This window comes from Zalophus californianus, chromosome 1 (assembly GCF_009762305.2).
Source record: "Zalophus californianus isolate mZalCal1 chromosome 1, mZalCal1.pri.v2, whole genome shotgun sequence".
NCBI classification, from domain to species: Eukaryota; Metazoa; Chordata; class Mammalia; order Carnivora; family Otariidae; genus Zalophus; species Zalophus californianus.
The window spans coordinates 122,140,804-122,201,751 of record NC_045595.1 but is presented as its reverse complement, the minus strand read 5'-3'; the positions used below and the strand labels follow the sequence as shown (position 1 = coordinate 122,201,751).

The window sequence follows — 60,948 nt, the reverse complement described above, 5'->3', positions numbered from 1 at the left end:
ACACAAAATGAGGAGACACAGGAGTATGTCCCAAATGAAAGAAGGAAAAACCACAGAAAAAGAGCTAAGCAAATGCCTGATAGAGTTCAAGGTAATGGTCAGAAAAATACTCACCAGACTTGAAAGAAGAGTGGATGAACTGAGAAAGAACTAGTCAGAGGTAAAGAATATAATAAAATAAAAAATGTGTTAGAGGAAATCAGTAGATTAGAGGATAAAGAACAAATCAGTGATGTGGAAGACAGGGTAATAGAAAACACTCAAGCTGAACAGCGAAAAAAAATAAAAAATGAGAACGGGTTAGGGGACCTCTGTGACATATCAAGTGTATGAACATTTGCATTATAGGGATCCCAGAAGGAGATAAGAGAAGGAGGACAGAAAACTTATTTGAAGAAATAACAGCTGAAAACTTCCTTAACCTGGGGAAGGAAACTGACATCTAGGTGCAAGAAGCAAGGAGAGACTTAAGATGAACCCAGGGAAGTCCACACCAAGACACATAATTAAAATGACAAAAATTAAAGAGAGAATCCCAAAAGCAAGAGAAAAGCAAACAATTACATACATATATGGCAAACCCCGTAAGGCTATCAGCTCATTTTTAGCAGGACTTTATAGACCAGAAGTGAATGGCATAATCAAAGCGCTGAAAGAAAAAAAAAAAAAACAACAAAAAAACAAAAACCCTGCAACCAAGAATACTCTATCCAGCAAGATTATCACTCAGAATTGGAGAGTGTCCCAGATAAACAAAAGTTAAAGGAGTTCACCACCACTAAACTAGCGTTACAAGAAATGTTAAAGGAAATTCTCTAAATGGAAAGAAAAGGCTACAGTGGAAGAAAATTATGAGAGGAGAAAATTTCACAGAAAAAGTAAACATATAGTTAACATAGTAGATCAATCACTTATAAACCTAGAAAGGAGGTTAAAATAAAAGTAGTAAGATCAATTATTTTTATAAAAACTAATCAAGGGATACACAAAAAGAGGCATAATATGACCTCATATACATAAAACATGGAGGGGGGAATAAAACTTGAGTGCTCTTAGAGAACTTAAAAGACCATGATCTCAATATAGACTGCTATACACATAGGGTGTTATATATGAACCCCATGTTAACCACAAACCAAAAACCTGTGATAGAGAAAGGAATCCAAGCCCGACACTAAACAAAGCCATCAATCACAAGGGAAGACAGAACTACAAAAACAACCAAAAAACAACAAAATGGTAGTTAAGTATCTACCTATCAATAATTAAATGTAAATGGACTAAATGCTCCAAGGAAAAGATATAAGGTGACTGAATGAAAACAAGACCCATCTATATGCTGCCTACAAGAGATTCATATCAGACCTAAAGAAGCATACAGATTGAAAGTGAAGGGATGGAGGGGTGCCTGGGTGGCTCAGTCAGTTAAACGTCTGCCTTCAGCTCAGGTCATAATCCCAGGGTTCTGGGATCGAGCCCCACATTGGGCTCCCTGTTCAGTGCGGAGTCTGCTTCTCCCTCTGCCCTTCCTCTCTACTTGTGTGCTCTTTCTCTAATGAACAAATAAAATCTTAAAAAAAAAAAAAAAGTGAAGGGATGGAAAAAGATACTCCATGCAAATAAAGCAGAGGGAAAATGGGATACCAATACTCATATCAAGTAAAATAGACTTTAAAACGAAGACTGTAAAAAGAGACAAAAAAGGTCATTAAATAATGATAAAAAGGATCAGTTCACATAATAATTTTAAGTATCTATGCATCCAACATAGGAGCACCATCTAAATAAAGCAAATAACAGATATATAGGCAGAAATTGACAATAACAGTATAGTAGGGGGCTTTAACACCTACTTACATCAATGGATAGATCATTCAGACAGAAAATCAAACAGTGGCTTTGAATGAAACACTAGACCAGGTGGACTTAACAGATATAAACAGAATTTTCCACCCCAAAACAGCAAAATATCTATTCAAGTGCACATGAAACATTCTCCAGGACGGATCACATGGTAGGCCATAAAACAAGTCTAAGAACACTGAAATCATATCAAGTATCTTTTCCCACCATAACAGTATGAAATTAGAAAGAAATCAATTACAAGAAAACTAAAGAAACCCAAAATACCTGGAAGCTAAATAATAGATTACTAAGCAACTGATGGATCAACAAAGAAACAAAGAGGAAATCAAAACATACTTGGAGACAAACTAAAATGGAAACACTACAGTTCAAAATCTTTAGCACACAGCAAAAGCATTTCTAAGAGAGAAATTTATAGTGATACAGGCCCACCTCAAGAAACAAGAGCATTTTAAATAATCTAACCTTATATCTAAAGGAACTAGAAAAAGAACCAACAAAGCCCAAAGTCATAAGGTTAGAGTGGAAATAAATGAAATAGAGACAAAAAAAAACAACAGAGACGATCAAAGAGACTAAGAGCTGGTTCTCTGAAAAGATGAACAAAATTGATAAAACTTTAGCCAGGCTAATCAAGAAAACTCAAAATCAGAAATAAAAGATGAGTTAAAACTGACACCATAAAAATATAAAAAATTACAAACAATTACTACAAAAAACTATATGCCAACAAAGTGTACAACCTAGGGGTGCCTGGGTGGCTCAGTCATTAGGCGTCTGCCTTTGGCTCAGGTCATGATCCCGGGGTCCTGGGATCAAGCCCCATGTCAGGCTCCCTGCTCGGTGGGAGGCCTGCTTCTCCCTCTCCCACTCCCCCTGCTTTGTGTTCCCTCTCTGGCCGTGTCTCTGTCAAATAAATAAAATCTTAAAAAAAAATTGTACAACCTAGAAGAAAGAATTCCTAGAAACATACGATCTTCCAACTGAATCAGGAGGAAATAGAAAATCTGAACAGACCAATTAATAGTAACAAAATTGGACCAGTAATAAAAAACTCCCAATAAACAAAAGTCCAGGATCAGATGGCTTCAGAGGTAAATTCTACCAAACATTTAACAAAGAGTTAACACTATCCTCAAACTATCCCAAAAAACAGAAGGAGAAAGCCTTCAAAATTCGTTCTATGAGGCCAGCATTACCCTGATACCAAAACCAAAGACACTATAAAACAAACAAACACAAAAAAACCTATAGGCCAATTATCCTTGAAAATGCAAAAATCCTCAATAAAATATTAGTGAACAGAATTCAAAAATACATTAAAAGGATCATTCACCATGATCAAGTCATATTTATTCCAGGGATGCAAAGATGGTTCAATACCTGCAAATCAATTGATGTGAAGTACATTAACAAAATGGATAAAAGTCATATGATCATCTCAGTAGATGTAGAAAAAAAAATGACAAAATTGAACATCCATTAATGATAAAAACTCTCAAGGTGGGCACAGAAGGAACATCCCTAAACATAATAAAAGACATATATGACAAGCCCAAAGCTAACATCATAATTGTAAAAAGCTAAAGTTCTCTCCCCCTAAGATCAGAAACAAGGATGTCCACTTTCACCACTTTTATTCAGTATTGTACTAGAAGTCCTAGGCACAGCACTCAGACAAAAAATAAAATAAAATAAAAGGCACCCAAATTGGTAAGGAATAAGTAAAACTGTCATTGTTTGCAGATGACATACTATATATAGAAAACTCTAAAGATTCCACCAAAAAATTATTAGAATAAATGAATTCAGTAAGTTGCAGGATACAAAATATAGAGATCTGTTGCATTCCTATACACTAATAACAAAATAGCAGAAAGGGAAATTAAGAAAACAATCCTATGTATAACTATCAAAAAGAATAAAATACTGGGATGCCTGTCTGGCTCAGTCAGAACGGCACTGATTCTTGATCTTGGGGCTGTGAGTTTGAGCCCCACACTGGGTGTACAGCTTTCTTAAAAACATTAATAAAGGTTAAAAAAGACATTGATGAAAGAAATTGAGGACAACACAAATGGAAAGATATTCTGTGCTCATGGATTAGAAGACTTAATATTGTTAAAATGCCCACATTACCCAGAGCAATCTACAGGTTTAATGCAATTCTTATCAAAATACCAATAGCATTTTTCACAGAACCAGAACAAAAACATCCTATAATTTGTATGGAACCACATAAGACGCTGAATAGCCAAAGCAATCTTGAGAAAGAACAAAGCTGGAGATAGCACAATTTCGGAGATTTCAAACTATATGACAAAGCTATAGTAATCAAAACAGTATGGTAGTGGCACAAAAACAGACACCTAGATCAATGGAACAGAACTGAGAGCTCAGAAAAAAACCTCATGCTTATATGGTTAAGTAACCTATGACAAAGGAAGCAAGGCAAAAATACACAATGGATAAAGACAGTCTCTTCAGGGTGCCTGGGTGGCTCAGCCAGTTAAGCATCTGCCTTTGGCTCAGGTCACGATCCCAGGGTCCTGGGATCGAGCCCCTCATCAGGCTCCCTGCTCAGTGGGAAGCCTGCTTCTCCCTCTCCCTCTGCCTGCTGCTCCCCTGCTTGTGCTCTCTCTGTCAAATAAAATCTTAAAAAAAGTCTCTTCAGTAAATGGTTTTGGGAAAACAGGACCACTTTCTTATACCATACACAAAAGTAAACTCAACATGAGTTAAAGACCTAAGTGCAAGAGATCCAAAACCACAAAACTCCTAAAGGAAAACATACGCTGTAGTCTCTTGGACATCAGTATTAGTAGTATTTTTCTGGATATATGTCTCCTCAGGCAAGGGGGAAAAAAGCAAAAATAAACAATTGGGACTATATCAAACTAAAAAGTTTTTGCACCGTGAGAGAAGAATCAACAAAACAAAAGAGCAACCTACTGAGTGGGAGAAGATATTTGCAACTGACATTACGATAAGATGTTAATATCCAAAATATATAAAGAATTCCTATAACTCAACACCAAAAAACCCCCCAAATGATCTAGTTAAAAATGGGCAGAGGACCTGAATGGACATTTTCCCAAAGAAGACATACAGATGGCCAACACACATGAAAAGATGCTCAACATCACTAATCATCAGGAAAATGAAAATCAAAACCACAATTATATCACCTCACACCTATCAGAATGGCTAGTATCAAAAAGAGATAAGTGTTGGCAAGAAAAGTGTTGGTGTGGAAAAAAGGGAATCCTTATGGACTGCTAATGAGAATGTAAATTGGTATCACCACTACGGAAGACAGTATGGAGTTCCTCAAAAAAACTAAAAATACAACTACCATATGATCTAGCAATTCCATTTTTAGGTATTTACCCAAAGAAAATAAAAACACTAATTTGAAAAGATGCACCCCTATGTTTAGAGCAGCTTTATTTACAATACCCAAGATACAGAAGCAACCTAAGTGTCCATCAATAGATGAATGGATAAAGATGTGGTAGAGATACACAATGGAATATTACTCAACCATAAAAAAGAACGAGATCTTGCCGTTGGCAACATCGATGGACCTAGAGGTGATGCTAAGTAAGATAGGTCAGATGGAGAAAGACAAATAACATGTGCTTTCACTTATATGTGGAATCAAAAACAAATGAACAAACACGAGACTCATAAACAACAAACTAGTGGTTGCCAGAGGGGAGAGAGATGAGAGGACGGACAAAATAGGTGAAAGGGATTAAGAGGTACAAATTTCCAAATGTATTAATAAGTCATGAGAATGAAAAAGTACAGCATAGAGAACATATTCAATAATATTGTAATAACATTGTACAGTGACAGATGGTAACTACATTTATCATTTTGTAATGTATATAATTGTCAAATCACTGTGTTGTAACCCTGAAACTAATATGTCAACTATACATCAATTAAAAAATAAAAAAGGACTGGAAGAAAAAAAGAATAGAAACTAAAATTTTAACCATGGAGGGGGAAAAAAAAATCAAGGAATTAAACTAATTTGTTTTTAAAAAGAAAATATCATTAAGTAGTAAAATAGCATAAAAAGAAAAAGTCATTATAGGTATCCTAACTGAAAGTTGTCATGAAGTGGTAAAAAGGGTTCAGGTGGCAGACGGCCAGGGAATTTCAGGGGGTTTAGAAGTTGAAAAAATATTTTATATATTTAGGTATTTATGATTGTTGATACAATTTCACAAATACAGGCAAATATATATAAACATACATATTACAAATACATATAAATGTATGCTTTCTAAACAAGTCAGTAATGCCTGTGAACTTTTTAAGATCATTCTCTTTTAGAAGATGCCAGTAAGATTTGAATGATTTGATGGCAAATAATTACTGTTGTCCATGGCCAATCTTGTTTTCAAATTAAGATTCCTATGAGGAGGCAACAAACACTATGATGCTTTGACTACAGACCTACATTCACAAATTTATTTACACATGCCAAGAAGAGGTTGCTTCATCTGAATGATTTACTCATCAAGCAAAGTGTGAAAAAAAGACATGTGGACAGTTTTAAAAGGGTACTTTAAGCTGAGGTTCTGCAGTCTAAAAGAAAATACCATCTATCTCTAGGTGTCGACAGGGAGGAGGTGGAATAAAGGCAGTGGTCAACTTTACAGCTGTCAAAGTACCGGCCTTCACTTAAAGTATTGTGAATTCCTCATCATAGCTGTATTTATTTTTTAAAATTACCATATAAAAAAATCACATCTGTCCACGTCTTTAGCAGATTAAACAATTAAGATCAATATCCCCTACTCACTACTTAATGATTTTTGAAGCTTTATAGGTCTTTCCTTATATTTGGCACCTAACACCATGTTCCTATACTCCCTGGGGGGGACAGGGGGAGGGTGGGCACAGAGGGTAGTGGTGGCTATGTAAGGGGAAAAACATCTAATAAACTGTACGGGCATTATTTTCACTTAATGTTACAGAGTCACTGAGCCAGAAAAGACCTCAATGCCTTACCAAATAGATTCTCATGCTTTCAGAAATAATTTGAATCATCCAGGACAGGACAAATGGTTGCTATCAGGTTGAGTCTGTGCTGAAAAACAAAATCTTGAAACATCTGGAATTGGTTGAAAAATACATACTCAATAGTTCATGTTAATTAACAATGTGTGAAATGGATTTGAAGTTTTCATTTTTTTAGATAAATATTGTTTATATGTTATATCAAAGAAAACTATCACAATCTGGTAATGGATTTCAGAAATATGACCTTCCATGATGTGAAAATCATGTAAAAGATCTGCCAATGTTTACAATGGAACTAACAAAACTATACTGTATAGATTACAGAATTCTATAAATGATGTTGTGTATCCTGACACTTAAACTGACTGATTTTACTAGTTACTGATTTTACTTATTGGGTTTTATCAAACCTTACTTGGCAACATTCTGTGTGTTCAAATCTTATTTTATTTCCATTTTAAGATCTCTGCTCTGCAGATATAAAGACTGGTTATTCTTTACAGAGTTCTTTTACATTAGCACGTGCTAAATAGTCTAGAACTAAATAGCTGTATCTAAAAAGGCTATATATCCCAGGAAAATCAAACGTCTTTGTATCGTTAAAACTGCGATAGGAAATGAATAAAATCTTTTGTCTTTTAATCAAATTTGAAAATCTGCAGAATTCAATGGATGCAATAAAACCACGCTATAGGAAAAAAAAAGAAACATTTTAAACTGTCATTACATTTGTAAAACATTAAGGTTGTTAGGAAATGCTACACCTAGCAATTAGAGATCCAATAAATTCAGACTCAAGTAACAGTATGACAAACGTCTTATACTTAAATATCTGTCCAGAGAGTTAAGGAGAGTTTGTTAAACTACAGATGCTAAATCAGCATTTTTAAAGTGTGGAGCATCAGAACCACTGAGGCAAATGTTAAAATAGATTCTTAGAGTCAGACCTACTGAATCAAAACTTCTGAGGATAGTTTGGGGAATCTGCATTTTTACAATCCAGGTCTTTAATCTCATTAAAGTTTAAGAACCAATGCTCTGGTTTTCTTCATTCTTCAAGTTCGTTTTTTTAATATGTACTTTTTAAAACGGAAGTATAGCAATCATTCAGAAAGTACGCAAATCTTTTTCTTTTAAAGTAGGCTCCATGCCCAGCGTGGAGCCCAGTGTGGAGCTTGAACTCACAACCCTATGCTCAGGGCCTGAGCTGAGATCAAGAGTTAGATGTTTAACCCACAGAGCCACCCAGGTGCCCCTTGAAAAGTACACAAATCTTCAGTGAACAGGTAGATGAGTTATCACAAAGCTAACCCACCCTTGTCAGCCATGACCTAGATAAAGATAGTAAATGCCACAGGCTTCCCAGAAGCTCCTCCAACCTTCTTCCAATAGGCAACCACTCTCCTGCCTTCTAACACTAAAGAGTAGTTTTGCCCGTTTTTGAATTTTATATGAACTGAATCTTATAGTATACAGTTTCTGACTTCTTCAGTACAACATTAATGTGATTCATTCATGTTTAATGTGGCAACAGTCCATCTTTTATTTAAGTATCTGTAATATGCTGGGTAGTAGAGGAGTTTACAGGATTCTGGAAAGAGGTTGGCTTATCAGGCTAGGTAGGGCACAGTCACACGAAAGTAAACCTTGGTAATGAGATTTGTTTGTCTAGGTTAATCTCTGTTCTTGTGTGGTATGGAGGCGACCCACAAGTTTCTATATTCTCCCAAGGGGACACTCAGAAGGTAGCTAAGTGGGAAGCAAGTTGATGAATGGAGAGCAAAAAGGCTTACTTTGAGCCTGCAGGACGGTGGGACAGGTTAAACCTGCACCCTGACCTACACTGGCCTGCTTGAGACAGAGCTGCAGAAGTGTCAAGAGTTCTGCACATTTTTTAGAACTAAGGTGAGGCCAATTCAGTCAAGAATTACTGGGCTCTGACCAAGCTAGGGAAAAACCTGATCACATGTTTTACAGGCTATGGCCTACTGCATCAGAGCCCAGAGAATGGAAGAAATGAAGACGCTGTCCCCCCTGATAACACTGTATCATGTTAAGTCCCCTCCATATATCTGGACACCAGTTTAAAGAGAAGACAAAGGACAGAAATAAGAGCATTTTCCCCAAAGTTTAAGCATTACCTCAAAATCTTATAAATTGTATCTCCTTTATATCAGACTAAGGTTTAAACTGGCTGGGACTAAAAGTTAATTATTTCCTGACTTCCCATGGGGTGGGAGCTCAAGAGGAAGGAAATGCAAGTTCCATCAGAAAACTCCACTTCCTCTGCACATCTGAACTGTAATGAGTAAATGTGCAACCATATAAAGTTTCCTTCCATTTTCCTCTTACCATCCTTTAAGATCAGGCTCAGATACAGCCTCTGATTCAGTGTTGCAAATCATACTATGCTCAATATTTTACAGTGTTTCAGATTTGAAAAAAGTAATGACATGCTTTATATTTTTTACGTATTTGACAAAAAATAATCCTGCTCCACACTGCTTTTCAGCTAAATAGTAGTATTCAATGTCTTAACTACTTGAACCCTATCCACCTAACTTCTACTCCTGCTATTAGTATTACTGCCTTCTCAAAGTATCATCATGCTCCAATCATCCAACCCAAAGTTGTCTTTGATTTGCACCCTATTTAATTTCTCTGTACTAGTACAAAACCACTTCTGTCTTCATAAAACTTGCACTACCCTGGTGTTCCTTCTGTTATCACTTTTTATCTCCATCTTTTGCTCCTTTTTTTTTTAAGAGTATATTCTTCTTGAAATTAAATACTACACTGGGTGTGAAGCCAAAGCAGGGCTTGAACTCACGACCCTGAGACCAAGACCTGAGCTGAGAGTCAGGTGCTTAAATGAGCCACCCAGGCACTACTATCTTTTGCTCATTCTTTAAATGTATTTCCCCAAAGATTTTCTTAGCTTTTGTTCTATACCATCTCCCAGGGCTGCCTTAATCATTTCTATTGCAATAATTATTAGCCTTATGCTACAAGATCTGTATCTCTAGCTTTAACCTCTCCTAGATTTTGGGCTCCATTTCCAAGGACTGCTAGACATTTTCACGTGGCTGTTGTACCACCAACCAAATTCAGTGCATCTAAAATAAAGTCTTCTCTTCCATAAACCTCTTCCATATCTTCCTTAACACAGTTAATGGCATCACCATCTTCTCAGTCATTAAGGATCAAAACTTAGGTGTCTAAGTAGGGGCTAACTGCAAGGAAAAGAAACAGATTTGAGCCTGTGTAAGAGAAGGGGGATTTACTGTATGGATATAAAAGGACAAAGTCACTGGCACCCAGGGACAAGGAAATGAAGCATAGAGTTGTGCCACTTCAAGAATGGGACTGCAAAGCCAGACACCAAGGCCACACCTCTCTCACAGGTAATCAGTGGCTTGGTTCTGTAAACCTATTTTATTCCCTTGCTTCACTCTACAGATCAGCTTTCTCTGCTTGCTCATAATTTCTTTTAGATTTTGGCTTGCTTCACCCACTCTGGGCCAGTTCTAAATGATCTTTTCATTTACACGTATACCAAAACCTAACAGTCTCTGAATTTCAGAGCTCAAATTCTTGAGAATCTAACCAGCTCGGTCAGAACTAAGAACTGTTTCTCTCTGGTAAGGTGTTCAGTAAAACCGTGGACGTAAGTATGGTATCATGTGTTATAAACATGGCTGTCTAATCCTCTAATCCCTGACCTTCAGCAGTGAACTGTGCTTGGGTGTGTAAGATTAGGGGTTAAAAACCTGGGTATCCAATCCTACTCCTTCAGCACAGGTTAAGGACAGAGGACTATTTCATGTAAGATGGTGAAGGCATAGTGCTGGACATTTCTTTGACTCCTATCTCCTCCCTGTTTCATACTTTCTTCATTTGGCCTATTTCAGTTGGCTGTGTGCACATTCCTTCCCAGCAGCATCATCCATCTCTTCTGGTTTGTCTATCCAGAGGAACGATGGCCCTTTTTCTGTCCATTTAACTCTCATTGCTCAGTATTTCCTTCCTTTCCTTCCACCATGGCACTTGACATTCTGTCTTGTTTTAGTGCCATTATATTCAGGTTTGTCTTTCCCATTTGACTTAAGGGTGGCATTTATCTTATCTTTGTTAGGTTTATATATCCTGATTTCAATAATTTTCCAGCATTTGAAATACTGGGCAGACATTTTAATCCAAGTATCTGTTCACATCCACGATGTGAGTATATTCTTCTTGAAATTAAATGCCCTATTTCTGGATCATTATTATGTCTACCTGATAATTACCAAATTCCTTAAGCGAATATACCAAATCTCTCTTGAATGAATGGGGGCAGGGGTTGCAGAGAATAAAAGAGTAACCATACCATTGTCTCAAGAAATTACTGCTCCAATAACTAAATCTCCATACTGTTCATAAATAGTAAGTAAAAATGTAGAAATTACTAGGTGGTATTTCTAGGGAAATTCTAAAGACTCAAAATCTGAGTATAAGATAGAAGTTATATCAAGAGCTTCAATTTTAAATGCTTCCCGAAAGAACACCAAGAAACATTGAGGATATTAGTTCTCAACATCTGGTTACATTAAAACCACCTGTGGAGCTTTTCTAGCATGTATGTCCCAGAGATTGTATGATTCAATAGGCCTAAGGTGGGGTGGGGCTTGGATAGTGTTATTTTTAAAATGTTTCTGATATGCATCAAATGTCAGAACTATTATTCTAGGATATTTTAAAAAACAAGAACATGTATATTGTCTTTATACATGTACATTTCAACTACTCTCGTTTGTACAATTTCTGCAGAATTGAAACACACAGAAGTGATAAACTACTTTTACAAGAGAACTGACAGAACCTTTTCTTTAAAAAAATTTTTTCTAAAATTTGTCTATCAAAATCATCCTATGAAATTAAACATAAAACAAATACCATTTAAAAACAGCAAAAAATCATTTATATATAATCTATGGTTTCTTTTTAAAAAGTCTACAATCTAACAATACAGTAGGAATAATCTAATACATACAAAATTATTTTAGAAAATAATCTCTCAGTAAGATCTTCAACATCCTAAACAGACTTTCAAAAATGTAGTCATATTTAATTAAGAATAGAGTTTTCCGCAAACTGCATTGTAACAAATATATTTAAAAATAGGCTTAATAAAAATGCTAATTACGAGTGTTAGGACGATACCAGATACAACTGAAATATATCTGCATTATGATAAAGAAGAGTATAGCATTATGAGAGCGACAAGACAGGAACCTCAGCCTTCAAGACTTCTTACATGTCACTCCGGAAGAGCATCAGGCCATGTCAATTTAAAATAAAATAATTTTAGCTATGAAGCAGATAATGTGATGAAGAAAAAGCACAGTAAATCAACCTTAGTCATTCCAATCCAATAATATTAAAAATAATAAATCTGAAGACTAATCTATGCAAAATGCTAATTACCATCATGTTAGTGGAAATTTGGTTAACTACTGCTCTTATAAAATTTTGACATCACTGTAGTTTTTGAAATTTTATTCATTAGATGCTTGGATTAATGAAGATGTGAATTAAATATAACCTCTCCATTTCAGCAGACTTCTTAAAGAGGCTGAGTCTTTTAATTTTCTTTAATTTCTTCACATTCCAATAAATTCCTATTGAATTTAAGCCAGAATAGATTAGTTGAACATTTTATAACTTTGTAAATTGTATTTAAACCAGTATATTAATACACATACATAATTAGATTTCTTAGATAAATAATTAAATACTAAGCTTGATGTCTATTATACAAAGGCAACAGTTCAAATCTATTCAGTTAAGTCAGTCCCACTGGGTGGCAGGCAATCCATTGTGAAAATGCTGAGTGTGTTGGGAAATAGTGACAATCTCTACAAGAATTAAGTTTTACTACATCCTCTTTTAGTTGGTTCTTCTGACTAGGACACCAGAGAAAATACAATTAAAGAAATCAATACCACAAAAAACCTGACATTAACTTCATTATAGGTGTAGTTTAAAGCCAGAAAACAAGTAAGGCAAAGCTAATGCATGACAGAAATAAGAAATGTCACCATGGTGTTTGATCAGCAGTACAGAAATTGACTCTGTGGAACTGATAATTTAATGTCCAAAGATTAGGCAGCAAAATAAATCAATTAAGTGGGAAAAGTGGGATGGGGAAGACTGAGAGTAAGTATCAGAAGGATACTCAATTTTCTACATTCAGCAGGAAGGAAACAGACTACTGTGAAACTATGACAACAGCCAAATGTTGTGGTTTAATTTATAAAATTTTAAAACTCAAAACTTATAGAAAACTTAAACATAAAATAGTTAATAAACTGGTTTTATAACTCAAATGTTCACTTATAATTGAAGCTAGTTTCTTAACTCTTTATGTAATTACAGTGTGTCAATTCAGAGGCCAAGAGATTTAGAGTATGCATTAAGTTTATATTTAAAAAATTCTTTTTAGAACTTAGTATTTTAAAAGGAGAGTAGCAGGTATAAGAGAGGCTTATCAAAAATTTTCAAAACTCAGTATATTTTCCTCATCACCAGTAATGTAGAAACCTATTAAAACATAACCTGAATCACATTTTGAAACTGTCTTTTAACAAGTTAAAAACATCAAATGATTTATTTAAAACTCGTTTTGCAAATGTAGTCTCAGATAACTCAGTTAAGTCGAAAGTACTGACCCTTGCTTTTCTCCAGAATACTGAATTCTAAAAGAACAAAAGTGTACATAGTTTTCTAGCTTTTAAGAAAAACACTTTTTAAATTCATTAGAAAAGTTACCTCCAATAGAATATACTAAATAGCACAATTCTTATTCAGTACCTAAATTCTCTTAAGTAGAAATATGAAAATTTTACTTTCCCCCCATAGTTTATATATTGATCTATGGGGCTTAGTAACAGCAACACTCTTGGCCTGATACTATCATGGAGTTTGCTTAAATTTTGAGGGGAAAAAACTAAAAAATCCCACAGGTCAAAACTGACTCATATAAATGGAAAGATTCCACTTCAATAAATGACAGGCAATTTAAAATGCAAAAGAAAAATGAATTAAGGCAGCTCTAAAAGAAAATATAACTTATCCATCCAAAATAGTGCTACTACAGTATAATCCACTTCTTACACGTTGTGTTTATAATCTAGACATAAAAGCCAAAAATCAAAACAAGCATTGCAGTTATGATGCAGCATCAGGTGTTTACTTCAGTGAATGAAAAAAAATAATGGTTACATCTCGAATGGTAATTTAATATGAATATATGCACCTTACCAGAGATGTTTATGTTTACTACCAGAGATGTCTTAGAAATTCCATATTCCTCACAAAGTCAGTATAATTGCTGTAAAAAAATCAACTGTGGTTCTGAATACCCATTCACAGTTGATCTCAACAATGTATCTGATGTAGGAGACTGATTATCTGTCACAGGCAGAAGGATGTGGTGGTCCTCAGTTCCAAGTGGAAGAGACAATGGTAAAGTCATATCAGAAGGTTTCACATCCAATGTTTCTGATAACGGACTTTTTTGTATGGAATCTTGTTCACTCAAGGGATGCTCCTCTATACTAGAATCTAGAATTTTATCTGCACCTGAAATAGAAGGAAAACAAATTTATGCTATCTTTCAAAACAAAACAAAAACCCTTAGACTAAATCTGCTTACCATTCCCAGAACTTGCATTCCAACCTCCACACCTTTTACTCACGCTGTTTCTCTTATGCTGATTTACCCTCATTATCTATTCAATTCCAATTCAGGCCTCAAGCCTAGGTTCAAGCACCAACTTGAACTTAAAATGGACTTAACTGTTCTAGACTAGGGTGAGCTGTTATCTATTTTATCACTCACTTGTCAATTTTTCATGTATCACCTTGTGACATCTATCGTTCTTATTGCTACCGAACATTCTACTTCAGTATGCTCTGAATTCTCAACCAGACTAAATTCCTTAAGGGCAAATGTCAAGTTATGCTTTTCTAACCCCTTCAAACTACTTAACAGTGCTATACACACAATAAATTTGTTCACTGAACGTATTAATGAGTAAGTCATACTATTCTCTGAGTTCAGGTTCAGAGGTATGGCACTTTTGTATATTTTCAGAAGTGAGAAATTCTGCTCTACTTAGGGAGTGATTATCACACTATCATACACTCTTGCCTTCAAATTTCCCCTGAGGTTTACCATGCTCCTGTCACTCAAAGGATTTACATGATTTCAATCTCCCTGTCTTCATTAGACAAAATTGCCTATTAACTTTCATAAAATTATAATTCTGTACTTGCCCAACTACTCTTCAGTTCAACCAGCCAAGAATATAACCTGCACTTCCTTGTCCCAATGACTCCCTTTACAATGTTCTGCCTGGGACAACTGCTCCTTTTCCTATCTCCACCTTTTGAACTCTCCTTCAAGTTTCCTAGAATTAAGGCTTTCCAGGACTTACTTCAGAAGGACTTTATCTCTTCTTTAGCACTTTTGTCTCTATTATACCTTACATTTTCTCTTGTAATCACAGTTATTCAGCTTTCTGGTCTCCCACATTAGACTGTAAATTCTTTGAGGACTAAGAATGTGCCTTGTTCAACTTCATGTATCTTGTAGTTATGTGTACTTTGGAGATAGAGGCATTTAATGTTTGAATTAACAACACTGCAGTTTTCAGAAGTTACTGACTTAATCCTTATTACGTTTCTGTTCACTATCAGACTTGTTAACATCTCTACACACTGAAGAAGCCTACTGGCTTTCCATTTCTATGTAACAATTTGGGGCTACCTATTTCCCTATTTGTATGTTTCTATTATATTCCCTCTTATATGTTTCTGGATGAGGGTTCATGATGCCCTTTTTTCCACATAACTATAGTAATCCCCAGACTCTACTATGGAGAACAGTGACACATTTTTTTTTCATATTCTTTCATTCTTGAAACTTCATAAATCAGGTTTTTAAAAGAGGAAATATTTCAAGTACTATTAGAAGGTCAATATGGAAAGAAATTTTTAGTGAACTTACCTACAAATTATAAAGCTACATTCCTAATATGTGTATATCTAGTTTTCAAAAATATCTATCTAATTTAAACTGTTATAATGTGCATCTCAACATTTTAGGAATAGCACCAATATGAGAGCACCAAATTTTTATAAAACACAAACATTTACCGGAATGGACTTTTGTTTTGTGCTTCTTTAAATTTTTAATATCTGTGTAAGAATTTCCACATAATTCGCAGATAAATGGCCTTTCTCCTGAAAAGCAAGTTAAAAAGTTTAAACTATTTTAGAAGCTGCTAAGACAAAAACATCAATGTCTATGAACACAGTGCAAACATTACTATACTGTTTAAATTTAGTTTCAAATGACCTTTTTAATCACTTGGTTATAATACAGTGAAATGAAAACTTCTATACATATTAGGCACTCCTTTACTTTATACAAGGCATACCCATTTCTGGGAAAATGGAGCATTTTCATAACAGAAATTTAACTTACTCTTTTACTTCTATTAGACATTTCATTAGTGCCAGTTATCTGCCAGACCCTAAGAGGAATAGCTAAGGGAAAAAAATGTGTAATTATGGTTTCTGCTTTCTGGCAGCTTACAAATTAGAAAATCCTTTAAAAATAGTGACAGAATAAAATGCTACAGAATTATAATTCCTTTGACATAAGAACTGTTCAATACTTTATAAACAAAGGAGCATGAGAATACAGACGTTTATTAAATGTCTACTAGGTGCCCACACTATTCTAGATACGAATTATGAGGAATAATTTTAAAAATGAAAAAGTCACAGTACATTTTCAAAGTGGCATTTTCCTTTATTTGTTCCATTTTTCTTCATACTACACAATACTATTACAAGAAACATGTCAATACTAAAATTCATTCTGAAAACTTGCCTACTGAACACTATTTGATAAGAAAATATATTATCCATCTATTCCTTTTCATTTCTTGATACACCTGTGCAATTTAATCCAAACCATCTAAAAACTATTATTATCTGGCATATTAGAAAATCTATACAATTCTAGACCAAATTTAATTACTACTACTCCAAATAACTAAAAAAAAAAAAAAAAACAAGTAAAAAATTGATATTTATACATGAAAATACTGCTATAGGTAGAGTACGACTAGATACCATAGAGTCCATAATGTTTTAAAAGTCAAGGCTTACATAAAAAGAAATTAGAGAGAACCAAAAATAATACGTTCTCCCTAAACACAGACCTGTATGGGATCGAAAGTGTTTGTTGAGCTCTCCTGAGGAAATAAAACTTTTCCCACAAATACCACATATGTATGGTTTTTCACCTAGATGGAAAATAAAAGATAGCGAAGTGGTGTACTATACCAATATAATATTTATCAATTACAATAATCTAAAGTAACCTGTTCTAAAATATTATTTAAATTAAAACCTCCTTATATATTGTACTTTAGAGGTATCTTCAGTGTGATCCTACTTAGATGAATATTAGTAATTATCTTACACTGTTCATGAGACCTGATGCTTTTCTTATAATAAAACTTTCTTTCTGCCAATATCCTTCTAGTAGACTAGAGTTGGGCAAGAAGTTCAATTTTTATATGATTACAAACATCTGACTAAAACTTCATCAATCCATTACTTTAATTCTTGCTATCTACTACATTAAGAGGAATAAGATTATTTAGGAAAGATCTGTTTTAAAAAGGTACCCTATCAAAACTGAAAATCTTTGAGTATAATTTGCTTCAAAACTGATACTCTGCATTTGAAGTATCTGTTTAATTTGCAAATCTTAGAATGTCTGCATAGGAAAAATCCTAAGAAGTCATAAAAATCAAGGTTCTACCTAAACCCACCCCCACCCCGTAATTTCACTCTACAGTTTTATCCAAGAAAAGTAAAACAAGAGGCTAAGGAGTTTTTCTAAGGTCATAAAATATGTCTCAACTCAAGTTTATATACTGTCAAAACTCTCTGATGTTAATGTACATAAGTTACATAATAAAAAATTCCAACCACCGTTAGTCCTCTAGAAAATAAATCTGCTTTTACAGCTAATATTTATGTGAAAATCACAAACTCAACAAGCACAAACACAACAGATACACAACACAGAGTCTATAATCTATTTTCTTTAAGGGCTCAATTTCCCTTTTTCTTTCTTTTATTTACAACTTTTCCTTATTTTAAACATCTCTGTCAAATTCTTACCTGTATGTTTTCGAGAATGAGTGATAAGAGAACTAGAGACAGCAAATGCCTTCCCACAAGTATCACACACATAAGGCTTTTCTCCAGTATGCCTACGAACATGATAGGTCAAAGTGCTGGCTTGAGCAAATCTCTGTCCACACCTATCACAGACATATGGCTTCTCTCCACTATGCTTCCTATTCATAAATAAATATAAAGTTATATGCTGGTAAGTAAAACAATTTGGGTCCAATCTATATAATAAGCATTTTTCATATAATTTTCATGCAGTATTTTATTTCATCTTAACAGACCAAAAATATGTATTTAAAATCAACAGTTTCAATGTATATGTTTTGGTTATCAAAACATCTGTTCTAAGATCAGTTAAAAAAAAATTGTGCCATCATCTTCATATGGTTGTCAAGTGTGCCCCTAATACCCCAGGCAATTATTTTCACTTGTCCGTTCACTCACTCTTCAAAACTCTTTCCTTAAACCTTCAGCACCTCCTCACCCATCCTCACCCTTAGCTGATGTCCTTGCTTCCTCTTTTACTGAGAAAAATTTAAGCAATCAGAAGAAAATTTCCACCATCCCAACTCTCTACCTATAGGCATATGCACCTATGTATTTGCTGTTCTTCTGTTAACTCTTAACATGAGGGTGACAGTTCATCTGAATCCAGCTACTCCCATTTGCATAATGAAGATACTATCCTATCCCCCAAGTCTACTCAATGGTTTCACCCCTGCAATTTCCTCCATCATTCATTTTTCCCATTCCATTGTATCGCAGCATACAAATATAGTGATGTCTTCAATCTTTAAAAAAAGACCCTTGATCTCTCTTGCTCCTCCATTTCTCTGCCCCCCCTTTAACAAAAATTTGAGTCTCCAACTGTTCTACTTTCATTTCTTCTCTACTAATCTCTTCTCTACTAGCCTCTGCTAACATTGCTTTTATCAAGAGCACTGCTGACCTCTCACTCTGCTAAATTCAATAGTCAATTCTCAGTCTTCACTTCCCCATCATCAGAATTTGACACAGCTGATTGCTCCCTTCTGGAATAATTTCCTTCACTTGGATTCCAGGGCAGTCTACTCTTGGTTTTCCTCCTAGACTAGATGCTCCTTACTAGTCACCTCTAAGGGCCTCCTGACTCAGTCCTTTGATCTCTTTTCTATCCACATTCATTCTCCTAGTGACCTCATTCACTGTTATGTCTTAAATACTATCCATATGCTAAAGACTCCCAAATTTTTATCTTCAGCTCAAACCTGAATTACAGACTTACATAACCAATGTACATCTCCTTCAGATGTCTAATAGTCACCTCAAATTTAACATGTTCAGATCTCTACTCCCTCTTTAACTGCTCTATCCACAAATCTTCTCCATTTCCATTAACAGTAATTCCATCTTTTCAGGTGCTCAAGGCTATAAACCTCAGAATCATCTTTGGATACCACTCTTCTTTCCTTCTTTCATACCCCACATCCAATTTGCAGCAAATTCTGTTGTGCTACCTTTAAAAAATATGTCCAGAATCTGACTACTTATCTCTTCCACTGTTACCACTTTGGCCTGAATCACTATCACTCTCACTTGAGTTTTATCTGTAGCTTCCTAACTGGTAACTTTGCTTCCATTCTTGTAATCTTACATTCTTTTTCTAATATTGCCACCAGCGTCATCCCCTTAAAATGCAAGCAAGATACATCACCCACTTCTCAATCTCAAGTGTAAAAGCTTTATAATGGCCTATAAAACCTTATACCATCTAGATGCCCTATCACCATTCTGACCTTATGTCTCGCCCTTATTTATTCCTCTCCAGTCACCTTGGCTTCCTTCTGGTTTCTTGACTATGTTAAGAAAATTTAACGGTGAGCCACAATTAGAACTCTACTGTCCTGAGTGCTAATACAGTAGTCTATTCAAAAGACTATGGTGAATGACAGACTCAAAGATCAAACAACTTATTTTTTTGTTTTTTACCTTGCATGAATCTTGAGATTGCTAGAAGTTGCAAATTGTAAATTGCATACATCACATTTATAGGGTTTTTCCTCACCATGATGCATACGACTATGGAAGACCAGCTGGCATTTCTGAGCAAATCCTTTATCACACAATTCACATTTGTATGGCTTTTCACCTAAAAGAACAAGCAAATAAAATTTCTATTTAAAAGGAGATACTCTGTTTTAGTTGCTTGAGCCACATAAGCTTTCAAAAGAGTTCATAACAGTACTATTTTCAGTATTCAGAAAATGTTAACTGCTAGAAGTAAAAAACAAATAGGATTTTTTCCGGATTGTCTACTGAAAACATTGATAGAATTAAAAGGAATCAGTGTTTCTCAATTCATAATAGTGAAAGGTGATCAATGAGAGAAATACACACTGCATTTTAAAATGTACAATCTTAAAATGTACAAATCTAAGTGCACCAAGAAAGGTAAACGTAGAAGCTGAGGAATGAATGTGTGTAATTCTAAGAAACATGTTCAGAAGTTGACAAAGTCTAGGAAGAAGGTGAGATGTGTTGGCGAAGTCTGAGAACTGTCCTGAGTTGTAACTACTTTTTATCAGTTCTCTTAATCTTTGTCTCTGTTAAATACTTAGCAAGCTAGAAGCAAGTTTGTGTTTATTTTAACTATGAGGGAAAATGGTACAAAGACGTCATACATTAGGACTTCAGAGTTACCAGCAGCAATAAAACAAATAACCATTAAATAAATATAAATAAATTGGTCACAATTAAAAAGAAATTTTCAACAATCTAACATGCTGAATACTTTGTGAATGCAAGTATATACCAAATGTTGGTCACAAATAGTCAACACTGCATATTAATATGTTCTGTACAAAAATATTGTTTCAGCACAGTACAAAAGCAATTGTATCTCCCACAAACCAGTCTTACCTGTATGAGTTCTTACATGCGTTTTCAGCTGGTTACACTGGGTAAATGCCTTTCCACACAGGTGGCAGACATAAGGTTTAACTCCTTTATGTATTCTCATATGCCTTCTCAAGCTGCTGGCTTCTGAAAACACTTTCCCACATGTGTTACACATTGGCTTGGCCTTGGAATACCTCTGATCCAGCTCTTCCCCAGAGCTCTCCAGCTCATAAGAATTCTTGACACTGGCTATATTAGACATAGAGTGTTCTTTCAGAGCACAGTTTGGTTGTGATTTTCCACGTTTCCGTTTCACTGTAACAGTTTGCACAATATCTTGTGCTGGAAAAGTATTTTCCACAACTGACGTCAATTCGAGTTCTGAATTATCATTTCTTTGTGCAACTTGTTCTATTACAGGTGTGGATAATTTATTTGCATCTAAAAATAATTCAACAGATGCATTCTCTAAAATGTCACTGGGATATTGCACTGTTTTATTCTGTCCTGTTTTCTGGGAGTTGAAGGCCTTCTTCTTCTTTTTAGTTTGAGATGACTTCTTTGCTAAAGCCCCTTGTTTAGGATTTGCCTGAACTAAATCTGTAGACACTTCTGATTTTTCCCGACTGTTATAATCTCGTAGAGTAAGGAGACAAGTCTGTTGATTCAATTCAATGTTTCCAGTAATACTAGATATCTCTGTAGAAGAGGGATTAGCAATAAAAGCAAAATCTTCCATCTTTATTTTACATTTAGTGACCACCTCTTCCACTTTGAGATAGTCAGCAGCCTGATGAATTTCTTTAACATTCCAACTGTAAGGAAACAAGGCTAAATGACAATATTCTGAACAAAGAAAAACTATTTGTGAAACAGAGCTGCACATGTATTTCAATGTCTTTTAAAAACCTAATGAAGCAGAATGATGAAAAAGGCATAACTAGAAGAACAAATTTACGAAAATTCATTCATTCATTCAGAATAACACGTAGGCAAAAATCTCCAGTTTTCCACAACTTGAAAAGATGAAAAAAAAATGGTTACAAACTACATTATGTACCACTATGGAAAAAGAAAATGTTAAAATTACTGTGTGTTTTAAAAAATCCTTGCAACACAAAAGTAGCTGTTGGCAACTTACTGCCTCCTCCCATTATCCTGAGGCCTATTCAGATATAACCACCTTTTCTGGACTGGCAACAGTGAGTCTAAAAAATTAGTTCCTATTATCTTTCTCTGCTCCCCTATGAGGGACTTTAACTGTGCTTCTCAAACTTTCCCATGCATGTAAGTCACCCAGGTATTTTGTTAAATGTAGATTCAGATTTTATGGGGAGGTCTGTGATGGGACCTAAGTGTCTGTATTTCTTTTTTTTTTTTTTTTTTTTTTAAAGATTTTATTTATTTATTTGAGAGAGAGAATGAGAGATAGAGAGCATGAGAGGGAAGAGGGTCAGAGGGAGAAGCAGACTCCCCGCCGAGTGGGGAGTCTGATGCGGGACTCGATCCCGGGACTCCAGGATCATGACCTGAGCCGAAGGCAGTCGCTTAACCAACTGAGCCACCCAGGCGCCCTAAGTGTCTGTATTTCTAACACACTTGCTGGTGGTGCCAATGCGGCTGGTTTATTGATTACACTTGGAAGAAACAAAGATTTAGAATGCACTAAGCTCTAACAACCTTCCCATGTGTGTGTGTGACTCAACTCATGTTAGTTGGATAGTCTGTCATTATTAGAATTATATAAAAAGACTTAAGTTCAGCCTGTTCAACATTCCAGTCAGTATTTACTGAGCATCTACCACGTGTGGTACACTAAGAGGGATATTAAGAAATATCAAATAGTCCCTGCCCTTCAGAAGTTTATAATGTAGTGAAAAATTGTTTGATTACTCTAGCATTGGCTCTGGCATTGCAATGTCAATTAATCAGGGTAAGTCAGCACCTTTAGGCACTTTGATTTTCTTAGCTATAAAATCTGAGAGCTGAGGGGTGCCTGGGTGGCTCAGGTGGTTAAGCATCTGCCTTCAGCTCAGGGGCCCTGGGAGTGACCACCACATCTGGCTCCTCGCTCAGCAGGGAGCCTGTTTCCCCCTCTTCCTCTGTGTTCTCTCAAATAAATAAACAAAATCTTTATTTAAAAAAATCTGAGAGTTGAGTCAGTATTAATTCAAAAATATGACTCTTTTAATTATCGGAGGACAGATATACATACACACACACAAACACACCCTTCAAGTATCCTTACTACTTGCCATTTTCCCCAAATGATATTTAACTCTTCAGAAAAAAAAAAAATTTTTCCCTTTTCCCTCTTCATTATACATATAAGCCAGAAAAGGGTTTTAGTCATAGCTGATAACATAAATATAATGCTATTAATACATTTTTTTCCTTTAAAAAGGAGTAAAATTTGAAATGAAATTAAAAATTAACTAGTGTCATGAACCACTTGGGTCTTTGAAAGTATACTACAGTATCTACAGATCTCTATCCATTTTCTCATCATCTAATGAAAACTGAAAACTTCTTTATTCCAAGTGCCACTTGTTTCTTCTTTTTTAATTTAACATTACACTGGCTTTTAAAAAATTGCCTTTCATCATATACATAGTCATTTTTCAGCTCATTAATGATTTAAGTAGGTTTATATGCCAGTTTGGAAACCTAATCACAAGTTTAGGGAACATTTTATTTTCTGGGAAAATATACCTAAAGTTCCTAAATATACTATAAATAAACTTTTGGAGTATAATCTATTTGCAAATGGAATCTTTCCCCTAGATAAGAAAACATTAAAGATTTCTTTTCTTACGTCCCTTGGTTATAATTTTGGAATATATAACGAACAATCTTTGTAATGAAGTTAATTCTCTATTTGCAAAGATATAGCACAAATGCCCCAAATATAAACACAATCTTGTTCATCTTTTATACAAAATATTTTTTGCCATATATACAGCAGCATTATCACTTTCTAAAAATGTTATGTTTTTCCTTAAGCATTATTAATTTTGTTACATAGTCTATTATTAAATTACAGTAAATGAGAGATACCACTAGAATGAAACCAAATTTATCACTTATTATACTTAGGCCTCCAATTATAATAATTGTGCTTAGTGCTCCATAAAAATGAACCACCAAACACATAACAAGGTCTGGTAGCCTTTAAGACCAAACAAACTAGCACTGAGTGGCACATTGTTTAGTACTGATACAGTATTTCGTACAAATTATTCATCTATTTCATAGACAGCCTATAATCTCAGTTACAGTTAAGAGAATCAATCAGCATTTGTTTACATCAATAACTGCTTTTGTTTACAAGCATGAAGTTACAGTGCTTGCAAACTTGCTTTCATCTTTTGAACAGTCACTGAAAGTCATTTAATTACATATTGCCAGGTATACGGCTAAACGCTTTACATGAATAGTTCATTTAATCCTTAGGACATATCTATGCAATCTGTAATAATCCCATTTTACATTCAAATGAAGGCTCAGAGGTCCAAAGAAAGTAACTTGTACAAGATCACAGTGTGTTAGAACTAAGATTTGACCAAGGAAATCTGGCTCATGAGTCCACTTAATTCTTTATTATTTTGTTTTCTTTCACTAAATTTAATCACTAAGTTGTACAGACTTTCTACTTTTGATGTAAGCCGTCTCACATTTGTGGCTGGGCTCAAACAACTAGTTCCCAGGAAAGAAGATATGTACCAAAAAAGATTGAGCAAAAATCTGGCTCTTTTTCACACTGGTTCTTTGCATGAAGGCTCAAAGTAAGCTGCTCTTCAATGTGTTCAAATCAATTCAAGATTGTTCTGGAAAAGTTAATTGAGAAAGGGAAACCACTAAATTGAAGATCAATCAAAATTCACTAGTTTTGTGGTTATTTTATAGTACATATTCTAAATATTTAGATAAGAGGCACCTGTAAAGTCAACTACTCAGTAAATTTAAGTAATTTGTCATGTAGGTTAACCTATGACACTGGTCTGTTCCTTTAATCAACTCATACAGAACTAACTCAAAGATTTCATTACACCAAAATTTAAAAATAATTCCAAATAGTATGAATGTTTCCTTTTCAAAAGGATTAAGGAACATCCTGATTCTAGCTTTTTAAAGAAGTATAGTTCCACAATAAGCTGCAGTGTAAAACAGAGGGAAGGATTCTGCTTAATGTGTATGTGCATATATATAGAGAGAGATCATCTGGAAAAGAATGAAAGAATATTTATCAAAATGTTAACAATGATTATCAGTGGGTGGCAGAATTTCACTTTTGGTTTCTTTCCTAATTTTTCTCCATAAATTGTGGAGTTAAAGGGAGAGAGGACAGTAGAAAAGAGAAAATAAATGAAACTAATGTTCATCGGGAGGAGGGCCTTTGAGTAGAACTTTGATCTTCACAGTAACACCAAGGTAGTTATTACCATCTCATTTTTACAGATGGGGAAATTGAGGCCCTCAGAGGTTGCATCTTGCTCAGAGACACAGTCACAGGCTGCATCTAATCCTAAAGCCCATAATCTTTTTACGTCAGATTATGATCTAGTCATGTTCACACTTTCATCATTAAGAGATGGAGGAAAGAAAACAGGAGTAATCTGATTGGTTTCTCTTTCACCTCCACCTTTCTCCCCACAACTGATAAATGCATTAGTATTAAACCAATTATATAGTCCACTGTGCATGGGGGAGACACAGTGCCTGCATTATCAAATTCCTCAGAACCTACTTCTTGTCAGTGCAGTGAGAGCATTAAGCATTTCAGAAAAAACTTCTAGCACCTTGGATCTGATTTAAGCATTAGTACTGATAGCTTTACAGCGATAACAGGAGTCACTGCCATTTACACTCCAAGGAAATTATTTTCCTGAAACAAGATCAGAAAGAGGTCCTGCATATTGCTATCTATGGTTAGAAATGGGAGTACTATTAAATGAACACAGAGAAGCATCCTTCTTTCTTCATCTACACTCCCTTACCTCAAGCACCTTAAGAAGTAAGGGATAGAGTAAGGAAGAGAGAAGAAAAGAGGTACATAAAGACCAAAGAAACTAGAATTCATTTAGAGTTCGTTGTGTATGTTCCCTAAGTTTTCATAACTGAAATCATAGGCTTTAAGTAGATAAATCAAATGTGTCAGAAACAAGGCTTTAATCTTATTAACACCTGTGCTTTTTGTGCTTAAGAAATGTAGTCTGTTCATCCCCAATCAGTAATATGGACTTCTTTATTAAAAACAGCAGGAGCATTATGCACATATGCACATATGAAGACTCCAAGTTAAGGGGAAAAAATACAAATATACTTTAACTCTACAGACTGCTGACCAGCTTTTATAAGTGAAAATAAAATGTGTACTTTACCTGTCAAGATTTAAAGTTCCTGTGTATATAAACTCCAACAGTTTCTGAAATCCATCAGCCTTCACCTGACTCTGATCAAGGAAGACATTGTTCTCAGAAGTGCTTCTGTAGATCGCACCAAAATACTCACTAAATGAGGCAAGCACATTCCTATGAGCTTTAAACTGGAATTCCCCAATCACTACGGTGCAGTCACAAAGAAAACCTGCTTCCCGTTGTTTGTTCAGTCTCTCTAAAAGGTGCTCACAGTGGTGCGAATACTGCATTTTGATATCAGAATGGAATTTTACCCTTGTTCTAAAAGACAAAAAGAAAAATTAAGTCAGTAACCCTAAGTTTTCATCAAACGTTTCACCCAAGCAATTGGTAAGGGGAGAAGGGACATGGGACAGAACATGGACAAAAACAAAGTCAGTCCTCATTTATCCCCCGCCCCGAAAATTCTTATCAAACAGAATAGTTAAAAATGCTGAAGGGTAAGTTCCTGTATATCTTTGTTACATCTTGGACAATTAACACAATCCTTTGGACACATAAATAAATGGCGATGAATGAAAACACTTGCACAAACTGAAAAAAAAAACCCGCAAAATTTCACGTTTTTGCAGCAGTTGAACCTTCAGACTTTCAAGCTCAGTACGCATGCACATGCTGGGGGAAAAATTTAACAAATCACTAAGAAATGACCTCCTTTGAAAAGATGGCAAAAAAACACGGTACGAGTTCTTTAAAATTGTTCTCAAATCACCGAAACTTGTTGTTTCCGTGGTGCACCGTTGCTTCAAAACGCGAGGCGGGTGCCCAGGGGGCGGAGAAAGAGCAGAGCCAAGAGTTAGTTGTCAAGGTTCCGTCACTCGCCGGGAGGAGGCCACACCCCCTTTCTTCCCACTTCTCCATTCCCGACCGCAACGGAGAGTGACAACCAAAGCCGGTGTCTCCCGGTTTCTGCCGCACTGCCCTTCGCCAAGCTCCCACTAACTCGAGTTCCCACACCAGAGGTTGTGGCCAAGGCCAACACCGGGCTGCCTCCCCAAGCGTTTCACGTTAATACCTTCGCCCCGACCTGAATTCGAACTCCAAGAAGCCTACCCTCCAATGGCCCAGCGTCTGGAGAGAGCGGGATTGGCAAGCTGGGGGCTGAAAAAAGAACTCACCTAGAGCAATCCAAGGGGGAACAGTTTCTTCACGCTCTCTCCGCCATCTTGGAAGGACGTCACCGCGCCCGCTCCTCCTCTTCCTTCTTCCTCTACGGCGACATCATATCCGGCCCGGGCGTCCCATGGAAACGGTGGAGGCTCTGGGACTGTGGAGGTCGGACACCGGCGAGGACTGACGAGACTCGCCCACAGAAACTCCACTCCTCAGCATACTAGGGTCCCCCGCGAAACCGCAAACGTCATGAATACCGGACTTAAGGGCTCATTCACAGCGCCCCACTTGTCTTCCTCATTCTGAACATTGTGGTCGACCGACAGTCAGCACCTCGCCTACGGCCCGCGGTCGGGCAGCGCCGCACGGAGGCCCTCTTTCCAGAAGGCAGATTGTGCACTGCATGCTGGGACTTGTAGTTTCTCGTCTTCTCCCATCATCCTCCCCTTCCCCGGGACCCCACGAGTGCAAACAGCTTGTGTACTTAGGCTCCTGGCCATGGGAGATTTTCGAGCTGAGACAGATCACCCCTTTTCAGTTTACGTGCCCGAAAGCTTTTGGTAACCCCCTGGGTTTTGTTTGTACCAGTCGACTGTAGCCTAGTTTCCAGGATATCCTTACCTGTTAAAAGTCGGAGATGCAGCAAAGCGGAGCAAAGCAGTAAGGTACACTGAGCACGCGCAACATTGCAGGAAGGTGGGCTTTACACCGGAAAAGGTTCTGCGTCGGGACCAGAGAAATTTTAATATCATGATTTATATCGAATTCAGATTTTGTACAGTGAAGGAAAAGGAAGCCAGTTATCTGCGTAACATACAAAAGGCGCAGAAACAGTAAGATAGGTCCTGTTTATATGTTACGGTGAATTTTTCCCTAGTACTTGCGGACATCGTAAATCTCAGAAAACCAAAACTTCCATTTATTCTTGTTAAAAGTTGTGTCAGGACTTTATTTTAAAGGACAGTCAACTGGAATTTTCTCGTTTCTTCTGAGATTTTTTCCCAACGACATTCTGTTTGCTCTTTAACTTCTTTTCTCTGGTCCGTAAAAATCATATTTGTGAATAAAGCCACTACCCTTATGTTTATAAGGGAAAAAGTTGAGTCGGGTTCTTGATTTCATCTTTCTGATTTCACTTTTATATTTTGTCGGAACCCTTTTCAATAGTTTATTCAGAAATATTTATGAGTCTCTACCAAGTGTTAAGCATTACACCAAGTATGTATAAAATAAGGGTAAAATATGGTCTCTTGGGGTTTAGGGGAATTTGCAGTCTGAAGGGGAAAACTAATGGAAAACTAAACGACTTGTAATACAAAGAGTGCCAAGGAGGCAACAGGGTTAAAAGTTTTTAACACGTGTTTGAGCTCCTGTTCTAGGTTGTACATTACATTCTTTTTCAGTAGTAGGTTGGGAGTTTAATTGTTTTTTGAACCATTTCTGCGTGGCAAGCTGTCAGTAAAAACATTTGCTGAATAAAATAACCAAGGTGGAAGTTCAAATCCCTCCTGTTCCACAATTTTGTATTTAGGTTGTCTTTTAAAAAACTAAATTACTGAAAATCACATGGCCCTGTTTGAAGGAAGCCAATACCTGGAAAAATGACAGCCATTGTTTCCGCCCGGTTTCGAACCGGGGACCTTTCGCGTGTTAGGCGAACGTGATAACCACTACACTACGGAAACCTAACTGATGTATGGGGTTCAGAATAGCCTTGATATGGTTGTAGTACTGTGAAATTCCTGGGCATGTAAAGTAATATTAAGGCAGCTTTTAACAGGAAAACAAAAACAACAAACAGAAAAGGAAAAATGACTATACTTCTAATTTTGTAGTGCTGAAACTATTTTGAAAGTTGGAATTTGCCTGCGATTTTTTTCCCCAGAGGCTCCTACCGAGTGCTGCAGAAACCAGGCACTGGTTCCTTGCACTTCCTTTGGGTACACTTTCTTCTGTGGGAAAGAAATGTTTTATTTGACATTCTTTCCCTGCCACGCATTGCTGAGAAGCCCGGGGCAAGTGCCGGGCTTCATTGGCGTTCTCGGTCTTGCCGCTGTTTGCAGCACCAAATGCGACCGCTGTTATTTAGTAACGTGACCCTTTCAGCCTCTGGTGGAGAGACAGGTAAATAGCTTCTGAATTTCCTCCTCTGCTTCCATAGACCAACCAGAGGTTTGAACTAACCTACTTCTAAAATTCTCTACATGGTGCATAGAATTAAGGGGGTAAAAAAATCAGACATCAAGATGCACTTTTTGGCACGCAGTGTACTTAATTATTCTAAACCTGAACTTCGCATGACCTAAGGAATATCGCTTTTCTTGCAAAGAGGCAGACACATCCTTATGCCTAAAAATAAAATATTTTTAGGAACTGAGAATGACCTTCCATATCACACAAGGAATAACCGGGTGAGATTGTTAACAATCAATCAATCAAAAAAAAAAAAAGCAAGATTCTACCTTTTTGGTTTTGAGTACATTTTGCTTAGAAACTGAAGGAAAGAGACACAACAAAGTATTTGCCCATTATATAGGAACAATAACAAAAGTATATAAAACCCACTTTCTTTTCTTTCAAGATTTTATTTAAATTCAAGTTAGTTCACATATATTGTAGTATTAGTTTCAGGGGTAGAATTTAGCGATTCATCTGTTGCATATAACACGCAGGGCTCATTACATGAAGTGCTCTCCTTAATGCCCATCACCCAATTAACCCCATCCCCCACCCTCTCTTTTCTAGCATCCCTCAGTTTGTTTCCTATATTTAAGAGTGTCTTAAGGTTTGCCTCCCTCTCCGTCTATCTTATTTCATTTTTCCTTCCCTTCCCCGATGTTCATCTGTATAAAACCCAGGTTAAATCCTAGCATTCTTTCCTTTTTCTTTTCAGAAGCTGAGGAGGGTTTCAGAAGAGCTTCTGAAACCGAGCTTCTTCTCTGACAACTTTCCCCTGTCAAATCTCTCCACTTTTTGCTGGTTTCAAGGGCACATTCCAGAGCTTTCCTTAGGCCCCTGGACAGACACATATTAAGCAGAATTTAAAGGCTTTGGAAAAGAAAATTGTTTTTATGGGTCATCGAGGTATTAGAGAAAGCCACTTGTAAAGGGTTAGATTTGCATCGTTAGGGAAGAAAGTTGGGTTTTCCTGATATTGGCATCCCTGGATTCCAGGGGGTGGCAAGTGACCCACCCCCTGTGAGATGCAATCGGTGGGCAGTACTTTGGAGAGTCAATGGGCCAGGCCTCTCCCTGCCCCCTGCCCGCATTTGCAGGCGCAGGCCTCGTGGGGCTAGGCCAGGGCCTCTGTGACGCGACGTTCCAGGCCATAGGCCCGTTAACGCTGCCCAGAGTCCGCAGCCCGTACTTTCCGCCCTCCTGCCACAGCCCGCAGGCAGGGCGGCCGGTGTGGCCAGGCGACGGGAGGCGACGGGAGGCGACGGGAGGCGACGGGAGGCGGCGGCGGCGGCGGCGGCGGCATGAGCTACTACCAGCTACCAGTGGTGATCGACAACGGCTCGGGAATGATCAAGGTGGGCCTGGCTGGCTCGCGGGAACCCCAGTTTGTCTACCGGAACATTATCGGCCGAGCCAAAGGCCAGAACTGGGTGGCCAAGGACGCGCCGGAACTGTGTGTGGGCGACGAGGCGCAAGAAAGGAGAAACTCACTATCCATCAGGTATGGCCGTCTCCCAGCAGGCAGGACCCACATGGGGGCAGGAGAAGTCCAGATGAGGGGCGCAAGGGTGTGAGGATAAGGAAGCGGGGAACAGGAAAGTCTCACCCCGCTAGCGCAGGCCACAAATCTCCAAGGGTGTATAAATAAAGTTATCGTTCATAAAATACAAGTTCATTAAGAATATCACTTAATTCATAGTACCCTCATCATGTGAGTTTCTTCAGTTAATTGATATTAAAACTGTGCTATATTATGTAAAGATTTCCCAATTTTTTAAAAAAAGATTGTCTTCTAAAGGCGGGGGCAACAAATGGAAAGCAACAAAAATTGCAGAGGAAGGTAGTAGCTATGCTAACTTTTGCTGGCAGTTACCTTTTCTGACTGGCAGTCACTGCCCACAAAGGGATACTGGTAATAAATATGGGGATTAATCCAAGCTTGAAGAGAAGAGATGCTGGGGAAATTAAAAGCTATTATTGTTTAAAAATAAAAAAAGGCAAGAAAAAAAAAAGCGCTGCGATTTATCTTACTGCTTTTCCTACAGCTACCCAGTGGAGCGTGGTCTGGTTACTTCCTGGGGAGACATGGAGATCATGTGGAAGCATATCTATGATCATAACCTGAAGCTAAAGGCCTGTGATGGCCCAGTCTTGATTACCGAGCCAGCACTGAACCCACTGGTGAACCGGCAACAGATCACTGAAATATTTTTTGAGCATCTGCAGGTTCCTGCCTTCTATATGTGCATCCAAGGGGTGCTGGCTCTCTTTGCCGCTGGCTTCACAACCGGCTTTGTGCTGAATTCAGGTGCTGGGGTTACCCAGTGTGTGCCCATCTTCGAGGGTTACTGTCTGCCTCATGGTGTCCAGCAGCTAGACCTGGCAGGCCTTGACCTCACCAACTACCTCATGATGCTGTTGAAGGACCATGGCATCATGCTGCTTAGTGCTGCAGACAGAAAGATTGTCACAGACATTAAGGAAACCTCTTGTTATGTGGTAATGAACTATGAAGAGGAAATGGCCAAGAATCCTGAGTCTATAGAGAAGGTTTACCACCTGCCTGATGGGAAGATGATCAAACTCCATGACGAGCTCTTTCATTGTCCAGAGGCCCTCTTCTCTCCACATCTTATGAAACTTGATACCCCCGGCATTGATAAGTTGTGTTTCAGCAGCATAATGAAATGTGATACAGATCTGAGGAATTCGTTTTTCTCCAATATTATCCTTGCTGGGGGATCAACCTCTTTCCCCGGTTTAGACAAGCGGCTAGTTAAAGATATAGCAAATATGGTACCTGCCAATACACCTGTGCAGGTTACAGCTCCCCCAGAAAGGAAACTATCAGTGTGGATGGGAGGCTCTATTCTTGCATCCCTGTCTGCCTTCCAGGACATGTGGATCACCGAGGCAGAATTTAAAGAAGTTGGACCCAACATAGTACACCAAAGATGCTTCTGAATACAGATAAAATGGTTAGAAAAAAAGGTTTTGACAGAAAACTGGATATTATAAGTATCTGGGGGGAACAGGAAGTATTTCAATTATTGGATTGTCCATGTCTCTTGCATTTCTATGATGGGGGAAAATAATGTGGAAGTAAACCATTGAGTAGAGCCAAATTAAATGCTAGAGGAAACTATTCTTGACCTTGGAGATCTTATATTTACTTTGGAAAAAGAGCAATTTGTAGTACAACACGTGTGCCCAATGAGTGATATAGATTTAAGTTTGTTAAGGTTTACAGAAAGAAGGTTGCTGTGAGGAAAGATTTCATAGCAAATGTATGCCATCATGGATGGGGTGGCATTAGCATGGGTGTGTGGTAGAGGAGGAGGAAGAGAGCAGATATCCAGAAGAGCATAATGGAAATGAGCAAGGGCCTAGGGGTGAGACTGAACAAAGCATATTCAAAGCATGCTTAATAGACTGGTTTTAGTGAAACGAAGATCTCATAGGGAGCAAACTAAGATCAATGATTAGGAAGGTAAAGGAAGGACAGGGACTGGACTGGAAAGCTTTGTGTTAAATGTCCTATAGGCAAAGGGGAACAATTAAAGAATGAAAAGCAGGAGATACAGGAAATTAAGTTAAGATGAATGGGGCTGTAGTTTGGAAGATAAATTGGACTGGGAAGGCCCTGGAGATTGGGTGATTAGTTAACAAGTTATTAGTCTAGATAAAAGTAGTCAAGTTTTATACTCAAGATTATAGGCACTAGGAATTAAAAAGAAGAAATTACAAAAAACTGACAAGTCTTCGTGTCTAATTAGGTACCAAGGGGGGGGGGGAAGAAGGGTGTAAAATGACCTGGATTCCTGATAATGACGGCAGTATTAACATAACTCAAAGTATTTCGTATTTGCTGTATGGAAAGCACTGTGCTAAGTGCAATGAATGCTAAATCAGGAGTCAGATCCTTTCCTTAAGAAGCCAGCAGTCTAGTATTAGAGATGAAATTTTTACCTTAATTATAATAATACTAGACAGAAAGTGATTTAATGTTCTCAGAGAAATACAAAATGCTCTGAGGGCTCAAAGGAGGGAAAATACCTTGAGGGCTCATGGAAGACTTTCTAGTAGATTTGGCTTTTGGGCTGGGCTTGAAAGACAGCTGGAATTGAAACCTAATGCAATGCCCTTTCCTCAGAATTTAGGGGCAGCATGTGTGGATTTAGGTCCAGGCCCTACCACCTACCAGCTGCAGGAACATTTCATCCATCAAGTGGGGCTGCTAATCCCTATCTGTCTCATAGAGTCATTGTGAAGTTCAAATGGGATAATGTCCCTAAAGATACTTTCAAAATACAATAAAACAAGTTATTTGTTATAGAATTAGATAATTTATAGGTCCAACTTAGATGCTACTTCCTCCACGCAACCAAAATTCATTTTATACTCCAGCACATTATATTACTTGTACTTCTATTGACCACTTAATTTATGCAGCCTTACTTGGTTTGCTTTTCTTTCTCCCGCACTAGGTATGTTCTCAGAAGATAGGGATTGCGGGATTTCCTTTCTCATCTCTATCTCCTTCCCTAATGCTCTCTATGGTGCACTCCCAGTAGGTGTGTAGATATGTAGAATTGACCAGAAGCACATTCTGGGCAGAGGTTGGAATGTTAGGGCAAAGGCTCCAAGGTGTAAAAACGACGGGCGCATTGTACAAGTAGCAGTAAGTAGACCTGAGTCAAGCATTTGTGAAGAGGTGCATTTCATTCCTTGGTACTTCTCTCCCACTTTAGTGATTGTAAGCAAAACTAGACAGGATAAGGTGTAGAAAATGATTATCTGCCGGCAGTTTGAACAGTTGAAGCTGTGCTCACTAGATTCACAAGCACTGTAGAGAGCATGAACTCACTCTTCACTTCAGAATTCTTAAAGTACTTTTTTTCTAAAAGAAAATAAGGCTATTTATCTAATTATCTAATTTAAACTTCAACATCCCAGAGAGGTGGGCAAGACAATTATTATTCCTATTTTACAAATTAAGAAATTGAGATTTAAACAGGGTAAGAGATTTAAGTTTAAAGTGATCCCAAAGTAGCTTGCTAGGTTAGGCAGGCAAACGATCCTTAAAACGTGGTCTCAGGTAAACCCAACAACCAACCTGGAATATTCTGTACTGACTCCAGCCTCTAACATGGGGTCATAGATGATCCTTTTCAGGTAATCTAGGGACAGGGAATAAAATTCGAAAATCACGTTTATATTTTCCCCACCCTTACAATCGTTGGAAACCAACGCCCCTAACATTTTGCTTTTCTCTCAGATTAAAGTGTCAACAGCGACAACTCCACAGAATTCACCCGGTGGAAGGATGAATTAAACAATTAGGATCTGCTAGTTGTATGTAAAACAGTATCATACCGGCCATTATAGAAACCCGCTACAATTTATGGTGGACTGTTCTTTTTAACCTAATCACAATATTAAAGCAAAGCCAATGACTGAAAAGCTTTTATTCCTAATAAAAGGTAGATTCAATCCTGAATGTTAAAATTAAAAACGAAGTAGTTATACTTAATAAAATCCATCCTTTGTTCAAGAAGTTGAAGAGCGGCATTCTAATGAGAAGAGAGCAGGGTAGGAACTCCAGGGCAGTCCAACGAGCCGAGCCAATATTCTGATTTAGTCAAGGCTGTCCGGGAATCTATTTTCTTAAAGATCTCTAACAAATGTGATTAGTTAATTTCCCCAGCCCTAAAATTTTTCTGTGAACTCCACTTTTTAAGATGGTCGAGCGCACCGTTCCCTGTCTGTAGGTGATGGAAAATGGAGCGGTGCAGTACTGCAAGTTAGTTTTTACTTTCAAAGTAAGGACGGAAAGAAAGACCTAAAACTTGCCCTAAGGAAGGTGGAGGAGGGGCGCGATTGTCCGCATGGCCGGAAATAGAACTTCGGGGGCGCGGAGGGAGAAGTGTCGAGGCCGGCTCTCGCGAGAGCCGAGACGGGTAAGCTCCGGCCAATCGGCGCGGGCCGCGGCCGCTCCCTTTATAGGCAGACGCGGCGGCTTGTAGGTCGGATTGCGGAGGGTGGGCCTGGGAGGGGTGGCGGTCAGGTTTTCTCTAACCCTAACTGAGAAGGGCGTAGGCGTTGCGCTTTTGTTCCCCGCACGCTGTTTTTCTCGCTGACTTTCAGCGGGCGGAAAAGCCTCGGCCTACCGCCGTCCACCATCCAGTTTGGAGCAAACAAAAAATGTCAGCCGCTGGCTTGCTCGCCCCTCCCGGGAGCCTGCGGTGGCTCGCCCGCTTAGCCCCCGCGTCCCGCCTGGAGGCCGCGGTCGGCCCGGGGCTTCTCCGGAGGCACCCATTGCCGTCGCGAAGAGTTGGGCTCTGTCAGCCGCGGGTCCCTTGGGGGCCAAGGGCGAGGCTCTGGCCGCAGGGAGAGAAACGGAGCGGGTCCCCGCACGCGGTGCGCTTCCCTGAGCTGTGGGACTTGCACCCGGGACTGGGCTCACACACATGCCGCCTGTTGAGCGGCTGCTGGAGGCCCGCAAGTCGGCTTTCCCACGGGAAGGGGTTGTGGGCACTCCCTTTTGTGCGCTTCGGTCTCTCTTCCCTATCAGTGGTGGGCCTGTGGATCCCCAAACCTCCGGATTGGACCAGGGCGCGTGCAACTTGGGAGACAGGTGGAGAGCATTTATGCAGTTGCCCCAAGTGAAAGGACAGTGAGCCAAGCAGCCAGCTAGCCATTCTTTTGTAGGGTTTTTGTCCTAACCCCCCTCTTCTGATTTTGTTGCCCCTTTGTATCTCACGTACTTTCTGCTCTGCGGATTTTGTTGGAAGTTTTTACCTTTACCAAAGTAGATTTCTCAGCCAGTCTCCTCAGTCGGGTGCGAGATTGTTAAACATTTCATAAGTATTTGTTAACTAGAACTAGCGTGTTCTCAAAACAGTGAAAATTGTGTTCCTTGATGGTGGTTGCGTTTCAATTTTCCTTGCCTCTGCCTTTGGATGCGAAGTGTTAAATGGTGAGAAACCGAAAGGAAGTTTACTAAGAAATATATTCCCCGCCCCCCATTGGACCTGGTTTTCTTCCAGAAAAGAAAATAAGCTGGTGGCCCTCTAGGTTAAAGGAAACAACCTACAGGCCCTTCTGCCCACTCATCCCCAAAACCCAATTCCTAATTCCAGGCTTATGTACTGGATTCATCCCAAATTTGGGCCTTCACTTCCTTAAGACAGCTATTCTGGAGGCAGTTGCTGGGAGAGATAGTAGCCAGCGGCCTGCATTACAAAGGAAATTATCAGGGGTGATACCCAACTCAAATCTGACCTGACAATGGACAGGGTCAGTCAGGAGGACCATGTCAGCAAATTTGTAAATGTGTAGGTCTGTAGCGTCTCAGTCCATTACCTAAAATAGGTCCTTCAGTGTTGTCCAACACAATTCTTAGCCCTATTATGGGAAAAATGGGAAATGGGGCGTGGGAAAAAACTGGAATTCACTGTTGCTGGTAATGTTCTCTAAGTAAAAAAGGAAAAAAATTTCCCCAGTAAGCTTGGTTTTGTGGAAAGGACACAGGGTGAGTAACCAAGTGAAGTTCTAGTTCTGATTTTCTAGATTCTTGAAGTAACTCAGCTTCACTAAGATTCCATTTACTGAGAAGTTGATCTTTGAAGATCTCTTGAGGCTTGCCTGGGTTCCTTGAGCTAAAATAAAAGTCTTTTGTTCCTGCTCCATCTAGTGGTACTTTTGCTTCTCCACATTCATAAAATTGGTGGTGGTATGGGGCCCCAGGCAAGGATGGCCATCTACAGGGAATGTTTTTGTCTCATTTTTAAAAAAGAAAATGTAATTGAATAAATACAATTTAAAAATAAGCCCACAGCTGTTGTTGTTTTTTGTTGTTCTCATATTTGAAGCCCTCCCTTGGCTAATGTCTTGTAAACATTCCAAAGGAAAGTTCTTAGTATTATAAACACTTGACATATTTATTCTATTTTGGTAAAATGATTCTCTTCCTTAAGTTATATAGTTTTGGAGTAAGAAGGGGCCATCAAGGTCGTCCAATAAGAGAATTTACATGGAAACCTTTTGTAGATAATAAATAATTATGGCAAACGTGACTTACTGCTATGAGATTTAAATCCCTCTAGCAGATACACTGATGCTTAAATGGGTTTAGATGACTTGCCTGAATTAGTTATTTGCAGAGTTGGCACCAGCAACAAGGCTTACCAACTTTAAGTTCTGTCTTCTCTATACTATGTGGCATCTTACTGCTGTGTTGGTTTGGCTGGGAGGGATGACTAGCCTTAACTCCACCATCGTTTTCTGGCTTAAAATAAAATAGCATCCTTAATTGTTACTTGCCTGTGAGCTTAGTTTCCATCCCCACCCCCACTCCCTCCACAGTGTCTTTTATGTGATTTTCTGCTGGAAAGTCCGATGTGTGCTTCACTATTTTACAAGTACAGTTTATCTTTGTCATTTATGGTAGTTATGTTCTATAAAGTCATCATAAACACTGAATTAGTGAATACCGAAACATTTCTCTCAGGAGAAATATAGAATTCGGTTTCTGTGAGCCTCTGGTCACAACATCTTCATCAACTGATTAATGCATAATCTTGTTTTATGTGTGTTTCTGTTTAAAGAACTATATTAATATATTCAATATATTGTTGACTTACTATTTTTAATCTATTATTTAATATATATCGTTGATTCATTAACACTCAACTCATGTCTGTACAAAGCTTAGCTAGCACATGTATTTTCTCTACAGGTCATATCACAGCCGTCTTGCACTTAGGAACACCAGATAGCACTTCAACACTGTGCTTGGGGGTCGTTTTAAAGGGCAAAATCATTAAGAAAAAGCACAAAAGTGCAAAAATAGTGCCACTAAATAGAACATAAAAAGGGCAGTTATTTATAGTGTTCTTTTGGAAGAAGAATGTAAAGTGTCACCTTGTTTGGCCTCAGCAGGGAAACTTCATAATCAGGTGACTCAAATTTTTCACTGCCCTGCACGTGTTTGTGATGACCATGAAAACATTGCAGGTACTGATTTTGGGGTTACAAATTTTAGTGAGTAGATGAATTCCAAATAGGAAATCCACAAATACTGAGGATCAACTCAAGGGCTATGTGACACCCAAACCTGAGACTATAGGTGTCCCCATGGCCACTGATGTAGATGAGGCTTGTTTCCTGCCTTTTATATTCTTTAAACAAGTGGTTTACAAAGGGGTTTACAAAGGGAGAAGGGTTATATAAAGTTTTAAAATAACAGTATTTGTCCCACTTATTTATTTTCAGTGAATGATGTTGAATTTCAAAGAATAAAGGAGGATGTGAGAATTTCATGCTCATGAAATAGCTTTGAAAATATTGAAAAACCTAGGTTTTGCTTTGTCTTTAGAATGAGAGGCTCCTTTTCTAAGGTCCTGGGTTGGCTATAGTCATTGACTCTGAAAATGACACAAGTTTTATTTCAGCTTGTCCTGGTTCTGCAGTCCAAAATGTCATGCTAGCCTGGCTCAAGACTTAAGAGACAAATACATGGTACAGGCATGCATATGTGCACACATGCACCCAGCCTCACAGAAAGCATAGAGGAAGAGTAGTTTGCAACAGAGAATGAAATGAGGTTAGTTGTCATTCCTTCCCTACTTATTCTTTGAAGTTAATAATGTGTGATGCAGTAAAAACAGCCAAAATGCCCAAGGCCTAGGCCAGAGTTTGCAAATTTAAATATTTGCATGAAGGAAACAAAGGAGCAAATCACACCAATAAGAAAACAGAGAGGTGGGAGATGGCAGGGAGCATGAGTGTCCCTTTTAAAGGGGGCAGCAGCTTTATGGGAATGGAGGCCTAAAGTTGCCAATATGTTAGGGGAGGACAAAACATTTAGATTTTTATATGAACACGGATTTTTAAATGTCGGTAGCTCAGGTGAAATAAAATTTAAATGTTGTGTGGGTTTCTAAATAATTTGGCTGGTCTTTGTTTGTGAGTTGTGGGGAGTAGCTTCTATACCCTTGGAATTCCCCCTCAGTGGTAGGAGTGCTTTTCTTGTTCATGGTGGGCCTCTCACAGTTTGTGAGGTGGCTAATAGTATGAGATGACTCAGTTTGGGGCTGGTCATGCCAGGAAGAGCAAACATGGGATTATCAGCCCAGCGTCCCGGGAAGGGTGGGGGTGGGGTGGGTGGGCAGAGACTGATAACCTGATTTAGCCGATCATACTGATATAATGAAGCCCCAGTAGGAACTCTGGACACACTGATGCTTGAATGAACTTTCCTGGTTCGTAATAATCTGTCTTGTCACATAGCAATGTGTTGGGAGAATAAGTCCCTGAGGACCCAGGAGAAAACAGTGGAAGCTCCACATCTGGGACCCTCCCAGACCTCACTCTATGTGTCTTTCCTTCTTGCTGGTCCTGATTAGAATCCTTTTGCTATAATAAGACTGTAATTATAAGTATTGCATTTTCCTGAGTTCTGTGAGTCATCCTAGCAAATTATCAGACTTGAGAAGGTAGTAGGAACCCCTAAATTTGTAGCCAGCAGCTTAGAAGGGAGGGTGGCCTGGGACCCTTAAACTTGTGGCTAGTATCTGAAGTAAAGGCAGTTTTGTGGCCTATAACCTGTGAAGTTTGGCCTAACTTGGGTTGTTGGTGTCAGAAGTCATTGCAATGGGCCAATAGAAAAAGCCTTTTGAGGTAAAATCTGGCCCATTATAGGCCACTAACTTATGACCTTTGGCCTAGGCAAATTCAGCAATACCAGCCGTCAGTTATGTCCTCCTTAGAAGTAGAGGGGTTTGGTCCATCCCACTAGTTCAGGACCTACCCAGGATAATTGTATTTGAGAAGAAGTTACGCTGTTGGCATCTTCTGTAGGCCCCTGAGTATATCCCTGGAGACAGAAATTTCAAAATTCAACTTTAATAATATTCTGAAATAGTGCTACTCCTTCCCCCATATATAGGGCCTAGGGTATTTTCCCCTGGGTTCTGCTTGAGGGATGGGCTTATTGTCTCTCAGTGTCCATTCTGTCAGGTCCTGGTGGGGCTGTGAGCAGGCTTCTACCATCACTTGGTGGAATTGAGGTCATTTTCTCCCTACCATTCCAATATTCTGGTTTAGCTTTCCCCTCCTAGAAAGTTATCAGAGTATACAGTGTCTTCATTTGTGTTGCCTCAGATTCTAATTTCTTCTTGAGAGAAAAAGAAAACAGGAAGAAATGGGAATGAGGGTATCCTTGTGCTCAAGCATTTTTATTTAGCCTGTGTTCTGACCTAGCTGGGAGACCTAGTATAAGTCACCCTGTTTCAGATTCCACGTCTGTTGAGTGGCTATATTAAGACTTACCTGGAACGGTGTTATTTTAGAGAAGAGAGGTAGGCCTTATTCTCTCACTTTGCAAGGAATGGTTTTCTAGCACTCAACTGGGAGTGTTTTGGCTACTCTAGCAGGGAGAGTTTTGATTTGTGTTAGGCATATAGGTAAGAGATGTGTGGATAAGGATGGAGGTGCTAATGGTTTGTGAGTTTTTTAATATAATCCTAATTATGAACTTGATGCACATCTGTAATAAGAAATGTTGTTCTAGATGATGTTTACTCTCCTGTATTTTGTCCTGAGGCCTGCAGGTTTTTACTTTGGTGATATTTATGTGTGTACCCTGGCTGTCTCTATAGATCTTCCTTGACTTACGATGGGGTTATGTCCTGATAAACCCACTGTAAGTTGAAAATATCATAAGTTAAAAATGCATTTAATACACCTAACCTACCAAACATCATAGCTTTGCCTAGCTTACCGTAAATGTGCTCAGAACACTTACATTAGCTTACACTTGGGCAAAATCTCTAACATAAAGCCTATGTTATAATGAAGTGTTGAATATCTCGTGTAGTTTATTGAATACTGTGCAGAAAGTGAAAAAACCAAATGACTATGTATGGGTGCAGAATGGTTGTAAGTGTATTGGTTGTTTACTCTGGTGATCGCGTTGGCTGACTGGGACCTGAGGCTTGCTGTCGCTGCCCAGCATCTCGAGAGAGCATCTCACCACATATTGCCAGCCCAGGAAAAGATCAAAATTCAAAATTTCAAGTATGGTTTCTACTGGAAGTATCTATATCGCTCTTGCAATTTCCTAAAGTACAAAAGTTGTAAGTCGAACCATTGTAAGTCGGGGACCGTTTGTATTCGAAATGTTAAAATGCATAATTATTGCTATTAAAAGCAATTTTAATATCAGAATCAGAAAAAATGCAACAAGGAAGAAATGAAAATACTGAATTTTTCATATTAATTTTTGAATGAGGATATTGTAGCTGAAATGAGAAACATTATTTATATATATCATCTGCATAAAATAGTTATATTCACCTCACAATCACTTTTTAGAGTGCAAGTAGCTTACTAAAGTGAACCAAAGGACTTATTTTCAACCTTGGAAGAAAAACTCAATTAAAGCTGCAATTGAACTATAATGGCACGAAGGAGTTCAACTTGACCTCACATGCCAGATGATAATCATCTTTCAAGTGTACAAACAAGGAAGCATAGTTATCAAAGAATGAGAAAGACATTTGTTCAAAGACCATTTACTGCTTTAACAAGAGGTGAAAGCTTGCCAGAAATGTATAAACACCTAACACGGTGCTATTCATAGGCTTAACGTGTTCAAAGACTTGGGGGGGGGCAATTTAGAAATATCTTTGAAGTTGTGAGTATTCATCATCATATCTAATAATGCTTACTTTCTAGAGCCCCTTTCCAAGGAGGGCAAAGCAATTTATCTGACTTATTTTCATGACATCCTTCTGAGATAAGGCAACTACCATTATCTCCCTTTTGCAAATGGAGAAACTGAAACACTGGGAGGTAAAATCACTTGAAGTAGGTCAGTAGCTGGCCCAAGAATTTAAGCACACACATTAAAGCTTTTAATTCACATTTTAGTTTAACTACAGAAAACTAAACAAACAAAGAATTAAAAAAAAAATGGGAATCTCGTACATTTTCTTTCTCTTTTTAAGTTGAAGGATAATTAATGGTCCATCAATTTTTCCTTGTCAGCCTTGGTAAGGAAAATGGTCTAAGATCAGGTTTTTCACAATTACTAGAATCTTATTACGTTGGAATGAATGAAATATTTGCAAAGCTGTGACGTTCGCTTACCAAATACTTAATGGTACTCTGTAACATGTTGCATTGTTCAGGATGTTAAGATTTCAAAAGTGAAAAACGTATTCCCCATTTTTAAAGGTCTTCCTGAAGAGAAAGATTATATAAGCAGATTATATATGGCAGTTCAGCATTACTTAAATTTAACTAAATTCTTCATTTTATCCCTCCAATATATTTCTTCTTTTATTTTCCCATCTCTGCAAAGTGCCACTGCCATACACCCAGTTGTTCAAACCATTAATCTGGCCACCATCCGTGACTCACTCTTCCCGCATCCCACCATATCCTTTGATCTATCTTGAAAATATACCCTGAAGCCTTTTAGTCTAATTCGTCTCTTCGCAGGTGGCTGCAAACACCCCCGACTAGCCTCTCTGCTTTTTATTTCGTCCCCTACTCACTACCAAATCATTTTCCAGAATACAGGGTGATCTTTTTTTTTTTTAAGATTTTATTTATTTGTTTGACAGAGAGAGAGAGAGAGAGAGAGAGAGAAAACACAAGCAGGGGAAGCAGCAGATAGAGGAAGAGAGAGAAGCCGACTCCCCGCTGAGCAGGGAGCCCGATGTGGGGCTCCATCCCAGGACCCTGGGATCATGACCTGAGCTGAAGGCAGATGCTTAACCCACTGAAGCACCCAGATGCCCACAAGGCGTGAGCTTAATTAAAGTGCAAACTGAATCATGTTTCTTCTCTATACAACCCATCAATGATTTCACGTTGCATTCAGAATAAAATTCAGAATTCTTACCCAGGTTTGGCAGGAACTGGTCCCTGTTTACCTTCCAACCTCATTTGACCCCTCTCCTCTTGCACTGTGCTCTAGCCAAGCGGGCCTCCTGCTTCTAGTTCCCAGGACTCTTTCTCATCTTTCTCATCGGTCCCCTGCCGAAATTGCCCGGCCCCAGCACTTGCAGTTCGCGGCCACCTTCTCATTCTCATCTCAGCTTAGATACTACTTCCTCGGAAGCCTCTCTGACCTGAGCTGAAGGCAGATGCTTAACCCACTGAAGCACCCAGATGCCCACAAGGCGTGAGCTTAATTAAAGTGCAAACTGAATCATGTTTCTTCTCTATACAACCCATCAATGATTTCACGTTGCATTCAGAATAAAATTCAGAATTCTTACCCAGGTTTGGCAGGAACTGGTCCCTGTTTACCTTCCAACCTCATTTGACCCCTCTCCTCTTGCACTGTGCTCTAGCCAAGTGGGCCTCCTGCTTCTAGTTCCCAGGACTCTTTCTCATCTTTCTCATCGGTCCCCTGCCGAAATTGCCCGGCCCCAGCACTTGCAGTTCGCGGCCACCTTCTCATTCTCATCTCAGCTTAGATACTACTTCCTCGGAAGCCTCTCTGACCTCCTTTTCAAGCAGGTTCTCCTTCCTATTATGACATTATTTGGTTACCTTCATACCATTTTTTCCTCATTTGTAACAAATTATTTGCCTATAGTCTGTCTTCTTCACTAGGCTGTAAGGATAGGTCCAGGGACCATGTCGTTTACTCATTGATATATCCCTGGTGCCTAGTAGGTAATAGTTGCTCAATAATTATTTCTTGAATAAATGAATGAGTGCTGTTGGGACAGAGAACAGACCACTTAAATGTCATTGCTGCTTTTTTTTTTTTAATGTAAGTGATCTCTACACTCAGTGTGGGGCTTAAACTCACAACCCCAAGATCAAGAGTCACATGCTCCTCCCACTGAGCCAGCCAGGCGCCCCTGTAATTACTGTTTTGCTAGCATAGGGGCAAGCTGCTAAGTAAGTAGATATAAGTAATGATGCTTTCTTTTGTTTTTTCCAGTTATAAAATTAATGTAACAGTATCACAAACAAAGTTGAGAAGTAGAGAACAATCACATTTCAATAAAATTCAAGTATTATTTGGTATATTTCTTTCCAATCTCTTTTTCTTTTCCAATCATGTATATTTTACGTGATTATATCTGATATGTACATTTTACATAATTATTTTCCAAATTCTGCTTTTTTCACTCAGTAATCTGTGATATTACAGAGACTTCAGATCCATAGTTAATATTGTTGCCTAGTGTTCTATTGAATGGATGTACCAGATCTATATAACACTTTGCCTGTTGATGGATATTTAAGTTGTTTTCAATTTTTTCCCCTGCTATTGTGAATAATTATTATGCACAACATTTGCCATGTTTTTAGATTATTCTTTCACTTAATTACTAAGAGGGCATGACTAACACAAGGGGTAGTATTTGGTTTGAGGGAGAATCACCCATGCTTGTATAATGCCTTTGGATAATCTACCTATTTTGCTTTGTTGTCCAAAATTTCCCAAAATAGAATCTTTCTTGATCACCATAAACATCTACTTATATAGAGCATTAAATCTGGCCGTAGCTGCAGGCCTTAGGTAACTGTGCAGGTTGAGTCATTGAATCTTTCTCAGAGTCTTTCTACTAAAATGAAGGGCACATTATATATTCCCTGTTTTATCTTTCCTCATTCTCTTTCCTATCTTGCTTTCATGGTCAATCAGTTTTAACAAAGCAGGAGCTAGAGATGATAGGAAGACCAAGATGGGGTGGGGAGAGAGTGAGGGATGCAGGGAGAGAGAGAGAGAGGGAAGGAGAGAGAGGTTGTGGGAGTACCGGGGGTGGGGGTGGGGGGAGAGAATGGTTTAAAATGCTGAGTCTATTTCTCAGACAGTTTTGTTTGTGGTTCTAAGTTATAGGGACCAAGGAAATCAACACAGAGCCTTGATATGGACATGGACATTCTACATTATTCTTTCCTCTTGCATTCAGTTGCAGCTATGCATTGTAGGTGGAAAGGACTGACCCTCGCCTATATCTGGAATGTTCTAATCCCATCTTCCTTGCCATTGTGATCAGTTCTGGGGGATGGTCCAACTGGAACAAGTCCAGCACTTCACTTTAATGGTTGAGTGAAATTAGGGTCTCTCTCCTTGGATGGGAATGAAGAAGCAAGAAATCAATGTTGCTGCTATTGGCAATTAGAAGGAAAGCCAGTCTGAGGACAGAGTCAACACATAAAGGAAGGCAGAATCCAGAGAAACACAGAGCAATGTGGGGGTGGGGGAGCCCTTGATAGACTGTACTTAAAAGTTTGCTCTACTTCTGGAATTTCCAAATACATTACCTGATACATCGCCTTGATTGTTGAAGCCATTTGGAGTTGAGGTTTTTGTTGCTTTCACTCAAAAGTACCTTAACTGATGCAGAAGGACTGGCATGACTGCAATATGATTGCTATCTTGCCACATAATCTTATTGTGGCCCTGTCCCAAAAGAAGGGTTATGGTGGCTTCTGTCCTAAAATGAAATGTTCTCTCCAGCACAGGAGGCCTGCTTCAGAGACTTTTGGACCTGCTCTTCTGCCACTTTGTACTCTCAGGCCCTGGACACAATGATAGGTGGCATTGCGATTTATTAGACTTGCAACTTTCAGAGTCTGTAGTTGCAAGTAAATGTTCTCCTATTAGAAGGGTTTTATAACTACCAAATGCCACGGATGTGGTTTGTGATGATTTATAATATATAATGATAATATAATTTAACTTATCCATATTTTTTGTAAAATCATATAATTTATAAATATATAAATAATATAATATATCAAATAGCAGAGGCACAGAGGCTGTAATTCTGAGGCAGAAGCGATCTGGACAACAGCCCTAGGCTATTCTGGGATGTAGGTCCAAAGGCTAGGAACTTGGAACCACAGGGTGTGCTTGGAATGCTTATTCTTAGAGGTGAAAAAATTGTGTGTGTGTGTGCGTGTGCGTGTGCGCGTGCGCATGTGAGTGACACACAGCAATGAAAACTTGTTCTCTGCCCTTCTCCATCTTCCGCTCCTATTCTCTCCTTCCCCCATCACTAGTTCTCCCCTTATTCAGCTGGTTGTTTATGACAGAGATTCACATGAATGATGTTGTAACCAAAGTAAGAATATTTGTCTAGTTTAATTTTGTCTTAAAGTTAATGTTTTAAAAGAGTTAATGCATGTTATTAGATGACCGTCCAAGGTGTTATTCCTGTTATGGAGTAAGTCTTCCTTTGGTATTTTTTGCAACAAACTGACTCTAGCAAAAAATAGCACTGCTGATGATAATGCTTCTGAGTGGTGACTTCCCTATTAACAGGCCTCCCCTTTGCTACCAGATAGAACGGTGTTCCTTAATGAGAAAGATTGTTTTGACCTCTTTATTGATGGAATTTTCTCTGCTAGTGAAAGATACAGAATTAAAACAAAATTATATAGAGAGTAAAGGAGAGAGTAAGGAGAACTTACGTGGTTGTTTGGTCTTTGTCTCAGAGATTCCGATGCTGATTTTTTAATAGGGCACAAAGACCCAGCTATATTATTCTCAATTTCACACTCTTCATACCAGTATTTCCCAAAGGTGTTCTGCAGGATGTTTGATTATTTTTTTCTATTTGTTTATTCATGTATTCATTCATCTAATAAACATTTATTGAGTACCTGTTATGTTAGGTGCTAGGAATGCCAGGCACTGGGCAATCAAACCTCAGGGTCCCTGGCAGTAAACTAGGGAAGACACGTAGTGACAAGTAAGCTAGCAAATATGTAATTACAGAGTATGAAGGAAATGAACAGGGTGATGGACTAAGGTACAACAGGTGGAGGAGGAGGACTTCCATAGTGGCTGGAGGAGAGAAGTATGTATACTTGGATTATGCTTTGTAGATAGACCTATGAGAGAAATTTTATGAAATCGTTGTGAGTGAATGGAAGAGAGAATTGGGCATGATTCCCAGGTTTCTGGCTTGAGCAAATGGGATAAATATAGATGGGATTTAATAATATGAGGAAAACAGGTTTTTTTTAGAAAAATCAATGATTCAGTGTTTTCATGTTGAATGAGATATGAAATGTCTAAGTGGAAGTATTTATAGAATTGCCATAAATCCCAGTTTGTATATAAGACAGGGCCTGCTTGTTTATTCTGATTATTCCAGTGTAATTTTTTTAAAGATTTTTCTTTATTTATTTGAGAGAGAGAGTGAGAGAGAGAGAGAGAGCGGGGGGCAGGGGCAGAGAGAGGATCTCAAGCAGACTCAGCGCTGAGTGCAGAGCCTGATGTGGGGCTTGATCCCACGATCCTGAGATCATGACCTGAGCCAAAATCAAAAGCCAGACGCTCGACCAATTGAGCCACCCAGGCACCCCTATTCCAGTGTAATTATTAATAATGTTCCTTTTTATTCTCAAAGATCCTGGTTTGTGCAGTACATTACAGGGTGATCCTATGTATTGGTGAGACCAGTTTTGGTCAACTGGAGAGGTGTGATATTGTTGTTTGTAATAAGAAACACATATTGGTCTCCCACCCCATTTCTGGCACAGATCTCCTAAAACTTTTGGAATTTCCTGAGTGGTAAGAGTGATGAAGATGTCTTGATATTCTCTAACAAACCCCTTTTAGGCATATCTGTGTTTACATTGATAAGGTAACTTTTGGAAAGCAGCTAAGGATGGGTCTGGTTGCTAGGGGAATCACCAGATGCTTAGGGGGTTGGAAATTTCAGTCGCCTCTCTTCCTCGACCAACATGTGAAGTTAGAGCCTAGGTCATGTGTAAGGATTCCTTCATTCTTCTAATACTCAAGTAACTCTTTGTTGAATATTTGAAAATAAGTACCTTATTTTAGTAGCCCAAAAACATTGTACTATAGCTACTATTATCTGAATTTTATATAGGATAAAATTGAGGGTGAGCAAGGTCTGTGACACCCTCCCTTAAGTAATGCTGCTTCTGTACTTCCAACCTCACTATGCCCCATGTACTTGTTCTTCTTCCCAACCTTTAGTGGAAATAAAGACAGAGAGAGCCATGTTTTCATTGCACTGAAATTTAGAGTATTAGCTTGAGTGTCTGATGGGATTCCTCCTTCGGGAGCTCTCCCACAGTTTGATCTTCATGCTTGAGTATTCTTTTTTTTTTTTTAAGATGTTATTCTATTATTATTATTTTAAGATTTTATTTTTAAGTAATTTCTACACCCAACATTAGTGCTCAAATTTACATCCTTGAGATCAAGATTTGCATGCTCGACTTACTGACAGAACTAGCCAGGCACCCCTAGTGCTTGTGTATTCTTAATTTAAAAACCAACTCTTGGGGCGCCTGGGTGGCTCAGTCGTTAAGTGTCTGTCTTCTGCTCAGGTCATGATCCCAGCGTCTGGCTCCCTGCTCAGCGGGGAACCTGCTTCTCCCTCTCCAACTCCCCCATGCTTGTGTTTCCTCTCTCGCTATCTCTATCAAATAAATAAATAAAATCTTTTTAAAAACCCATCTCTTATATTCCAACAGTTATGAGTGTAGTAATGAGGAGACTATGGCTTCACATATGAAATCTGTCTGGCCCAGAAAATCAGACTTATTGTCCCCAGAAGTAGAAGGAACACAGAATTGAGAGGATATTTGGGCTTAAATCTCAATTTTGCCACGTGGTTTCTCACTGACACTGGGTAATTCATTTAAATTTGAGCCGGTTTCCTCATCTCTAAAATGAGCTTATTAATATCTGCTCTTTCCAACTCACAAAGATTTATACAGATTAGATTAGGCAAGCCATGTGAAAGTATACTGCTATGCAAATTTAAGTTATATAACTTCTTTCCTTAAAAGAAATATTTTGAGTCATCCTTTCATGTCCTGAAAGTGAGAATAAAGGAAATTCATCTAGTCATGAATGTGGCCTGATCTTAATGTTAGAGAGGAATCTGGGGCAAAGTAGAAAACACAAAGAATGATATAAAGAATTTCAATTAGTTAGAATTCAACTAACCCAAACCTTTAATTAATCCGGATTAGTTTTTAAATTTTTTTAAAGATTTTATTGATTTATTTGAGAGAGAGAATGAGATAGAGAGAGAGAGCATGAGAGGGGGGAGGGTCAGAGGGAGAAGCAGACTCCCTGCTGAGCAGGGAGCCCGATGCGGGACTCGATTCCAGGACTCCAGGATCATGACCTGATCCGAAGGCAGTCGCTTAACCAACTGAGCCACCCAGGTGCCCCTAGTTTTTAAATTTTCTGATTCTAAACCCCAAAAGAAATTTCTTGGATTTATCTTGTGATTTATCCCATTGTCCACCCATCTACATTACCTCACACCGGGTAAGTGTGAGGATGATGGCGGAGGGAGATGTGGGATGGATGGGGTCCTTGATGACACCGATGCACTGCTATCTTGACTTGCTCTGGAATCCCCTGCCCCTGGACTTTGTTACATGAGATTATAAATTTCTGTATTGTTTGAAGCTCCTTCAGTTGGGCTTAACTGTTATTTGCAACCCAGAGCATCTCAATATTTTTGCCTCTACTAATTTTACATCAGGTAATCTTTATTCTCATCGAAGATAGGCTTATATGGGTCTTTGATCTCTTCCTCACTAGAACTAACACCCAAAGGCACAGGGCTTCCTAGAAGCAGCACACAGCAGAAAACAGATAAAAAGCAAAAGTTCATTCTAGAATCAGAAATTTATCTCACTCACTTGCTTCATCTGTTCTGTTGAACTTCTGATAATTGACTTTGGTTGCCTGGACTTGGGTATATCTCTGTCTTTTGTTGCCTCTGCTGGTGATCTGAATTTGGCCATATATTGTCTAACCTAGTACAGTCTTTGCCTATTTTAATGTCATCTTCTCTTACATTCTCACTTCTATTCGGCCCAGCTCCTCTTTTCCTTACTTAATAACCGCATGATTACACATTTCATCCCTAGGAATCGTACCTATCCTTATTCAAGCAAAGCAGGAAATGATCATTCTGGTGCTTTTCTGAAGCCGTTAAAAGATCACAGAAATTTACACATGAGAGAAAATGGCATCTAGCAGGGTTACCTCATTTACCGAGTCTCAACGGTGGACGATGGCAGTGCCAGATTCAACCCTGAGTCCATTTGTCTCCCAGTCTATTTGGCTGCTAGTCATCATGCTTTTCATTTCTTACTTTCAAAACAGGAATAAAATCATCCTTAACTTGAAATGTAAGCCTTATTTAATTTCTTTTTTTTTAAAGATTTTATTTATTTATTTGACAGAGAGAGACACAGCAAGAGAGGGAACACAGCAGGGGGAGTGGGAGAGGGACAAGCAGGCTTCCTGTGGAGCAGGGAGCCCGATGTGGGACTCGATCCCAGGACCCCAGGATCATGACCTGAGCTGAAGGCAGACGCTTAACGACTGAGCCACCCAGGCGCCCCAAGCCTTATTTAATTTCTTAAAAAAATTAAACATACACTTACCATATGGTCCAGCAATCACACTCCTGGACATTTATCCCAGAGAAATGAAAACTTATGTTTTTACAACAACCTGTACATTAGTGTGCAGAGCTGCTTTATTTTCAATAGCCACAAACTGGAAATAACCAAAATATCCTTTAGTGGGTGAGTGGTTAAACAAACCGTGGTCCATCTGTACCATGGAATATTACTCAATAAAAGACCAATGATACATACAATAACGGATAAATCTCAGGCATTATGCTGAGTGGAACAAGTCAGTCACCCAAGGTCATGTACTGTGTGATTCCATTTCTATGACGTTCTCTAAATGACAGAATTACAGAGGTAGAGAACAGATTCGTGGTGGCCAGGAATAGGGATGGTGGAGAAAGGGGAGGGTGCTTGTATTTATAAAGGGGTAGCATGGAGGAGATCTTTGTGACATAGTTTCATGTCTTGATTGTATTGTGGGTTACCTTAAGTCTTATTTGATAAAATGACAACTATACACATACATTGTACCTGTGTCATTTTCCTGGTTTTGATATTATGCTATAACTATGTAAGATGGTCCCATTAGGGGAAAGTGGGTGAGAGGTATTTGGGACTTTTTGTGAATTGATAATTATTTCAAAATAAAAAGTTAAAAAAAATAGCCTGTCTCTCATCTCCCTCCCTACCCTACCCCCCCCTTCCCCAATACAGCTTGTCACTCAGCCAGAGACCAGGCAATATTAGTGTAGGGACCCAGGACAGGCTGCTTCAAAATGTAGACCGATAGTATACTGATTATTTTGGGTTGAAGCTCCTTAGGGAAGAACTGATGCAAGGACACTCAGACCCTCCTCTGTCGTCGTCCCTCCCAACCCGCTGCCTCCCGGAAAGTAGGAAATAAATCTCCCATATGAAAAATACCCTCCCTGTACTAAGAAGTAAAAAGATATCCTTACCACCAGAGTTAGGAACTTTAAAGCTGAGAAAGTTGTAGAAACAAACCTGATTACTTTTTAAAAAATCTACTACCTCAGCCTAAATTCTGCTTAGAATTTCATACTAATTAAAGCTCCCAAACATCTGTTTTCTTTATTCTGTCAACTCCTCACAAATTTTTTTTTTTTTTTAACTCCTCACAAATTTATTGTCTCTTCATTTAAAATGTGTGAAAACTGCCTGCCCTGGTCATTTCTTTGGTCTCAGTTTCACTATTGGACTTCCATGTGTATGTAATTAAAACTTTGGTTTTTTTCTCCTGTTCATCTGTCCCATGTCAATTCCTAAGCCAGTTAGAAGAACTTGCGAAGAAAAGAGGAAATTTCTTCCTCCTGTACATTAGACTCTCTTCTTTGCCTTCCCCCTCGGTGTAAACAGTCCTGGAGTCCTGTCGGTCCGTTCTACTCCTGAGCATGTGTCTTTCTGTCTCTGCCCTGTGTCACACCCTCCAGCCTGACCTTCTGTGATAGTTCCCTGGTTGGCTTCTTATCCATCACCTGTCTTTTACAATGCTGGTGACTTCGTTAAAATATGAATCAGATCTTCTTGCTTCCCTGCCCAAGAACAGTCGGTGGCTCCCTGATGCCCACAGCTTCAAATCAACTCGGCTTGGGAAGCGTGAGTCTTCAGTTCCTGTTCTCCCCTCTTCTTAAGAGCAGTAAATCTGCATGTCCTGGAGGCGACTCCTCCCCATCGTTGGTAGATTAGTAGACAGCTGGCTTAGCAAGTCAGAATTAGGGCACCAGAAGGACAAGCTGATCCCAGTCTGTGGGCTTCAAAGGTTCTCCCTTTCTATCAAGACCAGCTCTTTGACCAGGGAGCGTCCATGGGGCATTGCTGCTCCCTGGAGTATTATGGAGTAGGGCCCCTTTCTACTGCATGTTAGCCCTGGGGCATATGGACCATCTGTGCAGGGCCTGAGCTGTGAGATAATGAGAGTTCAGGGGACAATGAACACTCCACTACTTCTCTGCTTGTAAGCTGTTCTCCTCTAACCTTTATTTTATATCTCTTCCCTGCATATATGACACGTAGGCCTCTACACCTGGGACTACTCTGCATGATGCTCCCTCACCAGACTCACCCGCTGATGCCCGCTGAGCACATGGCATCCAACAATGGCCTGTAATTCTTAGCAAGTGTAGTCTCTGCGGGCTCATGTGCTGTTTGGTTTTCTGTCACCTACGCTTTCCTGGTTCCTACCATGTGCCCCAAACAGAAACAGATCTGCTCTCATTCACTTTTACCGAGCGCCCCTTCATCCCGCTGTCAGGGAACTTCTCACACTGTTTTATAAACCCAGCGGTGAGGTTGCTCCCTTCTCACCTCGCCTAGACTGTGAAGCTCGTCAAAGGAGGGGATGCTTTCATGTTGAGCTTTGTAGGAGCCTAGCACACGGCTGGTGTTCAGTACACATTTGTTAAATGGGCAGATAACTTGTCACATGTGTGAGGGCCCTTTAAACAGTAAATGCTATAGCAATGCTAATTATGATGAAAACACCTTAATGAAACCAGCAAAATAAGCCACATGAGCCAGAATTGCTGATATAGCAAAATCAGTTACCAATACATTAACTCCTCTGCAGACACACACATACACACACACACACGCCTGTCTGTACCATACACGGCGCATAGTGTGCAATCAGTTTTCACACTTGGACTAACACACTACAAGACTGGGGTCTCTGTCCTTTCTCTTCATAGATGTCCCCATTGGGGGTGTGTTCTGCACCATGCACACATGGCGCTTCACATCCGCTTCTCCAGACTGAGATAGCTCATACAGGACGTGATGTGGTGCTTGGCTGCTCACAGAGTTAAATAAATATTCCTTAAAGGGGAACATACTTTTTTACGTGCAAAACCAACTGAATTTTGGCCACCAAATCATGTCCTCTAGCTCAACACCAGCCATCAGAATAAAGAGAGGTCATTCTTCACATTGATAGATCTGGAGTCACAGAACTCTGTCTCCCCTTACTAGTAGGTGAGTTGTAATGTGCTGGATTCTCTGACTCATAGGCATTGCTTTTGTAGTAGCTTTTTGCCCTAAAGGGGCTTTCTCGAAATTTGAGCTTAAGTATGGACTGTAGGCTAAGTGTTAACTACCTTATTTTTCTAAGGAAAATTTATTTATAGCTGAATCTAAGGTTAAAAACTGATTTTGTCTTATGCATTTCTAGTGGCTTTATGAAAAAATAAAGAAAATAAATTATATCGTAAATTTGGAAATGAAGTTAAGATAATGAAAAAGGGATAATTTACTTACATTTCATCTTAATTGTAGTATCTAAAATTGTGCGCCAGATGGACACTGATGAAACAATGATTCGCTTTCAACTTTTTTTAAAAGATTTTATTTATTTATTTGTCAGAAAGAGAGAGACAGAACGTGCACAAGCAGGGGGAGAGGCAGAGAGGGAGAGGGAGAAGCAGGCTTCCCGCTGAGCAAGGAGCCCAATGTGGGACCCAATCCCAGGACCCTGGGATCATGACCTGAGCTGAAAGCAGTTGCTTAACCGAATGAACCACCCAGGTGTCCCTTGCTTTCAATTTCTAATCTAAAGTGAGAATAATTACACATAGGAATTTTTCAGATTTTAGGGAAGAAACTTTCCTGGTTTGCTATATTTTTTATTCTCTTTAGTTTTCAAACTACTTTATGAATACTAAGTAGCTGTATAAGCGACGAGAAACTATTTTCATAAAGCCATTTTTTTCCCTTTTAAATTTATGATCTGTCAAAACCATAGCAAGGCTGAAAAGTTTGGGCTTAGCCATTTTATTTTTTCTCAACAGTAGATGGCAATATCTGTTCACCTGTAGCAAAAACCTCAATCACAGTAATGACCATGGACTTTGATTTTCCCCCCTCTCTCCTGTAGAGTGGAATCTGTCTATTTAAAATTGTAAAATTGAAGACAGAGGCAGTTTGCATGTCAGTATAGTCTTTTAAAATTTTGGTTGAAGGGGCACAAAAGTATAGGAGTAGATGAAAACTATGCCTTCTTTCACTCCAGGATAGAGAGGCTGGCGGTTCTGCGAAAGGCTGCTGGATCCGGTGAACAAAGACAGCCTAGAGGTAGTCTGAGGCAAGAACAAGAGGTTAAGCTAATAGTTTTTAGCTAGTTCTGTTAAAATTTATGCTCAGATCTTGTTACATATCCATAGAGATTTTTTTGCTTATTTTTTTTTAATTCTAATGTGTGGTTTTGCCTAGAAATTTTTAGGCTTTACACATTTTTTACTTTTTGAGAAATAAAACAAGAAATAAGGAAATAAAACAATGACAGTTTTGTACCCAAAGCCCATGGTTAAGGAAGTAAGTGGTAAGTGGGGGGGGGGGTCAAGGAAGTAAGTGGGGGGGTTAAGACTAGGATTTGGGAGAGGTTTCCTTCACATCTGACTCTCCCTCTGATCTCCTCAACCAGAGCAGTTGCATTTCTTTATAAAGTGGGTTTCTAAGGTATGTTTGAAGAAATGGCTCCACAGTTTCAAAAATTTCAAAAATGGCAGTTAATAGTCTATAAAAATAGCTGCTCTACAGGTTATACATCTTTACTTCTGTGACAGAACAAGAAACAAATCTTTTTTTTTTTTGAAGGGGGTAATATGTAGTTGTGTCCTCCTTAACATGTAACATCATCTATGCCTTTGAGAACTCTAATGTGTGGTATTGTGCACTATGATGAGAGAAATTGATTGACCTACCACAACTCTTTAGCTTTTACTTTAGGAATTTCCATAATGAGTGTTATCTTCATTAGAATCTATCTTGAATATGGAACAGTTGGTACTAATTTGATTGTTTCTTGGCTATAACTTTTTTTAACTATCACTTTTCCATAACTCTGCTTTATTTATTTTAAAATAAGTCAGGCTTTTGCCAAAATAGTTCCATTGATTGTACAACTGAAACTAATAGAACACTGTATGCTAATTATATTGGAACTGGAAAAAAAAAAGTTCCATTGATAGTGGCTCTTTGGAAGACTGTGGATAGGAAAACAGCTATTTTGGACAAAACTGGTGAGAAGCACGACAAGAGTCTACTACTACATCACCAAGCGGCAAGCCATATGCAAAGTACAAGAAAGAGAAAGAAAAAGAAAAAGAAAAAGTGGGGCATATCTGATGGTATCAGATAGGTCTAGCTTCTTTGACATCACAACGATCAAGACTTCACACGTTTTCATGGACCACATTAATATTGGGCCAATTTCCGTTAAAAAGATGACTTTCCTTGTTTTGATAGTGATGATCAGCCTCTCAGACTCAAAATATCTGAAAGTAGTATATAAAAGGATTATAGTCCTTTTGGATTCTTTTTTAAAAGTGGCTCACTTTAAGCTAGATTTTAAGAATAAATGTTTTGAGGAACGAAGGAGGAATGAGATACCATCTATTTCTAGGTCAGTCTGTGTTGGCGACTGTTGATGTCAGTAGAAAATTCATTAGGATTCCGGAGATTTACATTGATACTTGAGTTCCTATTAGAGAACAGGGCTGATGGCAGTCCGTCTGTCTCTCTCATTATTTAAGAAGTCTACGGCATGTGTGGTTAACTGAACACGGTTACTGCATAAATAAAGTAACCACATTCCATGAAGTTTTGATGGGTTTATGGTCAAATGAAGGAAATTATCTTGGCTATTTCATGGTGGATCTTTTCCATAGAGTACGGCTGTGTTTCTCTCATTATTTTCCATGAAGTGATGGGTTTCACAGTAGAAACTTAACTATTTTTAGGATCACTGGACATCTGGCCAGTTTTACTATTTATAACAAGTCTTCCTTAGGCAAAGACCCGAATTTCATCATTTCTTTTATCATCTTAATATGCCTGTAAATGAATGCATTATAGGATCTATTATACTTAGCTGAGGAATATCTACAGTGTGTGTGTACATCTGTGTATATTTCATCCTAGGAAGCAGCTTGAATTTCTTTATAACCCATGGAACTCTCATTTATCTTATTTCACAACAGCCTTTTGCTGTTCACCTGGTTTTATGGCCCCTACTATGTACAAAGAAAAGTGTGAACCTAGGAACAGGCCTTATGATTGTAAGCTCCCCCACATCAGAATACATTAAAGGTTCAATTTAATATTATGCATCTGTGGGCAGCTTTGAACAAACAGAGCGTGATGGTTCTGAGTGTGAACTGGTAAAGCCTGCTAATTTCTCTTCCTTACCGTTCACTCTTATCTCAAATTCTCCAAGGTGGAACTTTTATCTGCATGTTTCCAAGAAGGAGTTCATTTAATAACAGAGAAGAATTAAGGCTGATATGATCATTTCATGTCTTAATTTAACTCTTTTAAATAGACTGCTGGGAAGAAAATACCATTTTCATGTTGGGTTTTATTTTTTTTTTAATTCCAGGCTTTTTTCCATTTGTTGTTGTTGTTGTTGTTGTTGTTATGTTACAAATTTAATATTTCCTCTCAGTAACTTATCCCAGGTAATATGGTATCTGATCAAATAGCCACATAGCATATCCCAAATTTAATTTTAGGTGAATAATATTTAAAATGTAGTCTATCTAGAGCCTGTTCAAGCCATGGATGCTCCTCCTTATTCGGAACAATGACCTCCCGTTAAGGCGTCCCCGTTTGATGCCCCTCATGTATCATCCCCTCCAAGCTTTCTCTTCTAACCCCACCTTGTGTTACCCTTCTCCTGTCAGCCGTGGGTTGAGGCTCTGGGTCCTGCTTTAGCTTTTCCCCATTATTGGAGAACCGGGGTGAAGGAGAGCTATGCAGCCAACATGCAGCCAGCTCACTCCATCCTTTGAGACTTAATCAAACGGACGTAGCCCTTCCTGATGTACATAGTGGGAAAGGAGGTATCCCTTGCCCCCCACCCCATCCTCGCTATGTCTGAAGGCTTTTGGAGGAGGCTATCTGTTTCTGGAAGTCTCTACAGGGTGTTTATCTTACCGTCTGTATTTCCTGACTGCTTTTGCATGTGCCTTCTTCCTGGACATCATTCAAATCCTTTCACTGCCTCAAGTCCTGACATCTCAGGGTTACATGTGAGATCTTATGAAAGGTTTGGGGCCACGAAGCTATGTAAATACAGCTAAATTTCAGACATTTCTGTTCTCAAAAGCCTTTGGCCATTCCTGATACCAGGCAGTTGCTCTCCTCTGGACTGGGAGGAGGACCCAGAGCTTCTTTCTTCCTCCTTCAAAGTCTGCCCTTTTTCTCAGACTAGCATGTGCTCCTAAACCGCACAAAGCCCTGTTCTCTTCGTACGTAGAACAGTTTTGCTCCCTTTGTCTTATTCCTGCCTCATTCAAGCTGTGCACCAAGGACTCTTTCCACAGCTGAAAGGGCACAGGATTCTGTGTCTCACCAAACAGAGACTGTTCTCTGAGATGAATTCTGCTACTAGCTATTAAAGTAACATTTATTTCAATTTATGTAATACATTATCAAGTTTATTTATTTAATGCTCTATGCTAAATATTAATAGTTATGGATTAATATACTTCTAGAAATATTAATAGTTACCGGATTAATATCCTTCTAGAGATGTTTGCATGTTCACAGGTGATTCGCCTGAGGAATCGGGAGACTTCTCAAATAGTTTCTGGACTACTTGTGGGCCCTTTTGGTGAGATGTGTCTGACTAGGAGCATCAAGGTTCATAATGAAAATAGAGTTTAAGTAGGTGCCTGTGCTAAACCATTTATGTGCATTATTTTATTTAATGAACAACTTTATGAGGAATCTATTGTGTATTAGGAAACAGTTCCTATGAAGTAACTCACCCAAGGTCACATAGGCAATGGATTCAATCTAGATGGGTCTTACTCCAAAATCCCGTGCCCTTCACCACTAGGCACTAGGGAACTTTTATCCGAAGACTAGTTCATTACATTCCTTCAAGGACAGAAGTCCACTGACTTCAATGTGTTTTTTTTTCCAAGTCAGTAAATAATGCATTGTTTAAACACACACTCTTTCCTTGTATGTAACAAGAATCAATTTGTTGTGGGATATGGTGGTTGTGTGACAAGTTTAAACCAATGATAAAGTTTTGAGATAGTGCAACATTGTCTGAAAATTAACTTCAGTTCCTTTATAAATATGTATTGTGTATAATACACAAATAATATAAAATCTATTTGCCCTTTATTTTCCTGCACCTCTCAATAACAAAAAATTTGAAATTTTTTGTTTGTTAAACTATGGTAATGTGGTATACTTCGTGTTAAAATTAAATATGAGAAAGCAATTAATACTTCAAATTATAATATAATTGCCTTCACCAGGGTAAAAACAGAGATTTTTCACAAACACATTTACAAAGTCATCTCATGGTGTAAAGAAGATGGTTTTCAAATAATTCATGAAGAAAAAACGTCCAACTAAAATTCAGTTAAAATTTTTTCCAGTAGGTAGTACATTCACAATATTCAAAAATCCAAAAGTTATGAAAAGGTAAATCGTGAAAATTCCTCTTCTCACCTCTGGTCTTCCCTTGTATTTCCTGAAACCCGGTCTCCTTTTCCAAGTCATCATGGTTATATTTTTATGCATTTGAATCTATATTTTTATATCCCCCTCTTATACACAAATATTAGCATATTTAAACACTCTCACATACTTTGCTTTCTTAATAATATATCATGGAACTTTTCCCATATCAGCACATAAAGAATTTTTTCCTTTTCTTTTCAGCTGAATGATATTTTTATATGGATGTTCCATATTTTATTTAAGCAGTCCCCACCCAAAAGATATTTAGCTTTTTTCAATCTTTTACTATTTTATTTTATTTATTTATTTATTTATTTTAAATAGCTGATGCTTTTTTTTTTTTTAAGATTTTATTTATTTATTTGAGAGAGAGAACAGAGGGAGTGAGAGAGGGAGAAGCAGACTCCCCACTGAGCAGGGAGCCCGATGCGGGGCTCGATCCCAGACCCTGGGATCATGACCTGAGCCGAAGGCAGACGCCTAACCGACTGAGCCACCCAGGCGCCCCAATCTTTTACTATTTTAATTAGCAATAATCACGCCTCGGATAAACCTCATTGGCTACGATACTGCCACTGCACAAAGCTAATCTTTTACTATTTTAAACAGGGTTTCAGCATTAATTTTGTGTCATTTTCATGTATGTGAGTACATCTGTAGGAAGTGGAATTGTTGGATCAAAGAATACATGATTTATAATTTCAATAAATAACATGCAATTACCCATCTTAGAAATGTAAATAATCTATAACATACAAGCAATATAATAATATTCAACCAGTGTATGAGAGTTCCTATTTACCCACAGCCATGTATTGTGCTATCAAACTTTGGTTTTCGCCAACCTGGTAAGTGAAAAATGGTGTCTTAGATGTGTGTTATTTTACATTTCTCTTATTACGAGTGAGGCCAAGCTTCTTTTCATGTATTTAAGACCAACTTGTATTTCTTCTTTTGTGACCTGGTCATATCTTTTGTCCTTACCCAGAGGAGCTCTGGGTCCTCCTTCCAGTCCAGAAGAGAGCAACTGCCAGTGGCAGGAATGGCCAAGGGCTTTTGAGAACAGAAATATCTGAAATTCAATTGTAAGTGCATTTTTTTCTATAAAATTATTGTTTTTTGGGGCGCCTGGGTGGCTCAGTCAGTTAAGTGTCTGCCTTTGGCTCAGATCATGATCCCAGGGTCCTGGGATCGACTCCTGCATCTGGCTCCCTGCTCAGAGGGAAGGCTGCTTCTTCCTCTACTCTTCCCCCCTGCTTGCTCTCTCTCTCTTGCTCACTCT

General features: G+C 38.5%; 2 protein-coding genes, 1 non-coding gene and 1 pseudogene across 4 annotated transcripts; 1 reads left to right on the top strand and 3 right to left on the bottom strand.

Moving 5' to 3' along the window:
* Positions 1-14,118: 14,118 nt before the first annotated feature.
* Positions 14,119-28,981, bottom strand: MYNN (myoneurin). Of its 2 annotated transcripts, XM_027582828.2 has the most exons (8): positions 27,584-28,972; positions 26,430-26,726; positions 21,070-21,863; positions 20,140-20,299; positions 18,157-18,335; positions 17,184-17,267; positions 16,108-16,194; positions 14,119-14,529 (listed from the first exon to the last, which is right to left on the bottom strand). In XM_027582828.2, the coding sequence occupies exons 2-8, from the start codon at positions 26,693-26,695 to the stop codon at positions 14,267-14,269; spliced, it is 1,833 nt and encodes a 610-aa protein (XP_027438629.1). In that variant the 5' UTR covers positions 26,696-26,726; positions 27,584-28,972; the 3' UTR covers positions 14,119-14,266. The 2 variants fall into 2 exon arrangements, with proteins under 2 accessions (XP_027438629.1, XP_027438630.1); XM_027582829.2 differs by lacking the exon at positions 17,184-17,267 and having other exon boundaries at positions 27,584-28,981.
* A 209-nt stretch (positions 28,982-29,190) lies between these two features.
* TRNAV-AAC lies at positions 29,191-29,263 on the bottom strand. Its single transcript has one exon. It is a non-coding gene; the product is annotated as a tRNA-Val (tRNA).
* Positions 29,264-30,916: 1,653 nt separating this feature from the next.
* Positions 30,917-32,901, top strand: ACTRT3 (actin related protein T3). The gene is made up of 2 exons (XM_027585609.2): positions 30,917-31,257; positions 31,802-32,901. Exons 1-2 carry the CDS (start codon positions 31,058-31,060, stop codon positions 32,718-32,720), a joined length of 1,119 nt encoding a protein of 372 aa, XP_027441410.1. The 5' UTR covers positions 30,917-31,057; the 3' UTR covers positions 32,721-32,901.
* Positions 32,902-60,123: 27,222 nt separating this feature from the next.
* On the bottom strand, positions 60,124-60,253 carry LOC113918987 (annotated as a pseudogene).
* Positions 60,254-60,948: the final 695 nt, after the last annotated feature.

Coding starts and splice junctions, on each gene's coding strand:
- MYNN (XM_027582828.2), bottom strand. CDS start 26,695: ATGCAGTATTCGCACCACTGTGAGCACCTTTTAGAGAGACTGAACAAA. Junction 17,268..18,156: donor TCATTCTCGAAAACATACAG/GTAAGAATTTGA, acceptor TTTTCCATCTAG/GTGAAAAACCATACATATGT. Junction 16,195..17,183: donor ACACTTTCGATCCCATACAG/GTCTGTGTTTAG, acceptor CTTGCTTTTCAG/GAGAAAGGCCATTTATCTGC.
- ACTRT3 (XM_027585609.2), top strand. CDS start 31,058: ATGAGCTACTACCAGCTACCAGTGGTGATCGACAACGGCTCGGGAATG. Junction 31,258..31,801: donor AGAAACTCACTATCCATCAG/GTATGGCCGTCT, acceptor CTTTTCCTACAG/CTACCCAGTGGAGCGTGGTC.